General features: G+C 40.5%; 2 protein-coding genes across 2 annotated transcripts; one reads left to right on the forward strand and one right to left on the reverse strand.

Annotated features, from left to right (window-relative positions):
- Positions 1-14,003: 14,003 nt before the first annotated feature.
- htr5aa (5-hydroxytryptamine (serotonin) receptor 5A, genome duplicate a) lies at positions 14,004-16,153 on the reverse strand. Its single transcript, XM_060905223.1, has 2 exons — positions 15,455-16,153; positions 14,004-14,339 (listed from the first exon to the last, which is right to left on the reverse strand). Exons 1-2 carry the CDS (start codon positions 16,151-16,153, stop codon positions 14,004-14,006), a joined length of 1,035 nt encoding a protein of 344 aa, XP_060761206.1.
- Positions 16,154-27,144: 10,991 nt separating this feature from the next.
- On the forward strand, positions 27,145-52,820 carry paxip1 (PAX interacting (with transcription-activation domain) protein 1). Its single transcript, XM_060905599.1, has 21 exons — positions 27,145-27,345; positions 29,981-30,115; positions 30,646-30,689; positions 30,880-30,943; positions 31,050-31,160; positions 32,386-32,922; positions 36,080-36,896; positions 38,836-38,930; positions 39,053-39,145; positions 39,278-39,415; positions 39,523-39,644; positions 43,720-43,904; positions 44,388-44,431; positions 45,470-45,537; positions 47,776-47,878; positions 50,231-50,399; positions 50,681-50,781; positions 51,303-51,437; positions 51,593-51,668; positions 52,342-52,401; positions 52,593-52,820. Exons 1-21 carry the CDS (start codon positions 27,265-27,267, stop codon positions 52,607-52,609), a joined length of 3,195 nt encoding a protein of 1,064 aa, XP_060761582.1. The 5' UTR covers positions 27,145-27,264; the 3' UTR covers positions 52,610-52,820.
- The last annotated feature ends 3,667 nt before the right edge of the window (positions 52,821-56,487 follow it).

Below are 56,487 nucleotides of genomic sequence, written 5' to 3' on the forward strand. Positions count from 1 at the left end.
CGTCCTCCATGATGCTGTTGTCTTTCCACTCTAGAAAATTCAGAAATACAGTAGTACTGTAAGAGTGCTGTATAAAGTCAAGGTTGTACTGCCCTGTGACCATTCATACAGTGTAGTGCAGTAAAATGGATGCTTGGAGCTACAATAGTATACATGTATTTTACAGCTATGCAGGAATGGCTATTACATGTACATGTACATTACAGTACTGTTGATTGTTGCATACCAGTTCTCATTTCGAAAAGTTCGAATTATGGCCGCCACTGTAAATTGACTCAATTTGGGCTGGACTCTGAGTCCAGCCTCTCTCATGGTCAACCCATGATTGATCACGTGATCAATCAGAGTCGCCCTAATCTCATCAGAGACTATTCTTCTTGGTTCTTCATCCCTTCCTCCTTCAACTTGTCCTCATCCTCTTCCTCTTCCTGCTCCCCTTCCAAAGCATCCTCCACGAACCCGAACTCCTCGTCGTCCTCTGTGCCTTCCTCTGACTCCCCTGGCTCTCTCTGCATTGTTGTTATCCATTGTTCAAGACTGATAACTTGACCTTTACTCTGTTTATAGGCCTATGACAGGCAGTGGTTGGTTGGTGTTCATTAAAGCAATTATTGTTTGCACATATGAGGACATAGTCTGAGGCACTGATGAATAAGTGTGGCATTTTGGTTGGTTGTGTTTGAAATATGAAATCAAGTTACTTCCTGTTAGATTTTCGTGTGTTAGGTAGAGAATTGTGTGTATTGATTTGCAGAAAGTGAATAGCTAAATTGAAAACTGTGTCAAGGCTGAGAATTAGTTTATGGTTTTGCTGATTTGAGGTGGAGTTGTGAAGTTTGAGTGACAGAGTTTAGAAATACTGTAATATATAAAGGTTTTGTGTGTAAGCAATTGAAAAAAGGAGTAGTTGGGTTTTTTAACGGTTCTACATGGAACTCTTTCTGATGAGGGTAGCAGTTTGTAGGGTTCCCCCTAATGGGTAAAGAACCTTTAAGGTTTGTAAGTGACTGTGATATATAATGAAAGTGTACACTGTGTATAATGTTCAACATCACTCAGTATCACGCTGTTGCTCGTATTCCTGAAGGGTGCCAATAATTCTGCACTATGCTTCTGATTATCGTCTCGTCTCATCTTCTTCCGCTTATCCAGGACCGGGTCGCGGAGGCAGCAGTCTAAGCATGGAAGCCCAAACTTCCCTTTCCCCAGACACCTCGGCCAGCTCCTCGGGAAGAACACCGAGGCGTTCCCAGGCCAGCCGAGAGACATAGTCCCTCCAGCGTGTCCTGGGTCTTCCCCGGGGCCTCCTCCCGGGGGGACATGCCTGGAACACCTCCCCAGGGAGGCGTCCAGGAGGCATCCGAAAAAGATGCCCGAGCCACCTCAGCTGGTTCCTCTCGATGTGAAGGAGCAGCGGCTCTACTCCGAGCTCCTCCCGAGTGACTGTGCTTCTCACCCTATCTCTAAGGGAGCGCCCAGCCACCCTGCGAAGGAAACTCATTTCAGCCGCTTGTATCCGCGATCTTGTTCTTTCTGTCATTACCCAAAGCTCATGACCATAGGTGAGAGTCAGAACGTAGATCGACCGGTAAATTGAGAGCTTCGCCTTTTGGCTCAGCTCCTTCTTCACCACGACGGACCGGTAAAGCGACCGCATCACTGCGGAGGCTGCACCGATCCGCCTGTCGATCTCATGCTCCATCCTTCCCTCACTCGTGAACAAGATCCCGAGATACTTAAACTCCTCCACTTGAGGCAGGACTTCTCCACCAACCTGGAGAGGGCAAGCCACCCTTTTCCGGTCGAGAACCATGGCCTCGGACTTGGAGGTGCTGATTCTCATCCCAGCCGCTTCACACTCGACTGCAAACCGCCCCAGTGCATGCTGAAGGTCCTGGTTTGAAGAAGCCAACAGGACAACATCATCCGCAAAAAGCAGAGATGAAATCCTGTGGTTCCCAAACAGGATTCCTTCCGGCCCCTGGCTGTGCCTAGAAATTCTGTCCATAAAAATTATGAACAGAACCGGTGACAAAGGGCAGCCCTGACGGAGTCCAACATGCACTGGGAACAGGTCTGACTTACTGCCGGCAATGCGAACCAGACTCCTGCTCCGTTCGTACAGGGACCGGACAGCCCTTAGCAAAGAGCCCCGAACCCCATACTCCCGAAGCACCCCCCACAGAATACCACGGGGGACACGGTCGAATGCCTTCTCCAGATCCACAAAGCGCATGTGGACTGGTTGGGCAAACTCCCATGAACCCTCGAGCACCCTATAAAGGGTATAGAGCTGGTCCAGTGTTCCGCGACCAGGACGAAAACCGCATTGTTCCTCCTGGATCCGAGGTTCGACTATTGGCCCCATGGGCAAAGGCCCGGCCACCAAGCGCTCGCATACGAGCCCCAACCCCGGGCCTGGCTCCAGGGTGGGGCCCCGGCTGCGTCCTACCGGGCGACGTCACGGTCCTGGATTTTTCCTCCATAGGGGTTTTTTGGTGAACTGCTCTTGGTCTGGCCTGTCACCTAGGACCTGTCTGCCTTGGGAAACCCTAACAGGGGCATAATGCCCCCGACAACATAGCTCCTAGGATCATTCAAGCACACAAACCCCTCCACCACAATAAGGTGGCAGTTCTAGGAGGGGCTTCTGATTATTGTAAATAAAAATCTGCTTCAGTTTGCTTGTGAGAGGCGCATAAATACAGGGGACACAAAATACGCTGTGTTTGTGTCTGACGTATGTATGGATGGTGTGTATACGATATGTGTGTATGATGTGTGTGTATGGTGTGTGTATGATGTGTGTGTATATGGTGTGTGTATGGTGTGTGTATGATGTGTGTGTATATGGTGTGTGTATGGTGTGCGTATGATGTGTGTGTATATGGTGTGTGTATATGGTGTGTGTATGATGTGTGTGTATATGGTGTGTGTACAGTATATGATGTGTGTGTGTATGATGTGTATATGGTGTGTGTATGATGTGTGTATGATATGTGAATGATGTGTGTATGATGTGTATATGATGTGTGTATGATGTGTATGATGTGTGTGTATGTGTGTATGATGTGTATGATGTGTGTATGATGTGTATGATGTGTATATGATGTGTGTATGATGTGTGTGTATGATGTGTGTATGATGTGTGTACTGTATATGATGTGTATGATGTGTGTATGATGTGTGTATATGATGTCAAGTCAAGTTTATTTGTATCGCACTTTTAACAATAAACATTGTTGCAAAGGAGCTTTACAGAATTTGAACGATTTAAAACATGAGCTAATTTTATCCCTAATCTATCCCCAATGATGAAGCCTGTGGCGACGGTGGCAAGGAAAAACTCCCTCAGACGACATGAGGAAGAAACCTCGAGAGGAACCAGACTCAAAAGGGAACCCATCCTCATTTGGGCAACAACAGACAGCATGACTATAATATTAACAGTTTTAACATGAAGTCAGTTTCGTTGATGTTATAAACTCTTCATTGATGGAAACTTGAGTGCAAAACTGTTCATGACAACTGCAGTCCTAAAGTTAGCAAGTCAACTGTAGTCCTCAGCCATAAAAGCATTACTGTAAGAGTCCAGAGCGTCCTCCAGGTGTGACTTTCAACTGTCCTCATGGGGCCGTCCTCCACAGGAGCGACGTGATAAGACTCCAACCAGACACAGGGCACCAGGATGGATCAGGGAGGTCTGAGGAGCAGAAGAGGTTCAGGATCTCAATCCCAGGACCGACATGTAACTCAGACGGACAGATTTTGGCGGGGGGACTACACCATCAACAAACTCGAGTGAGCAAGCAAGTGGGGACTGACAGCATCCATACATCCCAGTTTACCAAAACACTCTGTCTGAGGATCCTCCAGATCTACTCCTTTACCTCATAAACACCATTAACACAAGGCTTGACTAAACAGATATGTTTTCAGCCAAGACTTAAACGCTGAGACTGTGTCTGATTCCCGAACACTACTTGGAAGGCTGTTCCATAACTGTGGGGCTTTGTAAGAAAAGGCTCCGCCCCCTGATGTAGCCTTCACTATACGAGGTACCAGCAGATAGCCTGCACCTTTTGATCCAAGTGGGCGTGGCGGGTCATAGAGGACCAGAAGTTCACTCAGGTACTGTGGTGCGAGACCATTCAGTGCTTTAAAGGTCAATAGTAGTATTTTATAATCAATACAAAATTTGATTGGGAGCCAATGCAGTGTGGATAAGACAGGGGTGATGGGGTCATATTTTCTAGTTCTAGTAAGGACTCTTGCTGCTGCATTTTGAACTAACTGGAGCTTGTTTATGCACTTATTGGAACAACCAGACAGTAAGGCATTACAATAATCCAACCTGGAGGGAACGAAAGCATGAACTAGTTTTTCCGCGTCATGTAGTGACATTAAATTTCTTATCTTAGCAATATTTCTGAGATGAAAGAAAGCTATCCGGGTAATGTTATCAATGTGAGTTTCGAATGAAAGACTGGGGTCAATAATCACTCCGAGGTCTTTTACTGCTGCACGTGAAGAAACAGAAAGGCCATCCAGAGTTACTGTGGAATCAGAAAACTTACTTCTAGCTGCATGTGGTCCGAGTACAAGTACTTCAGTCTTGTCAGAGTTAAGCAGAAGGAAGTTAATAAGCATCCAGTGTCTAATGTCCTTCACACATTCCTCAATTCTATTAAGCTGGTGTCTCTCTCTCATCAGGTTTTGCAGAAACATACAACTGTGTGTCATCAGCATAACAGTGGAAACTAATACAATGTTTACGAATAATATCACCCAGAGGGAACATATATAAAGAAAAAAGCAGTGGACCCAAGACAGAACCTTGTGGAACACCAAACTTTACCTCAGTACGTCTAGAAATATCACCATTTACATCAACATACTGATAGCGATCAGTTACTGTAAATAAGAGCTGAGCCAGGAGAGGGCCATTCCCTTAACTCCCACAACATTTTCTAGTCTATCCAGAAGAATGGAATGATCAATGGTATCAAATGCTGCACTAAGGTCAAGCACACAAGCAGCGAGACACAGCCCTGATCAGACGCCAACAGTAGGTCGTTTACTACTTTAACCAGAGCTGTCTCTGTGCTATGATGAGGTCTAAATCCTGACTGATACATTTCATGGATGTTATTCCTATGTAAATATGAGCATAACTGCTGTGCCACAGCTTTTTCAACGATCTTGGAGATAAAGGGGAGGTTTGATATTGGCTGATAATTGGACAGCTGACAGGGATCAAGGTCAGGTTTTTTAATCAGGGGTTTGATAACTGCTAATGTGCGTATACTTGTATGATGTGTATGATGTGTGTATATGTGTATGGTGTGTGTATGATATGTGTGTATGATGTGTGTATATGATGTATGCAGGCTGTAATGTGTATATTACACACTGACATGTGACTCAAACAGGAAGTTGATTTCCACCCTGAATCTCACCTCCTGCACAACGACTTTCAGACAGAATCCATTTCCATTATTGTAATGACAAGTGCAATACATCCTGAACCTGAATGTGAAATCCCTGCAGATGGAGAATTAGCATCCTGAGCAGGAGTGAAGGCAGAAAGCAGGGAGATGGAGAAGAGCTCAGGTCCTCTGGCCCTCGGCGGAAACACGTTAATCACATCCTGCCCCGATCCTGATGGCACAATTCCTGCTGGACTTTCCCAACACTCTCTAATTGGATGCTAATTAATTCATCATGTGATAGCATTCTAATCTGCCTGTTCCGGCCTGATTCAATCTGTCCTTCATCACCTGCTGACCTTTCATCATCATCATCATCATCATCATCATCATCATCATCTCATGTTCACGCCGATCAAGAAGCCTTAATGTCTAAATCACATTTATATCCAGAGGAGATTATTTTAGTAGAATATGATATCAAGTGAATATGACAGCACCTGAAGGACGGCCAACACGGCCAGAGATCATTGATTAGTGAATAATAAACTCCTTCATGCTGGATTGATGTCAGAGAGAGAGAGAGAGAGAGAGAGAGAGAGAGAGAGAGAGAGAGAGAGAGAGAGAGACTGGAGCAGAAGACACCTGAAAAAGTGAACAGTGGAATGGGCAGTAATCAGACTGTCACGCCACATCAGACTGTCAGGAAAACGGATGTCAAAGTCTAATTCCACCAGGTCATGAGGTCACGTCCGAGCACTACAGCGAGCTGTCAATTAAATGATCCAATTAAGCTTCCCATTGGACGCGATTCAGAGTTTGTCAAGGTCTTTTAGCGGTGATGTTTCAGAATCTGTGCTGCTGAAGGCCCCAGCTGTTGTCCAGCACGCGCGCACACACACACACACACACACACACACACACACACACACACACACACACACACACACACACACACACCACTTGTCTTTAATAAGTATGGAATAAACCTCTCTGTGTTGTGCTGTTAAAGGAAAATAATGAGCTATAATCATTATTCCACCTTGTGCTTCTCTTATACCACAAAAAAATGCTACGATTACAATTTTATTTCAGTGTGAAACAGCGACACACACTTTTTATCCATCTATAGTTACAGTTAATGTTGTAGTACATCAGAGAAATAAATAAGTTCCTGTTATTATTTCACAATATTTTTGGAGACATGATGAGGAATGTTCACTTTCACTTTACAGCAATTATTTTTAATATAGATTTTTTTTCTTCAAACTACACACCAAGAAAAGAGAGTTCTTTAAGAATTCACTGAATCAATAATGGCTCGAATTATTAAATTATTAAATTAATTGCTCCAGAGAACCTTTTCTGGAACCTTTATTTCTGAAAACAGACAATTCCAGGTGATTATATGTTGTGTCACAGGACTCTCACTCTCTCTTTAGGACATTTTATTTTTATATTATACATTTTATTAGAAGGTTCTTTTATAACAATACACATTTGCTAGATTTTCAAAAAAAAAAAAACCAAGGCATTTCTCAGACAGTTCTCTTGCTGGTCTACAGAATCAGTCCATGTTAGAAATGAGCGTCTGGTTCATTTAAAAAAAAATACATACATAAATACATAAATAAATGATTTATTTAGTTTAAATAAGTTCTATTTTCCCTCAGCAGCAAAGACCCAAGCTGAATATAAGAATAATAAGAACAAACAGCTGAGATCATTAAAAAAAAAACATTTTGATTATAATTCCAGCTCTAAGACATATAATCATAAAATATTTATTATTATTATTATTATTATTATTATTATTATTATTATTATTATTATTATATGTAAAGGTAAACATCAATGCCCTTATGAACCTTTTCCAGAAGTTTCCCAGCATTCCTGGAGAAAACTCATGCTTTTAAATTCACTTGAAGTGTTAACTCTAAATGTCCAGCAGAGGGCAGCTTTGCACTACAACAAAAACCCCACAGTGCCCAGAGCCTCACTCTGAGAACCAAAGGGTCAAAGGTCAGCACAAACCTGACAGGATGTTAGCATTAGCATCAGACTGCTTTAGCCATCACCTAACCTCATAACTCATCTGTGTTTGGTGGTGTAGTTAAGAATTCAATCCAAAAAAAAAAGGAATGTTGAATCACGAGTTGACCAAATCAATTACAGCGTTTTAGCTGAAAATGTAAAAAGGCAGAAAATTGTTAATCAAGCTGTGTGTTAATATCTGAGTTTTATTGCTGCGGATGTTTAAGAGGTGTAATTGAAAAATTAATAGGCTGATTTCTGTGGGGAAATAACGAGCCTGATAAAGCGTTAATGACATTACAATTAGCAGGAGGGACGAGGGTCTGGTCTTTGTGTTCTTCTTGCATGTTTTACTGCAGAGTTGTTAGCTAACTCAGGAGACTGACCCAGGGTGGACATCACGGATGCAGAGCAGTTCAGTTCCCACCCAACCATTCACACACAGGGGCACTTTAGAGTAGCCATGTTAACCTCACCACATCTTTGGACTGTGGGGGAAACTGGCAGAAACCCACACAGACACGAGGAGAACATGCAAACTCCACACAGAAGGGCTCCCTTCAGCCGTGAGGTTCGAACCCAGAACCTTCTTGCTGTGAGGTGACAGTGCTAACCACTACACCACCAATCTTTGTGTTGATTCTTACTGTATCATCACTAAGACCAAAAAAAACCCTCATTCCTTTAAATATCCTGATGAAATGTAATCAACATTTTTGCTAGTTTAACGCAGTAGGAAAAGTTTGGATCATTTTACCGTATTTCTCGTTCAGGTTTTCCAGATCAGATTTTCATCTCATAGTTTAAAACTTTCCAAAGTCTACAGTCATCAAAACTCTCACTTTTATCAATAAAAACATCATGAATAAAAACATCAGCTTCATTTTCATTTCACTCTCACAGCGCATTGCACAGCTTGATGCTGACTAAAGTCCAAAAAGTGTTTGTTAAATTTATTTACATCTTATAAATCTGCTTTCGTTATCTGATGAAGAGAGACCAACAGCTCAGAGTCACAGCCATACACTGCAAAAAATGATTTCTTGTTAAGAGAAAATATCTTTAATATGGGTGAACTTATCTAATATTTCTTATTAGAAGATTATTAGGACTCAAATATGAGTTTATTTAGCTTATTTTTAGATACTTTTACTCATTTCAGGCTTCAAATTGTCTTATTCTATCGGCAGATAATTTTGCTTCTTTCTTGAATTAAATGCTTAAAATTAGCAAAATTATCTGATAATAGAATGAAAATTTCAAGCCTGAAATGAGGAAAAGCATCTAAAAGTAAGCTAAAAATAATCTCATATTTGAATTCTAATAAATGTCTAATAAGAAATCTCATCTCGTCTCATTATCTGTAGCCGCTTTATCCTGTTCTACAGGGTCGCAGGCGAGCTGGAGCCTATCCCAGCTGACTACGGGCGAAAGGCGGGGTTCACCCTGGACAAGTCGCCAGGTCATCACAGGGCTGACACATAGACACAGACAACCATTCACACTCGCATTCACACCTACGCTCAATTTAGAGTCACCAGTTAACCTAACCTGCATGTCTTTGGACTGTGGGGGAAACCGGAGCACCCGGAGGAAACCCACGCGGACACGGGGAGAACATGCAAACTCCGCACAGAAAGGCCCTCGCCGGCCACGGGGCTCGAACCCGGACCTTCTTGCTGTGAGGCGACAGCGCTAACCACTACACCACCGTGCCACCCTAATAAGAAATATTAGTTAAATTCATCCATATTAAAGATATTTTCTCTAAAGAAGATCTCAGTTTTTGGAGTGTAGGACTGTATACTATAAGAACTCATCTAATAGCCTACAAGGCTAACGTCACAAACAAATACAAGAGTTAGCATGATCAACTAAAACTCATCTCACTATGGGTTACACTTAGAAATGTTATAATTTTACTGTGACGATGTCAGAAATCATGGAATGAATACTGAGTGACTGGGTGGTGTGATGAAACCGAGTTACTGTTACCACACTGATGTTGATTATTTTCTTATAACAGCATGTTCTAGAGTGTTTTATTCCTCTTACATCACATCGATCCATTTTAGTTGTGTTTACGACTATGAAACAAGTTACTTCCTGTTCTCACTGATGTTAAAGCAGCTATAAACAGTCCTTCCTTCACCAGCCTCTTTATTCTGTCTAAAAACCTCAGAGTGTCGTGTTACTGAGAAACTGATCAGAAGCGTAAACTCCTCTGTGCTGAAGCGCTGACACTGGAGACTCCTTCCAGAAATGTCACATGAACACATTTCTCCTTAAAGAAACATCATTTTTAATCCATTACTAATAACGTATTAGAATGAGTGCATTAATATAAGGCTGTGATTTAAATAATTAATCAACACCTACTGACCAGTCACAATCCAGAATTCAACAACACTGTTATGTCATCATCCTACTGCTGTAAAATCCTGGATAAAAAGCAAGACTGAATTGTTTTAATAGTTTTTTCTGAGGTGAAGTGTTTTTTTTTTTTATGAGAAGGTGTTATATCAGCTCTATCTCCTCAGCAGAACAATAAAGAACGGAGAATAAATGTCAGACTCTTTTTCATCATTTAATAAAATCCAGTGAACAAACAAAACCTTTCTGCTTGACGGACAAAGATAACATTTCCCTGGTTATGGATAAGATGGTGTTCTTTTTCCTTCTCGCTCTTTATAAATAAAACATTATTATAGGATTTGATGGACACAAATCTAAGGTGATATATGAAAGATCAAATCAGAACCCTATTCATCTTATAGCTCTGAATATAATCAAAAAGAGCACATAAGACAATCTAAATAAGCAGACGTGCACACACACACACACACACACACACACACACACACACACACACACACACACACACACACACACACACACACACACACAGTGGAGTCCCAAAAACTTGTTTTAATTAACCTTTTGAAACACAATTTTTGTGAAAGTATATTTATCAGTCATTCATCAAGAGCAGCATGTTCTTCCTGATTCACTGTGTGTGGTTTAAGTAGCTGCCTCATGAATTATTCATGTTTGCATCCCACCAGCACATTTTTACCTGACACTTCATGATCCAATTAGGCCTGAAAATGACTCTGTTTTCTCTCTGTGTGTGTGTGTGTGTGTGTGTGTGTGTGTGTGTGTGTGTGTGTGTGTGTGTGTGTGTGTGTGAAGATAACACTCATGTAACGGCAGCGCTTCAGATCTTTAAAGCTTTGAATCCTGATGTGTTGGATGCGTGAAGGGATGAATGGCTGTGGATATGGAAAATAAGCTTCTGCTGTCAGTACACACACACACACACACACACACACACACACACACACACACACACACACACACTCTTGCACATCTTAATATGCCTGTGTGTGATGTGCAGACATTTCTTTCAGAGCTGCAGTGATTTCACTCTCTGTGGGATTTTGAACAGAACAGAATTGGGGTGTGTGTATGTGTGTGACACCTCATTATCTAAAGCTGATACAGTCACTAGGACTAATTGCCACTAAGGCCACACCTCCTTCATGGTATCTGATTAGCACAGAGGCCACGCCTCCATCAGTTGCACTGAAAGGCACATCGGCCACGCCTCCTTCACTGTAACTAACAGGTACACAGGTCACACCCTCTTCACTGTATCTAACAAGTACAAAGGCCACGCCTCCTTGTGCTGTAACTGACATGCACAGAAGCCTCGCCTCCTTCACTACAGCTGCCAGGCTCAGGGGCCACTCTTTCTCCACTGTATGTGGATGACACAGAGGCCACACCTCCTTCACTGGCATTGACAAACACATAGGCCATGCCTCCTTCACTGAATCAGTCACAGAGGCCATGCCTGCATCACTGTGTCTGACTGGCCATGAGGCCACGCCTCCTTCACTGTAACTTATATATATGCCTCATCTCCTTCATCAGGACTGACACGCACATAGGCCACGCCTCCTTCACTGAGATTAGCTCAGAGGCCATGTTGGCATCACTGTAGCTAACTGGTCCTGAGGCCACGCCTCCTTCACTGGGACTGACATGCACTTAGGTCATGCTTCCTTCACTGTAACTTATATTTAGGCCATGCCTCCTTCATTAGGACTGACCGGCATATAGGCCACACCTCCTTCGCTGATAGTGCCATGAACATAGGCCATGCCTCCTTCAATTGATATAACTGATAGAGAGGCCATGCTTCCTTTATTCGGTATGACAAGCAGAGATGCCACACCCCCTTTACTGTAATTAGCACAAAGTCCATGCTGTGTCTGATTCACACAAATACGTTAGTGCCAGCGTTAGTGTTAGGTCAATAATACTATTTATTCCACAACGTTGATTAATTCTCTATAACAGCAGCTCTGATAGTAGTCCAGATCCAAATCACAGGGTTATATTAACGCGCTCTTTCTAATACGTTATCGTTTCTATAGCAACAGCAGCTCATTCACTGGGACGTGCAGATGCTTGACATAACTGGATTTTAAAAAATCATTGCTACGATAAAGTTTTCTGTAAGGAGATGTTTATTTAACTTTTATGGAAGAAGTCTCCAGTAAGAGTCAGTCATCTTCAGGACAGAGGAGTTTATATAACTCCAGGAACAGGAAAGAGGAATCAAACACTTGAGGACATGCTGTTTTAGGAAAATAATTAACGTCAGGTTCAGTGACTCCGCTTCATCACACCACTGTTAAATACTTAACTTGGCATTAGAAGAAAAAAAACTTGCCAGTTTGTATTCAATATCAACATTTAACCATCAATCTGCACATGAACCTCCAGGAATGTTGTTCAAATCCAAACTTCACCAAGACATTAACAACATAAAATGGAAAAGAAACTCCATTCTGTTTGTCCTTGAGGTTTTCAGCTTGTCAGATTAATATCAGCATTTTCAGCAGTGTATTGTCTCTCTGTGTGTAAAAGAATAATTCACTGTGAAGGCCGTGAAGATCGTTCAGAAGTCGGAGAGAAAAATAAATCAAATTTGTGATGTTCAGTGAGTTGTTTTCAGCTTGTATTATTCACATTTCATTTATAACTTTATTATTTTGTTTCGTTAAACTTTTCTTCAAAAGATGAGGCGAAAACAATTAGAGGAACATTTGTAAAGCTGGGCAAGAAATTCGTACAAATCATAAAACATTTCCAAAATTCTCATATTATCCAAAATCCTCTTGTTTTTTATTCAGTCACGTTGTGGAAAGTCTTGTGCTGTCGGAGGAATTCTTTGTTCTCGGCCTTAAAGTTTTTGGGTGATGGTTTTAATCACAACCATTTTGTCGCTGACCAAGAATTCCATGAACTGGAGATGAAATCTGTGATCCCACATCACTTTGGGCTGTTTTTGCACTTTTTGAAAAAAGCTTTTAAAAAAAAAACAGCTCACCACAGGAAGTACACACTGTAACCATGGCAACATCCTAGTATTGATTAATTAACTAGCCTAGCTTGCTATCTACACTCACAGGCCACTTTATTAGGAACACCCCTACACCCACCTGCTGTTTTCTGCAGTTCTGTAATCAGCCGATCCCTCGACAGCAGCACGCTGCATCAAATCCCACAGATACAAATCAAGAGCTTCAGTTAATGTTCACAATGTTCAAACATCAGAATGGGAAACATTGTGATCTCAAAGTGTGACTTTCTTTCACTGTGGTATGGGTGTTGGTTTGAGCCAGATGAGTGTGAGGTTTGAGTATTTCAGAAACTGCTGATCTCCTCCTGGGGTTTTCACACACAACAGTCTCTAGAGTTTACACAGAATGGTGCGGAAAACAAAAAACACTGAGTGAGTGAGCGACAGTTCTGTGGGTGGAAACAAACGCCTTGTTGATAAGAGAGGGTCAGAGGGAAATGGACAGATTGGGTCGAGCATTTTTTTTTTTTGCCAGGAAGGATATACAATAGTAACTCATATAATCACTCTTTACAACCGTGGTGAGCAGAAAAGCATCTCAGCATGCAACAGCAGAAAGAAGAACACATTGGGTTCCACTCCTGCAGCCAAGAACAGGGATCTTAGAACCGACAACAAGTTCCTATTAAAGTGGCCGGTGAGTGTAGATTAGATTTATCATCATTAATAAAGATGACAAAGATTTTTTCAGCCAAATTGAGAGAATAATAAATATGGCACTCAGAGTGTTAGCATGAAATCACACTAGCTGAATGCTGAATTCATCACACACTGGCCTCATGCTGTAATTTCCCTGTAATTTGTACATAAAAATAAGAAAGTAATTAAATTTTTAATCAGTGGGAGGTTTTATTTAGAGAAAACGCTCCTTGAAGCAAGTGTGTAATAATTCAACGTTTAGTTTCACATAAAATCAGATCATCTACATGCTAATTCTTGTTTGCTAGCTTGCTAGTTTTCATTATTAGTTAGCATTAGCTGTAGCTGCTGAAGAGGTTCCTCAAGGCAATATTGTGGTTCTGCATCATGTAAATGAGCTAGTGTAAGTAATCCTTAATGTACACATGATCATCTGTGTTAGCATGATGCTAAACTGCGAACTTTCATCAACGCTGCTTGTTGAAGAGGTTCCGGAAGGCACTGTTGTAGTTCTTGTTAAAGGCTGTGTAGATGAGTGGATTAAAGAACGAGTTGGAGTAGCCGAGCCAGAGGAAGACGCTCTTCCATGCGGGTGGTATGTGCCATGAGAAGAGCGGGGTGATCAGTTCGGTTAGGAAGAAGGGGATCCAGCAGAGGACAAAAACCCCGATCAGGATCCCGACCATCAGTGCAGCACGACGTTCCTTCTGCTCCCGCCACGTCTCACTGTCTGTCTGGAATGTTACGGTGGCGTGACGGACCGTAAACGCTGTCTGGGGACGCTGCCGAGTCGCCTCCTTCGCCTATAATCCAAAATATATTTTAAAAATTCTCAGTGATACAGAAAACACTCCCTACTTTTTGAAACATAAATAACAAATTTAGTAATGAAACTGATCACAAAGCTCCTCACTAGCTTTGTTCATATGAAAAGAACAGTTAGCTACCATCTGGTTGACTGGAGTAATGTTTCTTTGAAAGCAAATGCACATCATTTCTAGTTATTGGGCCTAGCTTCATGTTTCTAGCTCATTCTAGCTCACAGCTAATTTTAGTAGCAGTGGCAGACGACAAATAGTAATAAGCTGGCACAAACACAATAGGGTTTAGGTTTGGAACCCAAACCATGTGTTTCATATTGTGATATGTTATATAACTCATTACTGACATATTCTTGTTACTCTATAAGTGATAACAGTGGGTTTGTGGTCTGATGGAGAACCTGGAAGTCCAAACAAAGCAAAAACCAAGAAGCAATAAAATCCTTTTGGCCTTTGCAGCCTTTCATTTCTCTTGAGAACTGAGTATCTGATCTATCACACATTCAGGAACGAACAGACCTGGCGCTGTTTGACTTCACAGAGTCCTTCGAGACGACATAGCCTATTAACAGCATGCAATGATCCACTGAAGCGATTTCCAATGACGATGCAATACCAGGAATGTTAACTGAAATTATAACCTGTTTGCATCATATAATATGAGTTCAGTAAGCTCATTCTAATGAAGATTTTACATCATTCTTCCAGGAGTAGTACGTCTAGTGATTGTAATTTAAATGCCAGGAAATTTGGAAATTCCTCAGAGAAGTTCAGAAATGTCTACAACAAAACTCCAGTTTCACTGCCACTTCAGAAACGGACTGGTGATGCTAAATTGCCTCTCGGTATGAATGAGTGTGTGAATGTGGTGCCCTGTGATGGATTGGCGTCCCACCAGTGGTATATTCCCACCTCACACCCAGGGTTCCTGGGATACCCTGTGGATCCACCACCATTCTGACCAGGATCATGCACTTATTGAAAATGAATGAATGAATGAATGAACTTTGGAAATAATTCCAGCCATGTTCATTGGTCAGACTTCATGTTCTTGCTTGTTGTGCAAACATTTTGAGGAAAGAGAAAGTAACACATACCTCGACAGCCTCCGGAGCTGGACTAACAGTGTTGTTCTTCTTGGAGCCAATGCGAAACTTGGCTGCTTTATAGATCTTCCAGTAGACGAATAACACGACACAGAGCGGCAAATAGAAAGCGCCAAAGGTGGAGAAGATAGTGTAGGACGGCTCCTGGCTCACCTGGCACTCCATCGCTTCCTCAGAGTACGTCTCTCCCCAACCAAACTGAGGTGAGAAGGATATGATAGAGGAGAGCATCCATGTAAGTCCAATCATCACATTGGAGATCCTCTTGCGTCTCTTAAGTGTGTACTCAAGGTGCCGCGTGATGGACCAATAGCGATCAAGTGCAATGGCGGTAACATTCCAGATACTGGCTGTGCAGCAGAGCACGTCAAAGGAGATCCACATTTGACAGAGAGCTCTCCCGAGGATCCACCGGTGGCCGTATAATTCCCGGACAAGGCTCAGGGGCATCACCAGTCCAGCCACCATGACGTCCGAGATGGCCATGGAGGCCACTAGGTTGTGAGGGACACGATGGAAAGTGCGGACCCTTAGGATGGTCACAAGGACCAGCATGTTCCACACGAATGTGGCCAAAACCAGCATGGCCAACAAGGTGAAGGTAAGGACGCTGAACACTGTCATGGGTCTTTGCAGGTTTCCATGCAGTGAGCTGTGATTGGACACTGCAGAGAAACTGGAGTTGGACATCCTCAGGATGTGCTTCTGAAGCTTAATTAAGACGGAATTCCTTACAACTGCAACAAGCAAAGCAAAAGAAAGTTAGCTTGAGGAAACGTTACGGACAACAGGTTCCACTTTGAGGTGAAGGATGTGGAAATGAGTAAATTAGTGTGTCGCATAACAAAAAGCCTCGTCTCTGCACGGAGTTTACAGACATCAGGATCCTTGCTGAGAGCGTGAGAGTAAGTCTTTCCTAAGCTTTCGTCTCATCTGCCTGCTCCACACTTGCATTTTGATGCACAACCTGCTGGGAGAAAAAGTGAACCTACTGATGATTTATTCACGATTAAAAAGGCTTACATTTATATTTTACATTCAGGTCTTTTCAAATGACTCATGAACAACTTGGAAAGTTTCTCCTTGCTGTAATGGCCACTAATGGGACGCGGTGGAACCTCAGCGCTTGAGGTCCTGCACTCCTGATTCTCACCTTACTCAGGAGTACAACTGCTGTCAATCAAATGTGCTCATTAGACTACCAGGCCACGCCTATTATCTCAGTTTATAGGTTTCTTTGATCAGCAAGTTCTCCTGTTCTCTTTCAAAGTGCTTCATTATATTTATTATATTCATCTCTAATAACTATTTATGGTGTCACGGTGGTGCACCAGGTTCATGTGGGTTCTCTGGTGTGGGTTCTCCTTACACCTCATAAAAATGTGCCAATAGGTGGATTGGTGATGCTAAATTGCACCCTTGGTGTGAATAGATGAGCTTAATCCATGGTGTATTCCCACCTCACACCCAGCGTTCCCGGGATACTTGTGTATCATGAGAAAAAGGTATTTAATATCTCACACCATACTTTCTGATGCTCTTGTATTGGATTCTTGCTTGTTTTGGATCATGTTTGGAGAATTGGCACTTCTAAGGAAGCCACTCCAAATGCACCTAAGTGGTTAAGGAAGTAATTAAACTACAGACACCGCAGACTATAAAATATGATGTTAATGATATGAGGCTGGTGCATGTTTCCCTGGATATTCATCTAATGCATTCAGAACATGATTGTTTGCTAAAGTGAAAAGTAGGTGCTTTTTTTTAAACTCAGATGCATGGATGGAAAGATAAATCAATCCATTCAGTACGCCAAATGTTAGATACCGCACTGTATCTGTGGCTTGACATTCATTAGCCAACAAAACAAAGGATTTAGTTAATAAATATAGTATACGCCATGGGTGACAGCAGGAATGACTTCCTGTGACACTCTTAATGAAGCTCCCGGCTTTTTTTTTTTTAAGACTTTGCAGACTATAACAAGAGGCTTTAATTAAACAGCGATTAAACCTCATTAAAAAGTGGAATAATCACTTTAAGTCTACAGCCATAACGTTCAAACATTACTAAACAAGGAGCTTAGAAACGCTCAACGTTGCTTAGTTACTTAAACCCCAGGAGAAATTCCTGAAACTGTGCCCAATAGGCAGCACCAACTCTGGCTCTGGCTCCGAATAACAGAACATTATCATATTTGCAAAAGATTTCATTTTCAAAATAAAAAACTCACCCATGTTGTGCACTACTTACTGCCCTGATATAAAATATAATACAACAAAAGTCTATTCATTTTTAGATTCAGTGTAAATTACACCTCTTTTTTTCATTCATTCGTCTGAATCTACAGTTCCTCTGTCTCTCCAAGTACAGACTTTGGAAAATCATATTTGTATTCGCATGTAGGTGGCTTCAACCTTCATGTGTAGGTGGCTTCAACTCACACTGATGGCACATTCAACCCTTTATCAGTCTCAAATCACTACAGACTCATTGAATCATTGCTTTAACGACCTGATTGGAGATCTTGTAATCATATGGTGACTGAGAAACGTCTCTAAAGCTTCAATACTACAGCAGTATTACAGTGTACTCTACTGTATGTATTATCAATTATAGAGATGCATCAATACCATTTTTGTCTAATCGAGTTTGAGTATGTTTTTTTGCTTCTCGTGATGTTATTGATCCTGAAATGAGTACTTAGTATTAATCAATCAAGAACTGTATGTTTATTCAACAAGAATTTCTGTGTTAGTTGAAGGTAGAAATATATGGTAATGAAGCAAAAATGTCATTGTTTGCCTCACAAGAATATCATAATTAGGTGAACAAGAAGATTCAGCTTGGCAGACCTCTCGTCTAAACTTGAAAACATTAGTAAAGTTAATAACAGTCGTCAAAAGTTGAGAAAACTCAAAAATCTCTTGCAGCAAGTTGCCTTGATAATTTGAGATAGCAGCAGTATTAAAGCGAGACGGCCTTTTGATTTCATAAAATCGGTGAAATTTAGTTCCCTCTGAAATGTGGTGATTGTTATATCTGTTTATTTCTGTAATATCTCACAAAATATCAGGCCATTCTGTGGCTGGGAAGTTATTTAATTTGAGGGGATTAAAGCAAATAATGTGCATGAAATCGCTCGCTTGGCGCAGTCAAGCAGACAGAGGAAGTCCGTGTGCGCATGCGCAGGTTTACCTCCTTCTTCTTCTTTTGGGTTTTACAGCAGCTGGCATCCACAGTGTTGCATTACTGCCATCTACAGGTTTCCCTTTGAGCGTGCACTGACAGTTCCATCATTCTGTCGCTAAACGAACAGCTGATCACACCGAGGTGCTCGCTGAGCGCCCATATTTATTAGTTTGGTCCTGCGTTTCCTTTCCTTCATATATAACATAATGTCTTTTCTTCTCGCTTTCTTTCCGTTACTGTAGTCGGTCTTTCACGTTTCATTTGCACACTCACGTCCTCCATTTTTCTCTCCTGTTTCAAATTTGTATCCCACAATGCCTTGCGCGAATGGGGAAAGCCCACCATGTGATAGTGCATGATGTAGTATCTTGACTTGGGTCATGGTGAAGCAGGAAAAAATAGTGCAGAATTTAGGGCCACGTGGCTCTAACGTCATTAATTGTTCTATTTTTTAAAAAATAATAAAATTGTAAGTCTGTGGTCTGAATTCAGTAGCTTTCGGTCACGAAACAAAAATAATTAGGTGTCGGGGAAAATTCTTTTTATGACCTACACTTGAAAAATCTGAAAGGCAGTACAGCTTTAAAGCACGCTTATGCTGGCGAGTTGATTTTAAAAGTGCATTAGCTAGCTAGATTAGATAGCTTGGATCGAGTTGCAGCGGGTTTTGTTTTACTTCAGAAAAGCGCTTCTATTCGGATGTGAGAAAGGTAAGAAAGGTATGTTTTTGTTTCCTTAATTGTAAATCTCTCGTTGTCAACATCTGACAGAGACGGATCGTCATACAGAACAACACACTGGGTCAGATCAGGATTATTTTCACTTACCTAGTGTCACCTGTAGACATTTTTTAGGTAACAGTAAGAAAATATTTTAATATGTTGTATATTTGCCTTATATATGTTGCTATGTTGGGAAAAGTTATGTTTCAGTTGCTCTGATTTTATTATGCCTCCGCCACCGTAAGGTGCAGGAGGCATTATGTTTTCGGGTTGTCCGTCTGTCCGTGTGTCCGTCCGTGCGTCCGTCCCAAAACCTTGTGAACGCGATATCTCAAAGGCCAATGAAAGGAATTTCATCAAACTTTCACCATTTGTGCGTTTTGGGACAAACATGAACTGATTAGATTTTGAGATCAAAAGGTCTAAGGTTAAGGTCACTGTGAGGTCAAATGTCTGTCCAAAACCTTGTGAACACAATATCTCCAAGGCTGATACAAGTAATTTCACCAGGTCACGATTACTGTGAGGTCAAATGTCCATCCCCAAATCACAACTTAATAAGGCGTGTAGTCTACCGGGCGGAGGCGTCGAGTTCTATCTAGTTTGTAAGGAATTTATCCAATATATTCTTCTATAAGAAATATTTGTAAATGTGAAACAATCAGCAGATCAACATGAATTCAAATGTCAAAGACGTCATACAGAGACCGGCCTTAACGCTAATGAAATGTGTATTAATGATATATTTTTCCTCATAATAACAATATTCTTTTTTCATGTCGTACTGATATGTATATTTTTCTTGTTAATGACTATGCTTTTTCATAGGTTTTCTCATAATAACAAGATGTTGTTGAAATGATATGCATTTCATGTCATAATGATATATTTTCCTTGTAATAACTCCATTATTATGTTTTTGTCCTCATAACTCTTTGCTTGTTTCATGATTGCAGGATGTTCATGTAATAACAATAACATTTCAGTGTAATAACGGCATGCTTTCTCGTCAGAATGAGACGCTTTTATCAGAACAAGATGTTTATTTGCAGGATCCATGTGCATTTTCTTGTAGCTAACAACACAGTGTTTTCTCACAATAACAACATGTTTTGTCTGTAATAGTGACATGCTGATGAGGATGGAGGATAAGAGATGATGGAACAGTCTGTATGTGATGCAGAATTCAGTCTCAGCTCTTCAGGATAAATGAATATTCTTTAAAGTAAACTGGTGTTATGGGATAAAGCTTAAAGCATATTTGCATAATTAAAACTTCCAAACCACAGTCAGGACTCAGGATAAAGCCCGGTACCCACCTCAGAGACTCGATTCATCTCCTAATTAAAGACCGCAGACAGGTGAAGCTCATTACACAGGACCAGAACTGCTCTCACGCTCTGCACGCGCGCTCACGTGCACCGGCGAACACGATAACGGATCTCAGTCAGCAACAGCACAAAACCGGGAAACACAGAGAGAGAAACGCGCGCCACCGACACGCACGCACGCGCGCTACAGCCGGTTATTATTCCCGAGCAGCTTCAGCGTTCTGACCACCGCAGTAACAGGTGGTGGTGGGGGGATTAACACACCACTTCCGCTCTCTGTCTGTCCTGAGAAAACAAACATCAAAAACATGCAAAGTGTAGAATTAACACCACTAATAAACACCTTATAGCCTACAGTGCTGTGCAGGGTTCATGGTCACGTGTTCATCACCTACTCATGATAATTAACTCCATGCTAACACATACAGTGCACCTTATAACCTTATTAACTTAACACCAACAGCATTTAAGGAATATTGCTCTAAAACAGACCTTATAAAGATATACAATTCCCCGGCCACTTTAATAGGAACCTGTTGTTGATTCTAAGATCCCTGTGCTGCAGAAGTGGAACCCAATGTGTTCTTAAGATAAGATAAGATAAGATAAGATAAGATAAGATAAGATAAGATAAGATAAGATAAGATAAGATAAGATAGAAAGAGAAAAAAATGAAGGAGTAGTGCAAAAGTACTGAGTATACAAAAAAAGGATATATATAAAATAAATAAACTACAAATTTAGAGATAAAAAAATGAACGAATTTGCATAAATTAACAGGTTTGCGGAAATATAGTTAACAGAAGTGTATTACAAGGATGGTATTGCACGTGTAAGTATTGCACAGGTATTATTACCAGTATTAACCAGGTAGTATTGCACAAGTGAGTAGGTATATTGCACAAGAGCCATTTTAACCATAGCAGTTCGCTGTAAAGTACTGATGCTGATAGTCAGTGCACACAGTATGCATTCAGAGGGGTTTCAATGGATGTAGAAGTGATCTGGACAGTATTGTTGATTATTGTGAGGAGCGTCTGGTGCTGTGCTTGGTGAGGTGCCGGTTGTACAGTCTCACAGCAGTAGGGAGGAAGGAGCTGTTGTATCGCTCCTTAACACATTGCAGATGGAGGTGCCGGTCACTGAAGGAGCTGCCCAGTGCTGCTGCTGTCTCCTGCAGTGGAGACAGTATGCTCCACTGTCTGCTGTTGCATGCTGAGATGTTTTTCTGCTCACCATGGTTGTAAAGAGTGATTATATGAGTTTCTTCCTGGACAAAAAAAAAAAGCTCAAACCAATCTGTCCATTTTCCTCTGACCTCTCTTATCAACAACCCACAGAACTGTTGATGTCTTTTGTTTTCTGCACCATTCTGTGTAAACTCTAGAGACTGTTGTGTGTGAAAACCCCAGGAGGAGATCAGCAGTTTCTGAAATACTCAAACCTCATACTCATCTGGCTCAAACCAACACCCATACCACAGTGAAAGAAAGAAAGTCACACTTCACTTGGACTGAGATCACAATTTTTCCCATTCTGATGTTTGAACATTGTGAACATGACCTGAAGCTCTTGATTTGTATCTGCATGATTTGAACACTGCATTCATGAAGCACTGTACATTTCTGATTGTTGTCATGAAGTGTTCATACAGTGTCGTCTTGGCAGCTGTGGGTTGGTGTGTATTACTCACAATGCACTACAAACATACATATATTTTGAGAAATGAGAGTAAAATTAGCTAAATTATCTGAAACCTACAGCTAAATGTCCTGTATCCTCTGTCCTCTGTTAATTTATGCAAACTTATGCTACCATGCTAAGTGCTGATTAGCGTATGGCGACAGCATTTTTGCTTTCTGTCCACCGTTCTTTAGAGTATCTGTGCACACTCTCCCAAAACATATATTTTTAAAATGTTCATTGTGTATTAGAATTAATTCTGGTCAGAAGTGTTCCATGAATCAGCAGGACATTTCATAGCGGTTGTGTGGGCTCCAGATGAGTGCGGTGTGAGTCAGCAGGACACCCTGTTGAAGGAAGATAATTGCTGACCCAAGGTCACGTCATCTTTTCTCTCTCAACACTTCATGATGTAAAGAGTCCAGATCTCATTAGCTCTTCCTGAGAGAAACAAGGCGATCTCTCGGTGTTGATTAGGAGGACCAGTGATGCCACAATGAAGCCACACTTAGCAACACGGAGAATGACTCATTTTTCACAATTATTAGAGGTTGAATTATCACCAGATTGTTAAAAAAAATAAGATGAAATCTGGAACTAGGCCAAATTCAGGCATGCTGTATGACTAATGCTGATGTCAGTCACTTGCTTTTTACTCAGTTCTTACCAGAAGAAATTATAGAAAGTATATCTGCACTTCCAAACCATGTCTTTAGTATTCCTTTGTTTTTTTTAATTAAATATCATAAAGCCTTCAGTCACTTGGTGAATAATTTTATGTAAAATAGTCCCATATAGTGAACATAATGCACGCTATTGACGCTGTTGCTCCTTATGATAGCCTTGCAGAGTATTTTTTTTTCCAATTTTAAAGTTTTTCTTTTAAGAATTTGACCATATTTTTTGCAGAGTTTTCTCTTCCAGAAAATGGTTTTAATATAAGAAAAATCCAAAAGTGCTATTGTTGGATTTGAAAACAAACAAACAAACAAACAAACAAACAAACAAACAAACAAACAAACAAACAAACAAACAAACCACTACAGCAGGGGTATTATAGCCTTCCCCTATGTCCACATTTTCATATGGTTTCAACAATATTTATTGTTAATTTCCAATGCAGGAAATGAACTGAGTGCACAACTATCTCTTTTACCATAAATAAAAGTAGTCCCAGGAAAATAAATTCATGGCCTTTATTTCAGATTAAAGAAAACAGAAACCTCAGAATAAAATAAATAAAAAAGTGCAAACAGAGTGGAATAACTCCTTTTTCTCTTAAATTAAAGAGGTCCCAACCTGAAGAATTGAAGGCCTACACTTCAAGTAAAAAAGTCAACTCAAAAAACATTCACTAAAAAGTGCAAACAGAGCACTGACTTCACATTTTCTCTTCTTTGTTCTTAAAATAAGGAGGTCCCAGCCTAAAAAAATGAGGGCCTACTTTTCAAGAAAAAAAAAAGGCCACATCTTCAGAAAACAAGTGGCTTTTTAGGGGGGAAATGCAAACAGAACATTTTTCTTTGAACTTTTCTCTTTTAATTCTTCTTCTTTTACTTTTCTTAATGAGAAAAATGGGCATGTGGCTGGCCTGCCAGTAATTTAAATCTTGGTTGGAATGGAGTTAGTGCCATTCTCATGCAGATATGTGTTCATTGTTGAGCCTAGAACTGTACTTGGTTTTGACAATGTTCATAGTGGAAAAAGCTGACGTAGGTGGGGTTTACATTAGACCGTATCAGCGGATCATCAGATTAACGTTTTTAAAACGATTAGCGTGCACACAGCAACGCCAATACACGATTCGCGTGCACACAGCAACGCCAATACACGGATACGCTCGGCTCCGCAGGCATCCTGCGCTCCAAATCACTCCGCCCTAAACAGCAAGTGCCCTCTGGAGGGTGCGCACTCCGGCCCTGCGCAGCTCACAGAGCACGCGAGTGGAGCGCACGAGCAGTGATTTGGGACTGAGCCGCTGTGTGTGTGATCTCAGTGCATGTCGGGCATGTGCGTCACTTACCACTTGCAAGTGGAAGGATGGCAAGCCTAAAGACAATCATAACTACACAATGGGCAGTATTTGCATCAGTATTTGCAGTATTTTCATACTTTTATACTCTTTAATGAAAGGTGATACAAGGCGGAAGTCCGCGCCGTTTTTCAGCAGTCGCGTCACATGACCAACGCCAGCGAATCAGGAAGGTGGATGTCACAGTGACGTTGTCCAATGACGACGCCAGCTAGAGCTCAGCACAGCGTATCCGCGTATTCTCAATGTTTACACAGCACCGGACCAGACACGATCTGGATTGAATACGTGGACCCTGGCGGATTCCCGTTTCCTGGCGTTTTAATGTAAACGGACAGTGCATCCGCGAAGAAAACGAGACAGATACGGTCTAATGTAAACTTGGCCTCACAGCTGTAAGTCGATCCAAACATAGTCAAGGTGTGCAGTGCTACTTTGGTTAGACCAGGGAACACACTCTCAGAAACAGTCTGTAACCAGAAAGTAGCAGGGTCAGTTGTCTCAAAATGCTCTCTTAATGCAGCATTTCCTTGCAGATCAATGAGCAGATCAATGTCTCAGCAACGGCGTTTAAGCACTCCTTCACAACTGTCCCATCACTAAATGTTTTTTTATGTTGCCCCAAAATCCACGCTACTTTTAAGGAACATTCGTTTGCACGTTGCTGGGCTGTAAATGTATGTGTGATGAGTCAGGTAGACCTGTCATACTGTGCTTGCAGTTGGGCTATTTTGCGCCCTCAGCTCGGACTTCAGGGGATAACTTTGCTCAAAAGAGCTGTGCTTTGTTTCGTAGTGGCGCTTCACGTTGCCGCTTTTAATTAATGCCACATTTTCGGAGCATATGAGGCACACTGGTTTTGAACTGCTCGCCGGAAGAATGAACATATATTTATCCGTCCATTCATCTTTAAAACAACGATTTTCCTTGTCTACTTTCCGCCGCCTTTTGGAGCAAGCCATGTTGTCTCGGTCGGTTGTCTCTGAACTTAACTCTCTTCCTCTCTGCTTGTTGCTGTGCTGTGGTGCGCTGGGTAAACTAACGATTTTATTGGCTCAACTGAGTGAAGCTGTTGTCGTATTAACTGGAGTAGCAGTGCCTGCTGTCAATAGCCACGACCGTCCAAAATAATGCTCCATGAAAATTACTTAATCTCGTGAATTTACCATTGGTCACGGGTCCGGACAGAACCATCACTGGGTCCGGATCCAGACCGAGGTCCGCCATTTGGTGATGCCTGCACTACAGCATGTAATTTCTTATCTGACGTGTTCTCGCACTTCAGAACAATTATTCCTTACAGTAATGCTTGATTGATTGACACCACAACACTGTTTAATTCTTCTTGGCATGTAATCGTTGGTAAATTGCTGTGGTATAAGAGGAATAAAACACGTGCTGTAGAACGGTAACAGGATCTCTGCTTCCGCTATACCAGATTTCGCTACCGGAAATTCATAAAAACGTTTATGAAGAAATGGGGAAAAGTGTTCTCGTAGATTATTTCATTGTTTAAGTTGTAGAAAATTAGATATGATTATGCCTGTCCTGCTTGTGATAATTCCGACAAAATTAGTTGTAACAGTTGTTTCTTAAGGCTTCTTTGAGATAATAGTGAAAAAATATATATCATGTTAACTATTTTTGGGAATTATCTAAATGAAAAGAAGGGACACAATGAAGAAGACAAAGTCATATAATTTATTTTAACAGTGTATTTAGTGTATTCTCTTTCACAAATGTTTCTTTGTTATTGTTAGTGTACATTAAGATATTAATAGTGAAAAATCTAAATATTTATTGTAACGCACAGGTCCAGAGACTGACGGGATCATGGCTAAATTTTTACTAATTTTTTGAAAGTAAATTGTATAATAGATGTGGGACATCAACGTTCGCATTCAGCGGTGTAATCGACAGCTCAGCTGGGATAAAATTTTGAGTGAAGAACATCTTTAGCCTTCTGGTAAGTTATTTGAGCTGTTTTAGGACTTTAACACAGTTTACACTCATGATATCGCCGCCATTTTGTTTCTGAAGATTTTCTTTCATTTCAGACAAAAAATGGAAAAGAGGAAGCTGTAACAGCAAACCTTTATAAACTCATAATAGCTACAAATACATTTTAATATTATCTTTCCTTCTTGCAACTTTCAAATTCTCATCTAACATCTAATTTTCACAGAAATAAAAGCTGCCATTTGTGCTTCTTTCTCTGTTCAGGCATTTACAGCCATTCACACACCTTCATATTTGGCGCCTTAATTAGTCAGCGCGCGCGCGAATCGGAGATTTCTCCTCCCACGAATGTTCCATGTTGCATTTTTTGAGGGGTGTTCTATGTTTATAGTATTGCTTTTCTCTCCAAAAAAAGACGGGCATTTCTTTCTAATAACTACGCATAGTAACTACTTGTTAAGAATAGTAAAACTATGGATAAATTATACATCGACCACAAGTTCAATTTGTAATATAAGCACAATGGTGCACTCCTTCCCCCCGAGTACGGGGTTTGTATATCGTCCTCTCGCCGAATCCTCTTTGGCGCTTCAGATAAATTTTTCACCCATCCGTATTCCGACAGATCCCACCTCCTATAATCGGATTGGCTACTAAAAAAATAGACCGGCTGACCTACAGCTGTATTAGCCAATCATTGCACAGGTTTTTGTCCCAACTACGCAATCCTAGCATAGACCCTGGAATACGGGTAGGAAAACAAGTGATGCGACCAGTCACCTCTGTTCAGTCGCAAAGCTGTTCAGGAGACTCAATAATGTTTCCTCTATTATTGCTATAAGTAAATGCAGAAGTTTTGTGTTATTTATTAAAAAAATAATAATGTTGGAAGAAGAATTGAAAGTCCCTGAAGAGCTTTTTAAGGACGTGAAGTTTTATGTCGTCGGGGATATTGACCAAAAGGTGAAGTTGTATATTTTCTGTCAGTGTTAGCATGTTAGCAGTGCTAGCTCGTTGTGCTAAAGAAGCCTGACTTAGCCTGATAAATATACAGATTTAACATCAGTGTTCCAGCGCGCGCTAATTTCAGTTCAGCTCCTGAGTGATGCTAATAGAGTGAAGAGATAAAGTGGGATTTATGGAAGCTGAGACACAAAGCTAACGCTAACTAGCCAGCTACCTGTAATGGATAGTAAGCCGTGTTAGTTAGCTTGTCTGCTAGTAAATAAATGTCAGTTCTTGTTAGATGTATTAATAAGGCTTATATTACTATCAGATATTAGCATTACAGTTTGCTTGTTATTAAACCCAGAGCTGTTAGCAGGAACACTAGCTGGCTAACAGGCTAACAGCTGAAACTCTACTGAGGGCTCAAAGTTTGGCTCTGAAATCCATTTAAATAAACAAGATTTCAATCTGATTTAAGATTTGAAAAAGTTTTTAAGTCATGAAACCCTTCAGTAAGTCCCTGAGGCAGAGTCTAAATTAGTTTATTTTTAACACCATGCATGTTGACTGAAACTCCACTTTAATTATATGGTTAATATATTGCTACGATTTTTACAGCAGAATAACATCTACATCAATTTACGATACGACTCGATTTTTTTGATCCGATACTGATCGTTTTAGAAACCGGTATCAACTGTGATTGATTTAGTCCTTAAATCACAAAAATCCATTAAAAAAAAAAAAACATCATCGGCAAATGACAAAACGGACGAAGACAAAGTTCTGTCTTCACACAAGTTCTGATACGCAAGATAAAGTTCTAGTCACCGATCAGAGGACACCACGCTCACGCCACAGCTACGAATACACAACCCCAACTCCAGAAAAGTTTGGGCACTGGATAAAACGTAAATAAAGGCAGATTTGCAAATCACGGACCTCTTATGTTTCATTGAAAGTAGTACAAAGATAACTTATCAAATGTTGAAACTGAGAAATCTTATTGTTTTTTGAAAAATATATGCTCTTTTTGAATTTAACGGCAGCAACAAGTTTCAAAACAGTTGGAACATAACCTCTACTTTTAACAACTTTCTGTAAATGTTTGGGAACTGAGGAGACCAATTGCTGTAGTTTTGAAAGAAATGTTGTCCCATTCTCGCCTGATATAGTACAATTTCAGTTGCTCAACAGTTCAGGGTCTCCTTTGTTGTATTTTGCACTTTCTAATGAGAGATAGATCTGGACTGCAGGCAGGCCAGTTTAACACCCAGACTCTTTTACTACGGAGCCTTGCAGAAAGCGGTTTGGCGTTGTCTTGCTGAAAGAAGGAAGGCCTTCCCTGAAAAAGATTTTGTCTGGATGGCAGCATATTGCTCTGAAACGTGTTTATATCATTCAGCATTAATGATGCCTTCCCAGATGTACAAGCTACCCATGTCATGTGCACTAACGCCCCCTCATACCATCACAGATGCTGCTTTTGAACTGTGCACTGATAACAAGCCGGATGGTCCCTCTCCTCTTTAGCCTGGAGGACGTGGTGTCCATGACTTCTAAAAAGAATTTCTACTTTTGATTCGTCAGACCTCGGGATGGTTTTCCACTTCGCCTCAGTCCATCGTAAAAGAGTTCGGGCCCAGAGGAGGGGGCGGGGTTTCTGGATATTGTTTATATCTGGTTTTAACTTGCATTTGTGGATGCAGTAATGAAGTGTTTTCACAGACGATGGTTTTCTGAAGTGTTCCTGAGCCCATACAGTGATTTCCACTACAGACACATGTCTGCTTTTAATGCAGTGTCTCCTGAGGGCCTGAAGATCACAGCCATCCAATGTCAGTTTTCAGCCTTGTCTTTTGCATACAGAGATTTCTCCAGACTCTCTGAATCTTTTCATGATATGATGGACCATAGATTATGTGATCCACAAATTCTTAAATTGTTGCACTGTTTGCCCACGCAGTCTTTCACAGAGCGGTGAATCCCTCCCCATCTTTACTTCTCAGAGACTCTGCCTCTCTGGGATGCTCTTTTTATACCCAGTCATCTTACTGACCTGTTGCCGACTAACCAAATTAGTTTTTTTTTTTAAACAATACATAACTTTTTCATTCTTTTTTGCCCCATCCCAACTTTTTTTAAATGTGTTGCTGGAACTAAATTAAAAATGAACACGGTTTTCAAATAATAAGATTTTGACTTGACTTTGTACAACTTTTAATGAAATATAGAGTTTCCATGATTTGCAAATCATCGCATTCTGGTTTTATTTGCATTTTACGCAGCGTCCCAACTTTTTTGGAAACAGGGTTGTAGATGACAAAACATAAAGTGTACTGATGTACAGAAAGGAATCTCCTGAGTACCTCAAGCTCGGTTTGGCTCATGTTTGTGTTTACACCAGCTTGTTTTTCTATACGATCTGATTTCCTGGATGATTCTTGATGTAAGTAGAACATACATTCACAGTTGCGTTCTTTAATCTCAGGTCTGTCTTTGGAAGAACTTCACTGTATAATGTGACATGAAAACAGGCTGAGAGGTGATTGATATTTGGTACAATGTGATGAGGAATAATCTTTAAAAAAAAACAAGCATGGGGGCTTTAATCAGCTCAACTCTGTATGATCTGTTGGTGTGATTTCAGGTGGTGCAGCTGCTAAAGTCAGGGAAAGGAAAGGAAGTGTCCTACATCGCCCTCGCCACACACATCATCACAGAGGATGGAGACAACGCTGAAGTCAGTGAGGCGCGTGAGGTCTTCTTCTTGCCTGTAGTAAAGGTAAACATCACAAGTGCCTCACACTCATAATTCTGTAATAATTAAATAATAATCATAGCAGGGTTTGATCTTTGATGGTAGTGAATAGCAGATCTGTAAATATTACACAGTGCACTTGTTTTATTTTATTTAATTAATATTTTTGGTGGTGGAGGGTGTCCTTAAACTAAAACCCTTTGGGAATTGTTTTACTTTTGTACCTTTTTTAAATTTCTGTTGTAGCTTTACTGTGATGGTATTTTTTGAAAATTATTTTTATTTTTTTAAATTTAAAAAAATTGTAATGGGGTGTTACAGGTGTAAATCAAACTGTGATGTGTCATTCATTCTCCTTTAAGGGAGTGTCAAAAGTGATGTGTAAATATGTAGTGTGATATAATTATTATTATTTTGCATGTGTATTTTGTTGATGTTTTGGAAACTTAATAAACATTAGTCCTGATGTTTTCCTGTGGGGTTTTTTTTTTTTAGAAATGTTGTATTAACCTTCCTCTGATGTATATCATCATTGTTATTTTTTTTTTCCTCAGCCCACATGGGTGATCCTGTCAGTCAGATGTGGAGACCTGCTTCCGTATCCTTCAGAAATTTCTGCGAGTGTTCATAATAAATACATTTTTCTATGAATTTGTATGTGATTATAAATGTACACATCTATGTAGTTCTGTGCCAGTCCAGTATTTTGAATGCTTCCTCATGAGATATAATTGATTATCAGTGTGCGTACGGATCATTTATTGCTCCCTTGACCAGCCATTAATCAGTGTTACAGGCTTTTCTCCTGAGTCGGGGCAGTTGTTCTTTGGTGTGCGGGTGTGTTTACCTCATGTAAGATTTCTTTGTTTTTTTCCAGTCATCAAAAATACCTCCCAGTCTTTTTTCTTGCTGTGTCTTGGTCTGTGTATATCTTTCTCTCTCTCTGTCTCTTGTACAGCTGACAGAAGATCTCAGCACCCTTTGGGCCTTTATTACGTTTTACGGAGGAGACTGTCAGCTGAATTTCAATAAGAAGTGTACACATCTGGTGGTTCCTGAACCCAAGGGGGTAAATAGCTCTGTTTCTTTCCCCCTTCTGTAGTTTTTAACTGGCGCCTTTGATTTGCATTTAGATTTTACTTGTCCTTTGAAAGCTGAACGTAGTGCCTTGTCTCGCTCTTTTATGGCTGGAGATTGTGTTTAGACTGTGTTTGAACGGTGTCGTTGGGTTGCGTTTAACAGCCAGACGTCTGTGACGTGTGTGGGTGTGTGTGTTACCTTTACGCTTCTGGTGGATTTACTTGTTTTAAAGCTCAGTTTATTGGCCTACATCTTTAGGGCCGTCCTCCTTCACGCCGATATCTGCTGGAACATTTATTCACTCTGCTGATGAGAAAATCCCACCCAAACCCACTGTCACAATTTTTACACAAATTAATCAGTTACAGGTTTTTCTTTTAGCTAAAGTTATATCTGTTTTTGACCGACTGTTCTGCAATAAAACACGAGCTCACCATTTACACTGTGGGAGCTTACACAGTTACGTACTTATTCATTTATTTAAGTGTGCTTTCATACCTGTTTCACCCTAAAAAGTTGGTTGAGGAGTGTGTAGGAGCAATAGGAACAAAATGCCAGAAAAAAGGCAGATTGCTTCACCTGTCTGCTAATTTTGCAGGTTAACTTTCACCCTGAAAATTTGCTAAGCTTAAACCCATTAAACAAGTTTCTTCTTCATTAAATAAAATGAGTTGGTAATTATTTAAACATTTCTTGCTTGTATAAATAATAATAATATGCAATTTATTTAGCGCCTATACAAATATGTTCTAAGTGTTTTACAATCACCTGCAAAATATATAAAACATGATGATATAATGGTTTAAGCTATAACTTCAGGACAGATGTACTGGAATGTCTGGAATGCTTGTTTGTGTTCGGATGGGCCTCCTGTTAGTCATTTTATAGACACAGGTCACTGTAGATCCTGCAACTGAAGCTTTGTGAACATGGCCAGGAATGGACGGGTGGGTTCAAGGTGTTTAAAAAAAATCATTCAAACGTCTGACCTGTCGTCTTAACCGTTAGAGAACTAATCTTGGAAAAAAATTGACTAATCTGAGCCAACTTTTAATGTTGTTTATTGCTTAGAGTTGGAGAAAAAATAATTAGCTTCCATTATGTTGAAAACCCTGTACGATCCCTTGTTTAATTTTTTTTTTTTTAAATCTCTGGATTGCTGAGTAATAGATGTTGTGATGTGATGCATTTTAAATGTATTGGTTTGTTCCCAGGCAAAATACGAGTGTGCACTGAGGCACAGTGGGATTAAAATCGTCACCCCAGAGTGGATCACCGACTCAGTTAAAGACAAGAGCAGGAAGGATGAAGCGCTTTACCACCCGCGGCTCACCTACTACGAGGAAGAGGAAGAAGAGGAGGAAGATGAGGTCAGCGAGGATGAAAATGAGCGTAGTTCACGTTCTGAAGGCAGCAAACGCTCTAGCCCTGCCTCCTCGCGAGGCGCGTCACCTTCCAGGCGTCCACGCTCACCCTCGCCCAAAGCTGAGGTCATGTTTGATGACTCCGACGAATCGGACAAAGAAGAACTCAACCTGAACTGGACGCTGTCAAAGCCCCGCCTCCCACGGAGTAAAGACACGGCGCTCATTAACCTGTGTGACAGTGTCCCTCCTGTGCCGGGTAACAACCAGGGGGCGGAGCGTCCAGAGGTGATTGGTGGGTGGAATTCTGGCCAACGCCCATTGCGGACCATCAATAAGGGCACAGAGCAGCAGCAGCAGCTCCCACGGCCGCCCAACGTTGCACACGTAAGACAGTTTGTATGGTGATATTTTAAAGTTTGTAAAGTGATTTTTATGTATTTTCCAAAATGGATGATTTAAAATTAGATACCGTAAAATACCAAATAATAGCCCAGGCTATTATTTGTCTCAATCACGTAAGAGACCCGGCGCGTATTAGAGACTAGGCGGCTATTTGGAACAGGCGATTAATTCCTTCTTCACAAACACCTTCCCCAAAATCTACCTCAAAACGGGGAAAAAATCATTCTCAGATAGGCCTACTTTTAACCAGTATAACTTGGTTTGTTTAGAGTTAGATTACAGATAGCACGGTGCCAACTTCGGGGAATTTTGAAGACGCAGAATGCATCTTCGCATGGCACAGTCGGGGTGGATAAAGGATAAATCACACACCTTTTCCTGTTAATGACTAGTTAAGCGCATGCTTTACAAAATAATCAAGAAACCACACCATTGTCTGTGCGCAGCACTGTGATTTAATTACTCTGCAAAGTTATGGTCACTTGCTATCACCCTCACCCATGCAGCCTCCACCCTTTGCGCTTCGCGATGTCTGTCAATCTGAAATTGCATGGAGGGCGCGACGTTGAAGCAACATAATTAGGGTGCGAAGTGTCAAACCAAAGGGTTTTTTCTTATGCTGAAAAATAAGTGACCTGCAGTGGCTACATACTGTCATCTTGCATTCTCACGTTTCTCTCCAAGACGTTTCCCTATTTGGCGGATATGAGCCTATTCCCCGAGTGAGTTGGTACGGTGGCTCGACCCCGTAGAAAACTTAAAGTTCGGATGAAAGTTAGTTGAATAGGTTACTGACTTGTAGGCCTACATGTTGCCTGCCTGACGCGTGCTTCTGCCCAACTTGCACGACAGATTACTTGTTGAAAAGGCCCCTTGGATTAGATTGGCCGCGAGCAGACTGAAATGCATGTTAGAACGCTCTCACCTTTTTTGTAAAGCGTCTTCCAGATCCGAATGGGTAAGGGCAAGTGAAATGGTATAAGGTCTTTAATAAAACTCAGTGTGTGCTTTGACGCATGCATTCGGCAATTTAGGTTGTTTAACAGAAGCAGCAGTCCAACCTTGGAAACCCGCAGTCCTCAATGTCACCACACACTAGGGTTGGGCGGTATCCAAATTTTGATACCTTTAAACTGTCTCTGTGTTTTCCCGGGGTATACGGTATTACCGAGAAAAAAATAATATTTTGTTTCGGCCTACTGTGTAACGTGCGCCTATGCCTCAAATGTACTATTTAAAAGCAGCATAGCGAATTGTGTGCATTGTGGTATGGATTAAGCAGCAAAGCGAATTTTGTGCATTGATGAATGGATTAAGAGATATTTCAAAGCATCACGCAACTCTTCCTTCATCTTGAAAATAGCATTCAACTGTCGTTTACACACGTCTGCGTTGAAACGCCATTTGCAGCACTATTTCACTTACTCCATCAAAAAAAGTACACGATGAGCAGGATCATACCCTTTCAAGCATGGGAAATAAAAAAAGAAAAGAAAAAGAATCAACCAACACCCAAGTCCGTTTAGACTGCGCGATAAACCATATTCTTCAGCGCAAATGAGGCGAACCTAATTCAAATGCGTGATAGCTGCACAAGGCAAAATCATATGGGCCCACGTCATGCCATGGCGGGGAAATTAATAATCAAATGGCCTTACCTTGCTTAAAACGTTGTCTTGATCACATAACTCCTTACAATTATTCCACTTAAATCCATACGGTTTAACACACCCAACAAAGATAGCAAGCGCATTGCTAATTCCCACCAGAAACCTAACAGTTTACGCTACGATGTTTTCTTCCGTTTCTTCAGTAGATGACATTTCAAACGTTTATTACCCACATCCCAAATGTCATACGTTATGTTATTTTACCTTGTTGTTACTCATGTAACCTACTCAAAACACAACTCATTGGAGAGATCTCGTGGAAGTGGAGTACCCCAGGCTATGGTGTGCCTTAGGGGACATATTAGATTTTTCGTTTGGTTTGAAACCAAAATACTGCCACACTGCCGATGTTGTATTTTTTTTTTGCCACTAACTCGTTATCTTGACTTGCCATCTTTCAACCGCGGTCTCAGTCTCTTTTTTTTTTTTAGATAGGACAGTATAGAGAGACAGGAAACGAGCGGGGGAGAGAGAGACGGGATCGGGAAATAACCTCGGGTCGGAATCGAACCCGGGTCCCCGGATTTATAGTACGGTGCCTTAGCCATCTGAACCATGACACCCCCGGGCTCAGTCTCTTGCGAAGCTTTCTGTCAGACTCCAAAATGTCACGCAGGGTTGCCATGGTAACGACATAAACAACCCTGCACGCGATGAGAACTTCTTTAGGAAATTGATAGAATTAGTGAAAATACGATCACACAGTTATTCGGGATGATCTTCAATTTATTATTTTATATTATGACCTCATGTACTCCATATTTATTTAGATATTATATATTTTTTTAAAATGACGGTAATGAGACCGATACCGTTGGTACTTTTGGATACCTCGGGATACCTTCTTACCGTAATACCGCCCAACCCTACCACACACGCTGGCTTTCGTTGGGTATACCCAAAGGGGTATTCCTCATTCGATGATGTAAGTGATATCCCACACACCCATGTCAAACGTAATTGGCTAAGACATCTGTCAAAAGTTACGGAGTTGCATTCCTCAAGAAATATTACGGTAGACCAAGATTATAACATTGAAATGGCATGTTTATTATCACGTAACAAAATGTTGTAAACAGTATTATAGAAATAATTTCATTTTTCATTCATTCATTCATTCATTCATTCATATTGTTTCGGTAGAAAACTATGCAATGCAAAATCGTTTAAACACCAGAAAACCAGAAAAGTGCTGGGCCTCAAGATTCTAGATAGAACGTTCGGACGTTTTTTTTTTTTTTTAGACCCCGGCGAGTATTCGGAACCGGCCTTTATTTGTCACAACACACGCATACACCCGGCCGTTAAAGGGAACTCAGCAATTAATTGGAACTCGGCTATTATTTGGTATTTTACGGTAATTAAATCACAGCACTGTTGAATTCTGGATTCTGATTGGAGGAAACTGATTTCCTCATTAGTCATGTTTAGTAATTATTATTATTATTATTTTTATTATTATTTTTAAGATTCTCCAAAGTCTGACTTCTAAAAGTGTAGAACCGCAGGGGAATCAGAACCAACCCGGTGTCCCGAATCAGCTTCTGTTCAACTCCGCAAAACCTCCACAGCACGCAGCACCACAACTCGCTCCTGAAGTGCAGCAGCAGTTACTCCAGCACCAGCAACAACAGTTGCAGCAGCAGCAGCAACAACAACAACAACAACAGCAGCAGCAGCAGCAAGCACACCCGATGCCTCCTCAGCAACAGCAGCAGCAACAACAACATGCGCAGCAGATGCTCCAGCAGCACCCCATGATGCACCTGCAGTCGCAGGGCATGCAAATACATCATCCTCAGCAGCAGCAGGCAGGGTTTCCTCAAATGCCGCAACAGCCGCATCAGTTCCTCACGCAGCAGATGCATCAGCAGATGTACTCCCAGCAGCAGCAGCAGCATCAGCAACAGCAGCACGGTTTCCTGCAGCAGCAGCAGCAACTGCGACCACCGCAGCAGCAACAGCAGCTTCTCCGACCACCCTTACAACAGCAACATGTAATACAGCAGCAGTTGCTGCAGCAGCAACACAGGCTCCAGCTGCAACTGCAGCAACAGCAGCAGCAAAATCAGCAGCAGATGCACCAGCAACATTTGCAACAACAGCAGCAGCAGCATTTCCTTCAACAGCAGCAACAGCACATGCAACACCTGCAGCAACAGCAGCAACACCTGCAACAGCAGCAGCAACATATGCAGAATGCGCAGACTCTGCAGCATCAGACACCGACACCTCTGCAGCTTGTGCAGCCGCATCAACTGCTGGGCCATGAATCAGGACAGGAGAGTAAGTACAGCAGTGAGGATACACACAGGCAAAATATAACGATATAATACTCATACTGTGAAAAATTAAGGTGTTTGTTTGCTTATTTATTTATTTTCTGAAGAAGCACAAAAATTGCTTCAAAACTGTTAAAACTGTAAAACATCTCTCGTCTCGTCTTCTTCCGCTTTATCCGGGACCGGGTCGCGGAGGCAGCAGTCTAAGCAGGGAAGCCCAAACTTCCCTTTCCCCAGACACCTCGGCCAGCTCCTCGGGAAGAACACCGAGGCGTTCCCAGGCCAGCTGAGAGACAGTCCCTCCAGCGTGTCCTGGGTCTTCCCCGGGGCCTCCTCCCGGGGGGACATGCCTGGAACACCTCCCCAGGGAGGCGTCCAGGAGGCATCCGAAAAAGATGCCCGAGCCACCTCAGCTGATTCCTCTCGATGTGGAGCAGCAGCGGCTCTACTCCGAGCTCCTCCCGAGTGACTGTGCTTCTCACCCTATCTCTAAGGGAGCACCCAGCCACCCTGCGAAGGAAACTCATTTCGGCCGCTTGTATCCGCGATCTTGTCCTTTCGGTCATTACCCAAAGCTCATGACCATAGGTGAGAGTCGGAACGTAGATCGACCGGTAAATTGAGAGCTTCGCCTTTTGGCTCAGCTCCTTCTTCACCACAACGGACCGGTAAAGCGACCGCATCACTGCGGAGGCTGCACCGATCCGCCTGTCGATCTCACGCTCCATCCTTCCCTCACTCGTGAACAAGATCCCGAGATACTTAAACTCCTCCACTTGAGGCAGAACTTCTCCACCAACCTGGAGAGGGCAAGCCACCCTTTTCCGGTCGAGAACCATGGCCTCGGACTTGGAGGTGCTGATTCTCATCCCAGCCGCTTCACACTCGACTGCAAACCGCCCCAGTGCATGCTGAAGGTCCTGGTTTGAAGAAGCCAACAGGACAACATCATCCGCAAAAAGCAGAGATGAAATCCTGTGGTTCCCAAACAGGATTCCTTCTGGCCCCTGGCTGCGCCTAGAAATTCTGTCCATAAAAACAGAACACCGGTTCTGTTCAACTGTAAAACATAATTTTTACATTTAAAAATAAAAACATTTTATTTATTAATTATAAAAAATGTTTTTTTTAATTTAAAAAAATTGGGGGGGGTTAACAGACTAATTGGAAGCAGCTGATGAAGTTTAACCCCTTCAATGCCCTTGGACTGGTCACGTATGTCATGAAATCTTTTACCGCTGTGCCTTATGACGGCAGAATGTTTTAGGCATTGACTATAATTCATATGCGCCACTATGAAGTAAAAGTAATGTGCCATGTAAGGTATGTAAAAGGAGGTGTTTATGACAAGTAGCGTACGTCATGAGGCACAGCGGTAAAAGATTTCATGACATACGTGACTCGTCCAAGGGCATTGAAGGGGTTAAAAAGCATTTTGTAATTTAATAGGTTTAGTAGAAGTTACAAATTCTTCCCTTTTTAAAAGATTAAAAAATTTCTCCTTTTAATTATTAATTTTATTTATAAATAAGTCATAATTAGTCATTTAAATGGTGATGATACTGGGTTAAAAATTTTTTTTTACTGAATTGTAAAACTAATTTTTGCAGATTAGTTTTTTAATTTCCTCCTTTTAAATAATTAAATCAATGATTATGAAAACATTAATGATTATTTAAGATTATAGAGTATAAATATGCTATTTATTGAACCTTTAAAACTATAAAATGGTAAGTTTTGGTTCATTTTTAAAAATTATTAAAAATAATTCTTAAATTTATTGTAAATAAACTGAGCACTATAATAACCATTTGGTAATTTATTGAGTGTTTTAAAAGCAAAATGCATTTGATGTTTGCATCTTTGTTTCATGGAGCAATTTAACGCTTTCAATTTGAACTGTGATTGTTTTAGTGATTCTACTGTAACATCTTTCCGTTCAGTTCCTGAAGATGGCTTCCTGGTTGGCTGCGTCTTTGCTATCGCTGATTATCCGGAACAGATGGCTGACAAGCAGCTACTGGCCACGTGGAAACGGGTGAGAATCCGGATCATTATCCTGCAGTTTAAACCTGAGCTGTTTTCTGACTTTATTCTGTAATTAAAATAATCCAGGTGTTACTCTAACCACATTTTTTTATTATAATTTTTTTAATGCAGATTATTCAGGCGTATGGAGGCTCTGTGGACTCTGCTTTGAATCGCTGCACTCACTTACTGTGTGAAAGTCAAGTCAGCAGCATGTACCTGCAGGTAAGCACACCTGCGCCTCTGTGTTCTAACAAGGTGCCATGATATCTCACAGGCTGTAATTATAGCTCAAAGAACTTCAAGAAGGCATTATTTTTGATAAAGTAATATTAGCTCTGTGCTACACTGCGTCAGGCTTTAAGGGAGGGCAAGCGCTGCATTACAGCTCACTGGCTCAACACGGTGCTGAAGAAGAAGAAGATGGTTCCTCCTCACCGCACGCTACATCTGCCCTTCAGTTTCCCTCCAGGAGCCAAACCCTGCTCGCAGCACGTACGATCAACACTGCCATCCTTTTACTCTCTCTCTATGATTTTATAGCATTATATCATGATGGATGATTGTTTTTATCATTTTTTTTTTTAAATTGTGCTTCCCAGATTATTTCAGTCACTGGGTTTGTGGACAGCGATCGAGAGGACTTGAAGCTTATGGCCTACTTAGCTGGAGCTCGCTACACGGGATACCTGTGTCGCAGCAATACCGTTCTTATCTGCAAAGAGTAAGCTTTAAATCGTTCACTCTTTCATTTTCAAGGGGTTCCTGAACAGAAACAGAAAGCTGAAACTTCTGTTTTGTGTACCGGCTTTCTGGATTTTCTAAAGTAGTAAATAATTTGCAGTGTAAAGTCAGGGTTTTTGATTTGAGATGCAGCTCATGACAACAATCATGACAACATTAGGCCACACCAATTTAATTAGTTGGTTCTCGGATTTTTTCAGGACAAATATGAAGCGGGCGCGCGAAATAAAAATAAAATTTAAAAAATGCTCTGATGGTAAAATTAGCGGTGGAAATAGAGGGCTTTCATAATAGAGAAACAAAACAAAGACAATACATTATTGTTACACATTTCATATGGCTCTTTTAATACCTTATCCAGGGATGAGACTTTTCCACTTTTCGGCGGATTTCCGCTTTTTCTGAGTAAAACTCAACCTTTTTATATTATTGCCAAATCCGTTGAGATTTTTTTTTTCATTTATTGAGGGGGGTTGGGGTATCTTTAGTCTCGCTAAGTCTTGCGGTAGAATACGTGTTATCTACAATGTAATTGGCCAAAACATCGCTGGCGAGAGCATGATAGCCAATCATAACAGTTCTTACAAAAGTACCCGCATCTGTTCTATTTTATCGAAACTTGCACATGTTCATCGTCGCTGCTCTTCAAAAATACGTTTATCTTTCGTATTGGCTTTTTTACTCAAAATGCCGAATACAATTGACAAGCGAGACGAAGCAAAGGTACGTGAAATCAATGCTGGTATAAAAAAACAGAGAGAGGACTGACAAGCTCTTGTCTTTGGCCAAAAAGCTGAAGAAGTCGAAATGATCAAATGAAAATGAGAAGTGACTGTGAACTATAAATAATTGTAGAAAGTGTACACAGACATTATCCCATAAACTTAGCATTCGTTTGATTTAATACATTGAACATGTATATGATAGTCAGTAAATCTGAATTAATGCTGACAGTTTTGAAAACTTAAATATTTCAAAAGACTTTTTGAAGAAATCATATGCAACTAATGAGGACATAGGGAGAAAAGGTCAGTCACCCTAAAGTTTTATTTAATATATGAACATTTTGATAATTAATAAAACTTAAGTTTAATGTGAATTTAGTTTGTCGTTTTTGTTGATCATGAATTATAACCATACCCTTGAATGTAGAATGTGATTTTATCTTGAATTCAAACAATACTCCTATTGATTTGAAACATATTTTCATGTAAATATATAAAAAAGACAACAGATATATTTTTTTTTTATCTACTACAGCTCAGATTGCAGGACAAGTGGTTTGTAAGGCCTTATTTTTCAAAATTTTCCGGGGCGGCATCTTGAAGCCCCCCCCCGTTGGCTTTGGGCACCATCTTGTTTTCTGCTTTTTTGATGACCACCCACTCTCATCCCTGCTTATCTTATTTCCACCCATATGCATTAAGGGCTAGCTCTGGCTGCACGTCTTTTATCAGGCAAACCAGTAAACAGAGAGGCTAAATAAACGATTATTGAATTACAGTCAATTGAACGTCTACAATGCACAGAAAAAAAGATTTGACCAGGAGTCGGCTACTTCTGATGTCTAAATACTTCGCATGATTTTTTGTTTGCCCCTCACATCAATCAATGAAATATATAAATCAAACCCACCTCCACAGAGTTGTTGTCCAAGTTGGCACATCGCAGGGTAACAAGCTCACGGCATCTTGAGTACAACTGTGCAAAGTTTTCCCCCTCTTGAATTTCGACACACCTGTCAAAGATTTTATGCTTCTGTTCGCTGAATATCCTAACAATCACAAACAGGCTTTGCAGGATTCCCCTCCACAGGCATGTTTCTTCCACAAGTCTTTATCTAAAGTGAAAGGGGCGATTTGATTGGTTTTCAACGTCATGTGACCTCAACATGCAGTCGATTTCGATTTTTTTTTTCATTTTGCATTTTCTTCAAGCAGCGATTCCAAGAACCAACTAAACGAATTGGTGTGGCCTTATCTTAATTTCCCTGAGGGAACCCTCCCAAAGGGATCAATAAAGTTTTATCTAATCTAACAGCGGAGAGCTTTAAATAAAGACAGAGCTCGTCAGTGTACTTAACGTCACTATGCATGAAATCACTAAACATTTCAAGTCTTCTGGATGTATATATGATATGCAGCAAGTGTGTGAACAGTGCTGCTCACCAGTTTACATGATCATAAAGTGGACTAGAGCACTAGAATTTTTTTTTTTTTAATTATCCTGTAATATTAAATACTGTTTGGTTTCATAAATATATACAATGCAAGATGTTTCTCTTTCTAAACCTATTAAAGTATTAAAATACTCTACTATGCCTGCTTCAGCATGTGCCACCACAAATGTAAATTTTTTTTCCCTTTAAATATTACACCAACATTTTTTGCTAAACACACAATTAATTAACTCGAATAATAACACCAGTCAACAATTTTTCAGGAGTTGTTTTCCCAGATGAAATTGGCTGTTTGTTATGAAATGTGGTGTGCTGAACTCAAATATGACAATTAAAACAGCCGATTGGCTACGGCTTCCAAGATATTTAAGGTTTTACATTTTATACTTATGTAAATTGTGTAGATTGTGACGTTTTAAGTATAAATTGTAAAACTAGGTCTCGTGTTCATGGTCGGTTTACATGATATTTCACCTGTTCTCTTTATGTAACAGCAGAAAATCAGCAAAACGTTTATATAAATAAAATGTATTATGAACCAAATGGCAAAAAACAATTATGTATAAGTACTGAATAGGTTTAGTCCTTATTCAGTGTGTACTCGGTGCTTTTTGGCAGCATGTCTCTTGTATTCATGAAATGGAGTGTCTCGTCAAGCAAAGACTTAATCTCGAGTGCATAGCACTGTATGGAATTTTTATTATTTATTTATTTAGAGCTGATTTAGGGCAATTTGTTCAGCAGAGTGATGTAAGTTGACTTATGATTGCATTATCAGTGACTTCTAGGAACAACATGATAGCATGTATGATGCAATACCAGCTTCAGATTGCATCATTCATTGTTTTGCCAAAAAAGTAAGTGCTATCCAAACCCAATCAGATTTATTCATAGAGCCAATCTTGAAAACTAGAGCCACTGAACAAATTTAAGTTTCATTTTTGTTCACAGCGACACAGAATTAGTAAAGTTTGACTGTATTTATTTCAGAAGCATTTTGGCTGTAGACCAGGGAAGTAACGTGTAAATGGTTATTCCACACCATTGACTGTAACTACAAACGAATAACTAGTATGCGTTCTTTAATAAGTCAAGAATTATTGGCGAATTGATGCGATATAAGGAATAAAACGTGTGTTACTAACATATCATTTTGTACTTGGCCTGAAATCAATAATCAAATCAATAATCAAACTGGCTTTTTTCTTTTTCTTTCACAATCCAATTGTCACATGGGGTCCGTGTCATCACTTTACTGATGTGAAAAGCTGTGGAGAAAACCGTGTTTTTGATTTTCCCGAGTATCTTACCCAAGGACACGTCAGAGAAAATCTGCTTAGAAATTGTAAACACGAGATGTGAATGTGTTGGTGTTCATGCCCTCCCGTCACATCAGAGCCCATTATTCTCACTTCACTAAAAATTCTCATTTCTGTTCATCCAAGGTCCTGAGAGAGAACTGAATATCAGGTTTTATTATTTCTGATGATTTTTACCTTATTCCCTTATATGAACTGGACATGTGCCATTATACTGCATTAATTGTATTATCTGTCTGTATATCTATATGCCTGTCTGTATGTATGTGTATATAATTATAGTTTTTTGGCAATAAATAATTAAGAATGAATATCATTTTTATATACTTATAGATTTTTCATGTATGTATTTATTTATTTATATTTTGCTAAATTACTATGGAAGTAAAAAGCTATATACTGTAATACAAGCCCATAGTCACGTCTCCTGTAATGCTGTCAGTAATATATGTTTCATAAAACTGGCTCATTTTTGTAACTGTATGTATAGTTTATGGTGGTATGAGCGATCTGTCTTGTACCTGTGATGCTAATCAGGGTGGGTGTGTGATTTCTAGGCCAAGTGGGCTAAAGTATGAGAAGGCGAAGGAGTGGCGAATCCCGTGTGTAAACGCTCAGTGGCTGTGTGAAATCCTGCTGGGAAATTTCGAGGCTTTACGGCAGATCCAGCACAGCAGATACACTCAGTTCAACTTGGCCGAACCTCTCGCTCCTAACACGCATCTCGTCCAGAACCTGCTGGGTAGGGTTCCTTGAAATCATTTTCACATCTTCATTATTGGAGGATTTTTTTTTCTGTTTAAAGTTCTTAAAAATGCTAGCGCACACACAAAAAAAGTGACATCATTTTTTTTCAGAATATGGTCAGTTAGGTACGACGTGGCAACTTCTTACCTTCCTGATCTGTTTTCATGTGCAGTAAGGTGTTATTGCTGTATTTAGTGTTGCCTTTTTTTTTTTTTTTTTACATTTTTAACTGGTTAAGTGACTCCCTTTCATGCACTTTTCCTCACTGTAATTACAAAATTACCTAAAACAGTTACAGTCTAAAGAAAAGCCAACATTTTAAATGAATATTTTGATGTCTGTCTGTTTTGCCGTTTTAATGTCTATTAGTACCCGATTGTATTGTCATGAATCCTGTGTAGATCTTTATGTCCTGTGCTTTCTCATGCCTTGTTTAGCTGATTGATCGTCTCAATGTCCTTTTTATTTCACTCTTCAGCTGCTTGGAGAAATCCTGTAAAAGTCTCGCCAGAGGCATTGGTGGTAAGAGGACTTTCTTTTTATAATTGGACATTGGGACTTGTATTAAATGTAGTGAAGGACAAAATGTATTATTTATTAGAATACCTATTGGTCCTGTGAGGGATGTAATCTAGCTCCAGTTGGATTTTTATATTGGATGACCTTCATAAGTCATTATAGGGTGTTGATCTAAATGTAACGACAGTAACAGCGATTCTCTCCACCGTGTTTTCAACCTTTTGGCAAGTGAACAGAAATACAGAATTACCTTTTCAAAGTGATCCAAAATAAGTAAGCTGAGATACCCATACCCTTATTTATCCCCTTTATGGGCAATATGATGATATAATATCAACATTGTTGTTATTATTATAAATTAGATCATAATACACCTTTCTGTGATATATTGCAAATGTTAAGAGATCTCTTTCTGACTTTTTAAGATTTTGTACTGAGGTTTTTTTTTTTACAGTCAATGTTTCTATCTCTTTTTCAGTGTTAGATATTTTTGTAGACTATAAATGCAATTATCTTCAATTTTAACATTTTTAATGCAACTCGACTGCTTTGTTGGCCTATATATTATATTCATAGGAATGCCTTCAAGCATATGTCATTTTTTTTCTTTCCCATATCATCACCCCTACATACCATATATGGTTAATTGTGAGTGTCTTTCTGTATATAAAATGCATTCAGTAGCCATGAACAGTTGGTATTTATGAAGGTTCATTGCTTACACTTGTGCCTGTGATCTGCGTATGAACGTTGGAAGAAATCTGATGTTCTTGTCCTTGAGAGAATTCTAAATATTTTGTATAATGAACAATTTAGAATCCTATACCATTGTTGGTAAAGTACTGGGACAGACTTTGTGAGGTGCAGATTCTATAACAGCTCGAAAGGTCCACAAGCACGCTCTCTGTCTCTCTCTCTCTCACTCGATCACTTTCTCTCCCCCCTCTGGTGCTGTTAATTATGATGATGGGCTTTTTCAGCACCACTGTGTAGTCCTTTGTGTGTTATGAGTGTGTCTAAGTGTCTTGTCTCCATGCTCAGAGCCTCCGTCTGCAGCAGAAACAGAAACAGGCTGAGGGAACTTCACAGCCACCTGCCAAGAAGCCCAAGTGAGTTCTCGAGTATACTTAAGTTCTGTTTATTTGAGGTGTGTGTGGTTGTGTGGTCTTGAACCAAGAAGTTGACAATTGAGGTTTTTCACCTGACGTCACAGGGTCACGTGACGCCCCGGTGTCCGCCATTTTGAAGGTCAAGCTACATACTAACGCTGCAGACAGAAAGGGAGAACCAGCTTGAAAAAAAACGTGTTACAGACACCGGATCCAGTGTAAATAGCTGCCGGAGCGCGCTCCGGCTTGCTCCGCCTCAAATTAAGCAGCGCGCTCCGGCTTGCTCCCGGAGTGCTCCGGCCGAGGTTCCGGAGCGCGCTCCGGCTTGCTCCCCCTCAAATTAAGCAGCACGCTCCGGCTTGCTCCCGGGAGCAAGCCGGAGTGCGCTGCTTAATTTGAGGGGGAGCAAGCCGGAGCGCGCTCCGGCAGCTATTTACACTGGATCCGGTGTAAATAGCTGCCGGATCATAATTACAGTAAACTAGTAAATACAGTAAAGGAAGACTGAAAGGTTTTAACAGTCATCCAAATGACTGAACGTAAATACTAGCTACTATGTTGTTGACATTAGCTAGTGCTAACAGCTAGCTGCTAGTACACTGCTACAACACAGACACCGACCCTAATAATACAGTTCTTGGTCATTGCCTGGTAACAGCAAATTTATAACGGGCCATGTCTCAACAGACTAAGAAGTTATTTCAATGACATTTAATAACATTTTGTTTATCCTGAGGACCGAAAGTAAATGAAAATGTGAACAAACCTTAGCTGTAATAAGGTGGCGACCACCGGCTCCAGGGACGACCCGCTGATGTAGGCATGTTACCCAGCCTGGCACAAAATATTTGTAGGCATCCAAACTCTTATACGCTTTCAGATCAATACCTGTGTATGGCGATGGGTTTTTAACGACATAGGTATACAGATCATGTGGGCCGAAGTCAGGTAAAGACGAGGGCTTCGTGTACTTCCGTACGTCAGTGAACAATCCTGGTGGAAGCAGGTAAACGTCGTTCTCTAAGCCTGCTAACCTCAATTTTTGCAAATACCTCTCCCTCTGCTCGCCCTGTAAATGCCCTACATCGCTGGATAGTGAAGGTGTTTTCTGCATCTCGCTCCTTTTTCTTTTATGTTTTTCGTTTGTCGCCTTCCTCGCATTCAAACTGATTTGAGCCGTGAAGTCCAAAATGGCAGCCTAACGATGCATCACATGACTTGGTCACGTGGGTGAAAAACCTCAATAGGGCAAGTGCGAACCAGTTAGATGTGGTAACAGTGGCACAACCTGTTGTTGATTATTTTACCATAATACAACATGCACTGGGGCGGCACGGTGGTGTAGTGGTTAGCGCTGTCGCCTACAGCAAGAAGGTCCAGGTTCGAGCCCTGTGGTCAGCGAGGGCCTTTCTGTGTGGAGTTTGCATGTTCTCCCCGTGTCCGCGTGGGTTTCCTCCGGGTGCTCCGGTTTCCCCCACAGTCCAAAGACATGCAGGTTAGGTTAACTGGTGACTCTAAATTGGCCGTAGGTGTGAATGTGAGTGTGAATGGTTGTCTGTGTCAGCCCTGTGATGACTTGGTGACTTGTCCAGGGTGAACCCCGCCTTTCGCCCGTGGTCAGCTGGGATAGGCTCCAGCCCGCGACCCTGTACAGGATAAGCCAAAAGCCAAAGTCCTTCCCACGCCAAGTGGCGCATAGGGCGGCGCTGATCTCCGTTTCCGTAGCCCTCGGCCTCTTGCCTATTACATAGCTAAGGTTACAGTGGGGGGCGGGTCCTCTGGTAACCGCGAGAGTTTGACTCCCCACTCACATCTGTATTGCAGCGTGCCTTGCCAGACGGCAGTAGGTACCATTTTTTTATGATGGTCTTTGGTATGACCCGACCGTGAGTTGAACTCGCGATCTCCCGATCGCACACTAACCACTAGGCCACTCGCCGGTACGTACAGGATAAGCAGTTACGGATAATGGATGGATGGATGGACAACATGCATTGGTTTATACATTAAAAATGCGTTATTAGAAATTTTGAAGGAACTACAGCAGTGGAGTTTGTCCTGTAGAAAACAGTTTCATATAAAAGGAAACTTCTGACATTTTTTGTGTTTGTGGTATGAAATATATAAATACATGATTCCAATGTTATAGCATTGCTGCTATGGTCAATTGCTATCCCCAATTTCTTTTTTTCTAAGGCTTTTTGAGGTAATTAACCCAGTCATTATTTCTCTCATTAGACTAGAGGAGCTGCCCACACCTTCTAAAAAGCTTCCTCCAGAGTCGACCCCATATGTTTTCTTCACTGGCTTTGAACCTCTGCAAGCTCAGCAGTACATAAAGGTAAGTCAACATGCTGTCTTTCCTCTTTTGTTGTTGTTGTTGTTGAGCTAGTTCTTGGTGCTGATCTCCTGATTCCTGGGGACGATAGTGCACTTATCACTGACCAGGGATGTGATTTTTCCGCGAATTCGCGGAATTCCGCTTTTTTCACCTCAAAATTTGAAAAAAAATTTTTTTTCCGATTTTTCGCTCAAATATCCGCATTCATATCCTATTCGTTCCGACTTTCAGTAATTCCGTCATTGAGATGAAACGAGGTACGTGATTGGCCCATCGCTCTGTAACAACCAATGAACGCGCTTGTTAGATAGCTGTACGTAAGCTCGCTTCAAACAGAGTTGAAAGATGGCAGCGTCCGTGATCGAGCGTAAAGATGCAAATCGAGTTAAAGAAATCGACAGAATAGTGAAAAACAAGTTCCGCTGGGAATGGTTGGAGAAGGAGGTTGCTACAGACGTTGGACATAATACTGTGAGACATTTGTTCAGGTCGGGGCGGATCGTCTCTCGCTCAGGGGGAGAGAGAGATGGCGTGCTTGCTGGAGGCCCCTCTACGCATCAGCGTGTTATCTGTGAGTGTGTGTCGTTTGGTCACGAACAAACTCAGCTTTTTATGTGTGTGTTTTGTCCGACGTGGCAGAGCCGAGTGTGTTTGACAGGACACGGTTGTCTGGGTCGAGTTAGTGGGCTTTGTTTGTGTGTTTAGGGAGGCGAGAGGTTGGCTGACGGTCACCCGGAATGAGTTCACGTACCGGCGCGCTGAGAGGAAAGGAAAGAGAGGAGGAGATATTTCCACTTTGGGTGTAAAATGACTAGAACATTTGCTCAGGGAACAGACCCGACACCAGAGTTAGCTCCTGAGTTAGCACGGCTTGCTAGTAGCAGTGAAGTTCTGTTACTTTACACTCAGGCTTGTTGCTACTTAGCCATGTAGCTAGCAAGAGCTTTAACGCACCGCTTAAACACAAGTCTGCCAAGGCCATTTATTTATAATTTTAATCCTATTTTGGAGCATGTATAGCTTCTTCTGGCTACATAGGAAGTCAAAATATGTGTTGCAGCTGCCTGCTCTGGCGAACAGGCGAAGTGAAAGTGAGCGCTGCGCAGCTGGAAACGCCCCCTGTCCTGTTGCTCCACCGCGCTGATGAAGAGGAAATCTGTTGCGCTGAAGACCAAACCGCTCCATAAGGCATATAGAGTGCACTAGAGAGACTACAGGGGCCCCCTGTGTAGGGCACTTGTATAAGAAGGAGGAAGTGATTTGGGATTGAGCCTTCAGTGTGTGTGTTATCAGCCAGGTTGTTAAATTTATTTATCTATTATTTTTTAAATTATTTTTTTAAAAAAGTATGATAATTATGAATGAAATGAACTTAATTAAATTTACAACCAATGTAGATACATTACATTATTTACACATTACCGTGATATCTAAGGCATAATTAACAAAATTTACAGCAATAAAAAAAAAATAAGGGCAGCACGGTGGTGTAGCAGTCAGCACTGTCGCCTCACAGCAAGAAGGTCCGGATTCGAGCCCCGTGGCCGGCGAGGGCCTTTCTGTGTGGAGTTTGCATGTTCTCCCCGTGTCCGCGTGGGTTTCCTCCGGGTGCTCCGGTTTCCCCCACAGTCCAAAGACATGCAGGTTAGGTTAACTGGTGACTCTAAATTGAGCGTAGGTGTGAATGTGAGTGTGAATGGTTGTCTGTGTCTATGTGTCAGCCCTGTGATGACCTGGCGACTTGTCCAGGGTGTACCCCGCCTTTCAGAAATATGAGTAGAAATATTAGAGATATTGGCTTCTTCACAGACTTCTGATTGGATTGAATGGATTCAGCAAACACATTTTTTGTGAATGTTGTTTAGTGAAAAAGTGATTTTTATTCTTGCATATGAAAATCCTCAAGTGAGTGAACACTGTACAGCTCTGTATACGAGTCAATTTCACAGAAAACGTGTTTTTTTTTTTTTTTTTGTCCGGACGTGTTTTGTTTACATTTTGAGATTTCTAAAACCTTTTTATTGTCTCATATGATAAAACATTATCAGTTCTACCTTGCATTTCAAAATTTGACTACTTTGGTTCATTGATTACTTTGTCCCCCCACCAGGGCGCTGCCCTGGACCAGCTGGGGGCCTGTGGCCCCCAGACCCCCGGCTAAAATTTTCAGATAATTTCACCAGCCCCAAATCACATCCCTGCACTGACTTGTTCTGCAGAACATGTTCAGGGCAGAATAAAGTCTTAACTGCAGCTCGAGAGCTGAGACAAATCAATATCTGATCTGAGATGACACTCGAGCATTCGTGATGACACACAGCCTCTCACACACGTGTCCTCTGTCTGTTTCAGAGATTGTACGAGCTCGGTGGTGAAGTGGCTGAGAGCGCACAGAAGTGCACTCATCTGGTAGCCAGTAAAGTGACACGCACGGTCAAGTTCCTGACAGCCGTCTCTATCGTTAAACACATTGTCACTCCGGAGTGGCTGCAAGAGAGCTGGAAATGCCAGAAATTTGTGGGTGAGTGCGAGTGGAGAAGGGTTTAAAGACCGTTTTCCCTTATTATCTAACAGGAAATGGTTTATACAAAGGTGCAAATGAGATGCGTATACTTGCCTTCATTATTGCAGTTTTTAAATGCTCTGTTATGTTTATATAGATTGGTGTTTAGGTCAGATTTGTTATCAGCTTTCGGACCAGCACGGTGGGGTGGGGTTGTTTTCTTCCTTCCTGCCTCATCCCCCAAAACTGTCAGATACAATTACAGGGCTCCTGCCTGAAAAGTGTGTGTGTGTGTGTAGATGAACAGAGTTACATGCTGCGGGATGCAGAAGCTGAGGTGCTCTTCTCTTTTAGTCTGGAGGAGTCGCTGAAGAAAGCTCATACTGCTCCACTCTTCAAGGTGATGAACACCATCATATAACATCATCACTGTCCCTTTCTTTTTTTTTCTTAATTTCTCCTCTTGCTTTCTTTTTCCTCCCCAATTTCTCATCTTTTCTTCTTCACTCCATTCTCCTTACCTTTTTCTCCTTGCTGCTTCTGTTTTCTCCTTTTTCCTCTCCCTTACTCCACAATTCTCCCCATTTTCTGTCATCGCCGTCGTCTTCTAGCCTCCTTATTAATTTTCTCTTCTTCCTTTTCTCCTTGTCTTTTTCCCTCCCACTAAATGTTTTTCTATCTTCATTTCCTTTTTTCCCCTCAGTCCTTCAACCATACCCTTTCTTCTCTCCTATCTTCTATTTCTGCTCTTCTCCCATGACTTTATCTTTCCATTCTCTCTCCTCTCTTTCCCTCCCCTCTCTCCCTTTCTTCCGGCCTGTGCTGTCCTCCAGCACTGACGTGTGGTGTAATTGGATGTCACCGAGGACTTGCTGTGACTGAGATGTACGTGTATTAAAGATGTCCATTCTGTCTCCTCAGGGTAAATTCTTCTACATAACGCCGGGAATCTGTCCGAGCCTCAGCACCATGAGAGCCATCGTAGAGAGCGCCGGGGGGAAACTGCTGTCCAGACAGCCGTCCTTCCGTAAGATCATGGAGCACAAGCAGAACAAGGTACTTCCTCCTTTTCCTCTCTTACCATTTAATACAGTTTCTGAAAGAGTTTTGGTATGAAAATAAAGTTTTCAGAAAGAAGCAGGTCTGAATTTTTACACCTTAGTGTAGGATGCGTTGCTGTTTGTGTTCATGTTTGTTCTTTTCTGTAACAGAACCTGCCAGAAATCATCCTCATCTCATGCGACAATGATCTGCATCTGTGCCGTGAATATTTTCTGAAGAATATCGGTAAGGACATTAGGAAGGAGAAATAAATACGCTCTTGGGGAGAGTATTGGAGCTGGTGTTATGTGGGTTTATACCACAGCACTGTTGTATTCTGGATTCTGATTGGTCCAGAGGTGTTGATTGATTTTCTATAGTGTTGTCTCTCTCGTTAGTGCAGGTTTATATTAATTCCTGACTTATAGTATGTTATAGTATTCACACAGACTTGTACGGCTTAAAATACATCCGTAATTGGGAGAACCCTTTTTAATTACCTAATTATTTATCACTTCACAATTTATGCTTAAATATGATAAAATGAATGATGTAAATAGATATAGATACAGTCATTTTATTCATCCCAGAGGGAAATTCACATATTACAGCAGCACAGAGTTAGAAGGTCCACCAAGAGTAATTTAACATTATAAATGAAATAAAATAAGGATGAAAAAAAATGTATTTATTTATATATATATATATATATATATATATATAAATAAAATAATATAAATAGTCTAAGATGTGATGTGGTAGTACAGTGGGATATAAACTTTTTCTAGATATAAACAGCAGACTTGAGTGGAATTAAATCAAAATGCTTAATTTTCACACCTTTTGTATCCTCACACCCTCAGCTTGAAGCTCTTTTGACTCTCTCTCTCTCTCTCCCCCCATTTTTCTGTGTTATTAGACGTCCACAATGCTGAGTTCATCCTCACAGGAGTGCTGACGCAGACTCTGGATTATCAATCATATCCTTTTTACCGGGCAATAAAACCCACAGAGATCTCCTTCTGTTCTCCTCCTCCATCTGTGTGTTTATCCTCAACATTTTCTTCTGTCTCTCTGTATCACCACCCTTTTTATTTATTTATTTATTTTAAAATAAAAGGTTACTACTTAAAATATTTCCGAGTGCCAAAAGTGTCCTTAACATTCTCACATATAAATTCACATGATCAGTTTGGGAGGAACATCTTCGGGAAGAGAACACTAAACTTTCTCTGCTGGTCGACCCTGAAGGTTCCCTTTTTATAAATATGTAAAAAAAAAAAAAGACAATACTATTTGTCCCCCCCGTCCTTTTTTTGTACTTGGTTGAAAAGTCTTTTTTTGTAGAAATTACTTGTGAAATAAATAAATAAATACATCACTGTTATTTTTTAACAATTGTTTTAAATTATGGCTCATTTTTCCTGGTTTGTTTTTGTCTCGCTTTTTGGAATAAAAGTCTCGTTATTGTCGCCGAAACCAAACTCATTTTATGTAATTGCTGTGTAATATAGGTGGAAAGACAAGCAATGAGAATATATAATAGCATGGAAAATGTTCTACTTCTGACTAGGAAGATGCTGATATTAATTTTTCTTCTCATTATAATTGCCTTTTCACTTTTTTAAGAATAACATTGCTTTATAGGAAAGCCATATTTATATAAAAAAGGCTTAGGGTTGCGCTTCAGTCCAATCCGTGGTCCTGTAATTAAAAAAAAAAAAAGATTGTTTTATTTTCTGTGATTTAATTTTGTGCAGTTTTATTTTATGTAACTGCTGTAACAGGCTTGCAGCATTTCTTTCTTTTTCTGAGAAGCTCCGGTCCAAACTAAGGAAGGCAGAAGGAAGAATAGAAAAGGTATTTTTTCCTGAAGCACAATTTAGTTATTACTATATAATTGTAATTGTTTATAATAATGCATATCTGATTTCGCAGTCTGACACTACAGGCCATATTTATTCACTCTACAGGCCACATCTGATCGTGTGTGTGTGTGAGAGAGGGGTAGACCTCTCTTTAAACTGTTATTCCTGATAGACGGAATTCAATTAATTGTTAATGAAGTGTTACGGGTACTTACCGGTGGAAGGGAATTGTGCGCTGTGAGCCGTTTTGCCCGGGGCGATCCCCGTGCCCCCGCGCTGGGCTGTAGGGGGGAAAGAACCCCTGCTAGTGCCCTTCTAAAGATAGAGAAATTAAAATGCACACAGCCAAGGTCATGTAGTACAAAAGCTACTGGGACAGGGAGTGCTGAACATGTCCGCTAAAAGAATAAAAGATTTATTATAAAGGTCGTTCCTGGTAGGTCTTCGGTTTTTCAGTAATAATGATGATGATGAGCTCCTTTCAGCTCAAGACATCAATCTACCCTTCAGATAATAAAAAAAATCACCTTACATTGTCCCAATAAAACATTACTATATATTATTAATTATTGCTTATATTATTTATAATGATTTATTATAAACTATCTTGGACGAGCCGGTGTTGAAATGTCATTACCACTGTTGGTCACCATATTATCAAAATGCTGTATTTTAGAAATGAATACACTATTAAAAGACACACAAAAAAAATTACTTCCTCAATTTGCCTTAAATAAACCGTGTATTTATTAGAACGGATTTTATCTCGGAACAAGACAAGTGCTGTCTGAAAATGGAGGACTGATTTATATTTAATCTGTGTGTGAAACATTTTGACAGTATAATTAGTAAAGCAATTAGCAAAACAATACAATCTGTGTTATATTTAAAACATGTTGTAAATATTATTTTGCAATATTTACAGATATGATGCACATGTATCGTGATGTGTACTTTATTTTATTATTATTTTATTTTATTTTTTGGAAGGGCCACTGGGCCAGATTTTTGTTCAGCATTTATAAATATGAAATTTTTTCACAAAAAGGAAAGTAAGGAAAATTTAAATGTGTAATTAAATGTTAAAAATTTAACCATCTTTAACATGGAGTCAGTTATGTTTATTTATAAAAGACAATAACGATGATAAGTGAATCCAGATATAGATATTATGAATTTATATCCTCACCTGAATCCTTTGTGCTGCTCCTCTGTGCTACAAGATGTATTTAAACATTTTTATTCAATTTTATAGCTTATGAACAGTTGCAGGTTGGAGACGGAGACAGAATCACAGACACGCTGCAGACCAAACTCTACCCTCATCAGTAACCACGTCAGTTCTGTCTGTTATCTAGTACAAGCGCCGCCCCTTTTGTCCTGCGATGCATGATGGGACAGGTTAGTGAACAAATGGTCACTCCACGTTTTATGTTGTGATCTGTACTTTAGTTATTACCTTGTAGTAAAATTACCAGGTGTTATTTTTCTGTAACACCATCTCCCCAAAGGGTTTATTCCTTTTTTTAATCAATCAGTGCTACTAATTTTTACAAATAATTAGAAATGTTATTGACCTAAGAACATCATTTAAAGTTCAACAAACAGGTTAGTTCCCGTTCTCACTTGTTATAGCAGTAGTTCCCTCATCAGCATCTCTTTATTCTCTCAATGATAATTAAAAAAAAAAGAGCATATAATGTACCAGATTTTTAAAAAAACGTATACAACTCCTCTATGGTTTGTTTTTCTCTTCCATGCTTTTAAGCAACTTGAATTAAACGACGCAAATAATTTGTCTGCAGCCTGACTGGAATATTACCTAATTATTTCCCTTAATTGACACACCGCTTAATTGCAATTAAAAATGCAAATGATGGCGCAGATCTTTGATTAATCTCTGCAAGTTCCTTGTTGGTTTGTGGATGTCCTGGAAGATTTGTGTCTGTTGATGCTCTGCTGCAATAAAACATCAAGAGACACCGTAATTAACCTTAAACACTAAGAAGAATGTGTGTTTTAATTACCGTCCTCTTGGCAGTGATGCAGCATTTGGCCTTGTCTTAGTGGTAAGTGTGTAATAATACACAAATTACATGCTAATTAGACAGAACAATGCTTTGGGATTCACAGATTTACATTTGCATACGAACTAATTAACGTTCATTAAGGAGTGAGCTAATTACTAATTTCAGGAATAAGAGCTTGAGCATGTAGAAGCGATCTGTGCGAACAGAACCGTGTCTTTTTGTCTTATTTTATGCGATCCGCTCAAAATACTCGTAATAAATAATTTTCTCTGATTGATTGATTTACACAATTAATAATCAGAGCTGAGATTTAAAATCAGCGCAGTTTCTCAGCCTGAACGTTCAGGAAGCTAAACATTCTTTATGATGTTCTGTAATAATGTGCATTTAAATAGCACTAATTAAACACCATCACTGCAGAGTGTATCTTCAGCCCACTCATAATGAAGTACATACATACGCGCAATTTAATGAATTATGTAAAACTAAATCGAGCTTGTCAAAAAGAAGAAAAAAGTCACGCCCCACACAGGAGAAGAGGAAAAAAAAAACTCCCTCCAAATTAATAGATGTGCCAATCATTTGTCTCAGAGGAATTTCTCTGTCCATATACATTAACAAAGGTATATGACTTGTACATCAATCAGATGATAATTGCTTTTGTGTCTGCTGAAATGAAGTTAGCGCTGAGGGGCATGAGCACCGTTCCAAAAACGCCCTTTTTTTTCCCCCCTTCCTCAAACCTATTTTTAAAGACTTTTGTTTAAGACGCTGATCAAAAGACAGGCGCTGCAGTTCTCTTCTGATATCTCAATACACTGTCTTGAAATTGTTATTTAAAATGTGTGAGGCTGTGAATAGCGAGCTCTCCACTGTGCGTTGTCACAATCATGAAAAAGTGGCGCTTTGAGAGTTTTCCAGGATTTTAACAAGCAGTTTCTTTAGTCTTGTTGTTTGTGAATGCTGTCAGTAGGTACATCATAAACACCGTGTAGTGCTGTTAGAATAAAACACTGTGACAGTGACCGGGTGGTGTGATGAAGCAAAGTTACTCTTACCACCCTGACGTTGATTACTTTCCAATAACAGCATGTCTCCCAGTGTTTTATTATTCTTATATCACAGCAATTTGTCAACGATTACAATTTTTTAATTTATTAAAGAACA

Source organism: Neoarius graeffei, chromosome 23 (genome assembly GCF_027579695.1).
Source record: "Neoarius graeffei isolate fNeoGra1 chromosome 23, fNeoGra1.pri, whole genome shotgun sequence".
NCBI lineage: Eukaryota > Metazoa > Chordata > Actinopteri > Siluriformes > Ariidae > Neoarius > Neoarius graeffei.

Coding starts and splice junctions, on each gene's coding strand:
- htr5aa (XM_060905223.1), bottom strand. CDS start 16,153: ATGTCCAACTCCAGTTTCTCTGCAGTGTCCAATCACAGCTCACTGCAT. Junction 14,340..15,454: donor CAGCTCCGGAGGCTGTCGAG/GTATGTGTTACT, acceptor TTTGGATTATAG/GCGAAGGAGGCGACTCGGCA.
- paxip1 (XM_060905599.1), top strand. CDS start 27,265: ATGTTGGAAGAAGAATTGAAAGTCCCTGAAGAGCTTTTTAAGGACGTG. Junction 39,645..43,719: donor ACCGTTCTTATCTGCAAAGA/GTAAGCTTTAAA, acceptor TGTGATTTCTAG/GCCAAGTGGGCTAAAGTATG. Junction 51,438..51,592: donor TGGAGCACAAGCAGAACAAG/GTACTTCCTCCT, acceptor TTTCTGTAACAG/AACCTGCCAGAAATCATCCT.